At 44.1% G+C, this 60,948-nt stretch overlaps 4 protein-coding genes across 6 annotated transcripts in view; 3 read left to right on the plus strand and 1 right to left on the minus strand.

The window, feature by feature from the left end:
* The window catches only part of PGF (placental growth factor), a 17,375-nt gene extending 4,371 nt beyond the window's left edge, over nucleotides 1-13,004 (plus strand). Inside the window, exons 3-7 of the mRNA XM_081174587.1 lie at nucleotides 1,619-1,815; nucleotides 2,862-2,938; nucleotides 5,267-5,296; nucleotides 5,459-5,527; nucleotides 10,862-13,004. Coding sequence (XP_081030713.1) covers nucleotides 1,619-1,815; nucleotides 2,862-2,938; nucleotides 5,267-5,296; nucleotides 5,459-5,519 — 365 coding nt within the window. The 3' untranslated portion in view covers nucleotides 5,520-5,527; nucleotides 10,862-13,004. The remainder of the gene's footprint in view (nucleotides 1-1,618; nucleotides 1,816-2,861; nucleotides 2,939-5,266; nucleotides 5,297-5,458; nucleotides 5,528-10,861) is intronic.
* A 3,832-nt stretch (nucleotides 13,005-16,836) lies between these two features.
* RPS6KL1 (ribosomal protein S6 kinase like 1) lies at nucleotides 16,837-28,247 on the plus strand. Of its 2 annotated transcripts, none has more exons than XM_081208702.1 (11): nucleotides 16,837-17,016; nucleotides 18,689-19,005; nucleotides 19,771-19,895; nucleotides 20,044-20,136; nucleotides 20,755-20,802; nucleotides 22,493-22,625; nucleotides 24,121-25,059; nucleotides 25,777-25,866; nucleotides 26,220-26,302; nucleotides 26,617-26,712; nucleotides 26,806-28,247. In XM_081208702.1, exons 2-11 carry the CDS (start codon nucleotides 18,771-18,773, stop codon nucleotides 26,914-26,916), a joined length of 1,953 nt encoding a protein of 650 aa, XP_081064828.1. In that variant the 5' UTR covers nucleotides 16,837-17,016; nucleotides 18,689-18,770; the 3' UTR covers nucleotides 26,917-28,247. The 2 variants fall into 2 exon arrangements, with proteins under 2 accessions (XP_081064828.1, XP_081064829.1); XM_081208703.1 differs by having other exon boundaries at nucleotides 18,697-19,005.
* A 2,514-nt stretch (nucleotides 28,248-30,761) lies between these two features.
* DLST (dihydrolipoamide S-succinyltransferase) lies at nucleotides 30,762-49,986 on the minus strand. 2 transcript variants are annotated; one of them, XM_081209400.1, is made up of 15 exons: nucleotides 49,838-49,986; nucleotides 44,091-44,127; nucleotides 42,697-42,745; nucleotides 42,169-42,224; nucleotides 41,132-41,206; nucleotides 40,770-40,825; nucleotides 40,009-40,120; nucleotides 39,068-39,223; nucleotides 38,716-38,792; nucleotides 37,803-37,900; nucleotides 35,686-35,816; nucleotides 35,111-35,184; nucleotides 34,544-34,627; nucleotides 33,437-33,604; nucleotides 30,762-32,038 (listed from the first exon to the last, which is right to left on the minus strand). In XM_081209400.1, the coding sequence occupies exons 1-15, from the start codon at nucleotides 49,910-49,912 to the stop codon at nucleotides 31,904-31,906; spliced, it is 1,383 nt and encodes a 460-aa protein (XP_081065526.1). In that variant the 5' UTR covers nucleotides 49,913-49,986; the 3' UTR covers nucleotides 30,762-31,903. The 2 variants fall into 2 exon arrangements, with proteins under 2 accessions (XP_081065526.1, XP_081065527.1); XM_081209401.1 differs by having other exon boundaries at nucleotides 44,091-44,124; nucleotides 49,838-49,966.
* A 2,188-nt stretch (nucleotides 49,987-52,174) lies between these two features.
* Nucleotides 52,175-60,622, plus strand: PROX2 (prospero homeobox 2). The gene is made up of 5 exons (XM_081189626.1): nucleotides 52,175-52,411; nucleotides 53,531-55,118; nucleotides 56,805-56,912; nucleotides 58,591-58,785; nucleotides 59,275-60,622. The coding sequence occupies exons 2-5, from the start codon at nucleotides 53,679-53,681 to the stop codon at nucleotides 59,458-59,460; spliced, it is 1,929 nt and encodes a 642-aa protein (XP_081045752.1). The 5' UTR covers nucleotides 52,175-52,411; nucleotides 53,531-53,678; the 3' UTR covers nucleotides 59,461-60,622.
* Nucleotides 60,623-60,948: the final 326 nt, after the last annotated feature.

The raw sequence follows: 60,948 nt of genomic DNA on the forward strand, positions 1-60,948 counted from the left end.
TCCCTGATTCTCCCTGTCTTCTCTTCCTCTATCTTGTGTCAAATTTTAGATTGTGAGCCCCTTGGGGCAGGGACCTTGACCTTTTGTGCTCCTCGTGCATACCGATGAGGCTATATAAGTAAATACAGTAGTATTAGTAGCATCAGCAGCGGTGGTGGTGGTGGTGGTAATCTAACACTCTCCCCACCTCTCTGAGCACAGAGAAATTCCAGAGGTGCAGTGCTTGCCTAGGTTTGGTTTTCATTGGAAGGTAGTCACTGGAGGCTTATGGTGCTTTGCAACATAGGAGTTTATTTTCAGATATACAGTTTGAGCCTAGGTGGAGGCACACAGCACAAAAACATCCACTCTTACTGCTCCGTCCCCAGTTAGATCTGCACAGCTTGTAGAGCCGAGATTTCAGCTGTCACCCTCTTTTTCTGTGTCTCACTCAAATATTGCAGTCAGACAGAGGCAACTAGCTCCCCCTGCCCTTTGTCTGGACAGGGATGGTGGCGGCGGCAAGTATTATTCAACCACCTCCTAGCCTTCCTGAGCCATTTACTTACAGTTTTCCTAACAGAAGATGTGCCTTGCAACTTTGCCACACACCGTTAAAGAACACGTGGAGACTTTTTGGATTGCATTTACCCTCTCCCAATCTTACAACAGTTTCACACAGTTTTCAACATCTGTGATACATTGTGAAGGAGCTGGGTAAGATTGCGGTTCTGGATTTATGTCCTTTCCCCATGTGATCATATTATAGTTGAAATTAAAGGCCTGTGATGTTCTGACTTCCTTCTGATCTAAAGCCAAGCATTTCCAGTCTCGCTTATTGAAAGAAAGGATGGGAGGCTGGAAGCTTCCGCCAAGCGCATGAAATGGTGTTATAATCAGCACTTACTTAAGTCGGAGACTCTGCTGGATAAATCAGACTTCCCTGTGACTTCCAGACACACCATTTTCCTGGCAAGGAGATGTCAAAGTTCTGGCTGAGAAACTGAGATGTTTTCTGCAAAACCGCTGAATCGAGAAGTTTCTGCCAGTGGGATTAATAACACTCTTAGGAAAGATGCTTTTCGAAAGGCTTGCACCGGCCTTTAAGTTACAGATGGTTTGGTCAACATGGGATGTCATTGCCCTGCAGTCTGCCTTACTCTGGAAATGGTGGTAAAGGAGCAGTTAGGAGTTGTTAGGAGACCCCGTTCCCCTCACACAGCTACAGTTCCCGGAGTAGCTTAACCGGCAAACCCTCTTCCCAGGGGACTCTGGGAATTGTCGGCCTTTGAGGGGAATGGGGCTCTCCTCCTAACAACCTTCTTAACAAGCCACAGTTCCCAGGATTCTTTGGGGGAAGCTGTAGCTATTTAAAGCAGCACAACACTGTTTTTAATGGTTAGTGCAGATGTTGTGGACTATGTTGCCTATCAGCCCCAGATAGCACAGCCAATGGCAACTGGGGTTGATGGGAGTTGTAGTCCAAAACAACTGGGGAGAACCAGGTTGGCAAAGGCAGATGAATCTGATACAAGGCACCTTCCTACATCCTTGCTGCCCATCAGTTACCTGAAGCAGCCGTGTCTCCTGTTGTCCATGCTCTGAACCTGTTGCCCCAAATCTTTTGTATCTTCTTCAGTTGTCTCCTTTCATGACGTTTGGAACCGCAGCTCCTGCCAGCCCTTGGAGAAGCTCGTTGATGTGGTATCCGAGTACCCCAGTGAAGTAGAGCATGTGTTCAGCCCTTCCTGCGTCTTCTTGCAGCGCTGCAGCGGGTGCTGCGGAGACGAGAGGCTCCAGTGCGTCCCGACGGAGGTAGCCAACGTCACCATGCAGGTGAAGAGGTTGGGCTTTGGGGTGCTTGGTTCCCAGCTGTCTCTCCATGCAATTGTTAGGAATATAGAAAGCGGCCTTATACCAAGTCAGGCCATTGGCCCATCTACCTCATTATTGTCTACACCAGGGGTTGTCAGCCTGGTCCCTACCGCCCACTAGTGGAGGTTTCAGGATTCTGAGTGGGCGGTAGGGGGTTCTATGGCACAAGCTGAATCCTCCTTCCATCGAGCACTGGTGGGCGGTAATGCAAGAAAGATGCGTTAGTGGGTGGTAGGTATAAAAAGGTTGACTACCCTGGTCTATACCAATGTTTCCCAAACTTGGGTCTCCACCTGTTTTTGGACTGTAACTCCCATCATCCCTAGCTAGCAGGACCAGTGGTCAACGATGGTAGGAATTGTAGCCCCAAAACAGCTAGATACCCAAGTTTGAGAAACACTGGTCTACTTTGACCGGCAGCATCTCCCCAGGATTTCAGACAGGGCGCTGTCCCATTTCTACCTGGACATGCTGGGGATTGAACCTGGGACCTTCTGCATTAAAAGCTGGTGCTTTTACCCCTGAGCTACAGCCCTTCCCCATAGTGGTCAGCACTTCTTTGCTTCACATCTTCTGTGAACAGCTGGGAAACTGAAGCTCAATGGATTCCTGTGATTCCTAGCAACTGGTATTCGGAGACACGATGCCTCTGACAGTGAAGGTAGAACATAGCCATCATAGTTGGTAGTCATCAGTAGCCCTCTCCTCCATGGATTTGTCCAATCCTCTTTTAAAACCATCCAAGATGGCGGCCCATCACTGCTTCCTGTGGCAGCGAGTTCCGTAGTTTAACTATATGCTGTGTGAAGAAGTACTTTCTTTGGTCTGCCCTGAATCTTCCAACATTTCTCTTTGTTGGGTGTCCACATCTTCCAGTGGACATCCTTTCTCTATGCACTTTCTCCATGCTAGGCATAATTATATAAATTTCTGTCATGCCGCCTCTTACTTGCCCATTCTCTTAAGTCCCAAATGCTCTGAGAGTTACATAGATTTCACCCTTACAGCTCCTGAAGGTGAATTCAGAAGAACAAGCGCCCTATGTGGAGCTGTCCTTTGTGGAGCATAGGAAATGTGTATGCAGGTATGTGTCTTCATGATGGCATTTTTCTGTTTTAAAAAATTACATTTATATACCACCTTTTCTTTTAAGGAGCTCAAAGTGGTGTACGTTGTTCTCCTCCTCCCCATTTCACCTTCACAACAGCCCTGTGAGGTAGGTTAGGCTAAGAGATGGTGACTGGCCCAAGGTCACCCCATGAGCTTCTTGGCTGAGCGGGGATTTGAACCCTGATCTCCCAGGTCCTGGTCCAATACTCTAACCTTTACGCCACACTGGCTGTCCTGGGTATCCAGTACCTCACAGGGGTCAAGTAATCCCTGGAAGGAGAGGGAACGATGTGGGGTAGAGAGACCCCTTACTGAAATCCACAAGCCCCTCTATTTGACTCCCTCTAATTTTAGCCTTCAAAAAACAGCAGCCAAGGGAGCCAGCAGAAATATTTTTTAAAAGGTGAGGGGGCTTGGACTGGTGGTGCCTCAGGCAGCCTGTTAATGTAACCTGAGCCTAACTGGGGCAGGTGTTCTCAGTTCTTGTCATGGTGAGCCACAATGGGATGTATTTGGGGCTGTGGGGGGAGTGCAAGGGAACTGTATTATTTGCAGTTAAGTCCACTACACCTCCTCCCAGCCTCAAAATGAAGAAGCAGGACAGTCGCTTTCAGCATGTTCCTTGACACCTCAGGCTTGGAACGTTCCTTCTGCACATTTAGATCAAATTCCAGCTTTCCCCCGGGGGGTTAGATTGTTGACACCCAGCCCTCCTCAGCAGGAAGCAGTTGTTCTTCCACCATTTGCTCTGCTCCAGGAACTCCACGCACAATTCTCACTCTGATTGACTAGAATTTTTTTGGATTTGTTGGCTACATAAAGGCAAGGCTGCTGGAGTAACTGAATCTCCTCAAGTCTGCCGTGCCTTAAACTGACCAGACTAAAAGCATGGCTGTCCTAGCCAGCACACAATTGGGGTGGGGGGTGGGGATCCTGACAACCCATAGGTTGTCTGTGTTAAAAAGCATAGTAGTGAAATGTTGTTCCCAACAATTCAGTTTGTGTCAGAAAAAGCTGGATCCTGTGGTCAATGCCATTGTGTATCATTGCTCATACTTTTTTTCACAAATGTTTGCATTTTGCACAATTTAAATTATGGTTTTCCTTGTCACTGGGAGGAGCAGGAACAGTCGAGGTCACCCCCAATCATGAAGATTTCAGCATACATTGGTCACATTCTTTCAACCGTATCTTCACAGTCATAAGGACTAGAAACTTTAAAAAAAATACAGAAAGGAAGCTAAAATTCTTATGAAGCCAAGTTCAACATTCAGTGTCATATTCTACATGCTTTCTAGACACCAGTGGAATTGCAGCAGATACACAGCCCTGGGGGTGCCCTACACGTCTGATACTTAATGAGCCAGCAACCCAACCAAGTGACAAAATGGGACAGAAGTAGCAGCTGTTCCAACTCAGCTGTCCATTCGTGGCCTTTGGGGCCTGTATAGGAACCTCATTTTACCAAAAGGAAGAAAGAAACAGCCGCTGCTGCTTGCAGCACAAACACACACAGCATCATACAACCCTTCACTTCCAGCTAGCGTCCTTGCTCTCACAAGCAGAGACAAAACAAAAACTACCTTTCCAAGATAATTATTCCTTAGCTTAATCAGTGCATTGCCTCTGAATACACTGGCCTCTGAAATGCCCAAAATAGGTGGTCTCAGACTGGCAATGTGGGGGGGGGGGCTGATGTGCAGTGATGCTGAGAGCATTCCTAACTCCTCTTAGCCTCAGCTAATCCTGTTGGTGAACAACATGTGCTGTAAGGGAGGGTGCATTTTTGCCTGCAGTGCCTGCTTCCTGAAGGGCTCTCTGTAGAGAGACTCAAAGCCACTTGATTCTCTCCTTTATTTCTACCTACCATTCTTCCCCTCAACATCCAATAACATATTTGAAATTCTGTCCCAACAGACCTTTTCAGTGGGTGCAATTGAATAATGTTGCTTATGAGACTGTTAACGGGATCTCACCTGCGTTTGGTGGTCTAAGAAGGGAGACTGGGCCTTGTGTGAGCAAAAGCATGGGGCCTGGTTCAGTGATAGACAGTGGGGTGTGTGGGTGTGTGATGGGGTGGGGTTGGGATCCTTGGCCACCATGAACCATGCCAGGTAGCAGAACATGAGTCTAGAAGCTCTGAATGACTCTGTTCCTTATAAAGAGGAAATCATCACATTTAGGGGGCAAGCCCATCTGTGGTTGTTTTTTTTTGCTATTCCCATCACATTGGATCTCTTAATATCCATGAACGTTGCAGCCCCATACTCTGAACGTGACAGTCTAACTCTCTTCTCCCTAGGCCTCGGCGAGATGCTGTGAAGTCAGGGAGGTAAGTAGAATTAGCAAGGTTTCTGGACATTGGTGCCTCTCCATAGTAGAGAGGGGTTGGGACGACCCAGTCAGATGGGCAGGGTATAAATAAAAAAGTTATTATTATTGGTGTCTCATTTCCCACTTTCTCTTCTGTTTCCTTCCTTCTTCCCTTTTGAAGGAGGAGGAGACCCAAGGGACGCAGCAAGAGGAAGAGGGCAAAGCAGAGACCCAAAGATTGATCCTCTAGGTGAGTGTCAATACCAGGGAATGGGGGGAAGAATAATTCTTCAAGTTATGGTTTAGCTATAGATGTTTTCTCCCAGAAGTGCCTGCTTTTGGCTCCAGTTTACTGGCATGGATAATGCAAAGTTAGATTATTAGTAAACACAATTAAAACATTAAAATAATAAATAGACACCATCAATAAACTAAAAACATACCAGTATTCTAAATATCTGTACAGATGTATAGAGAGAGAGAGAGAGAGAGAGAAAGAGAAAGAGAAAGAGAAAGAGAGAGAGAGAGAGAGAGAGAGAGAGAGAGAGAGAGAGTTTTCACTGCATGTTTGCCAGTGTAATAATCTTTTCCCTGGCTGTGGGTTGTTTTTGGTGATGGCACTCTCAGGTTCTAGGGCCACAGAATCATGACCTCCATTGTTCCTACTATCATAAATGTTTCTGAGGTGCGTTTGTTTCATTTTATATACCACCTTTTCCTTCAAAGAGCTGCACATGGTTCTCCAGCTCCCCATTTCATCTTCACAACAACCCTGTGAGGCAGGTTAGGCTGAGAGACAGTGACTGGCCCAAGGTCCCCCAGTGAGCTTCAGTGCTTAGTGGGAATTCGGTCTTCCAGGTCATAGTCCCAACATTCTCAACCCTTAACACTACACTGGCTCTCTTTTTCTTTATGGGCAAACTGATTGATGGAGCTGTTTTACTCATTGTTGGAAGCAGACTTTGGATGTGTGAGCATACTGTTGGAACTAAACAGTAATCTGGGTGATTTCATATGACAAGTTATTAGAACTTGAAGCTGCACATGCACACAGGTTTTGCACAGTGTCCACACAATGTTGTCCTCTTCAAAATGTTGTCCCGTATTATTTTCCCATTTCATATGGATTTACAGTTTCTGCAGAAAATCTGATAAATTAAAAAAAAAAATCTTGCAGAATGCATAAATCCAGATTAAAAGGGGGGAATGGGACAGCATTTTTAAGGGTGGACACTGCAAAAAATTTATGTGCATGAGCAGAACTGAGTCTGTGGTAAACCGCCATCTTGAAGCACCCCATAACCCAAAAGGAAAAGTCCCTGATCTACCTAAAGATAAATTTCCCTTAAATCCCATTGAAATCAACGAAGTTGAATTTGCCCCCTTGATTTCAATAGGACTTGAGTAGCCTCCAACCTACCACCTTCACCCAAATTTGCAGCAATGAGGGGGGTTGAGGATGCAATTCTATGGGCTCTGCAGCGATAGGCCCCTCAAGATTCCCTTGACCCAAATATTTTCCTCCTTGCCAACCTCACCAATTGGTCAGGCCAGAAGAAAATTTTTAATTCGCAACTAAAACTTTCACTGACAGATTACATTCAATCATCCATCAAAGGTTGCACCCCTAATTAAAATGCATTTAGCTTGCTGAGTTTCTTTTTAAAGCTCACCATAAAAACCTTCCCATTTAAGGACTTGAGATCAAAAATAGCAAATACCGAGGCCTTGAATAGCTGGTTTGCCTTTTGTTATCCAGAAAGTAAACTTTAACCTTTCAGGAGGAAAAAGTGAAACTATTGTTTATTTGAGCAGATTGGAGCCCTTATCTCCAGGGAAAGGGAGGATTTGAGGAGATAAGTGGGGCAAGTTTTCCATTGTGCCTTGTAGATGAGAGCACATACAGTGTTTCTGTGGATTGTAGCTGAGGGTGCAACTTTGCCTTTTCCAGCTAAGAAACTCCTATTTCTAAAAATCTGTATCCTTTTAGACTCCTCCCATCTTTCTTGCTTAAAAAGATAAAGAAATGCTTTACAGAAAACTAATGCCTAATAAAAGCAGCACTTAACAGTTAAATGCCTTAGGGTTCCTCAAACTAAGCCATTCTCAAGAGTCCAGCCATTGAAATCAGTGGACTAAAACTAGTCACATCCATTGGTTTCAGTAGGTTTACTCTTAATTTGACTTAGCTGGATACAACCCTTAGTCTGGATGGAGAAACTAAGGTATATTTGGTGGCAATATTTTTGTTTGCTTAAGTGCAGGTTTAAGGCATAAGGGCCAGGAACCAAAGATCAACTTTAGATGTGCTCTGGACAGTGGGGTGGGGAAGTGGGAGAACTGAAACCAGACAGAGAAATAAATAACCCTGTGCTGTGGAAAGGGAAGTGAGATAATTCATTATATTACTGGGGAAGGATTTGCAGTGATAATATTTATGCATATTTACTCATAAGTAAGGATCACTGAATTCAGACGTAAGCCCTGGTGACTAGTACAATGCCTAAGTATTTTCTACTCAGAAGTAAGAATCACTGAGGCCAAGGGTAAGCCATAGTGAGTTCAAGTGAAGCCTCTGGAAGCTCCCCCTGCTATAACAGGCATGTCAAAGAACCCCCCAGGAGCTGAATACGAAAGAGGGGTGTGCATGTGTATGCAAACGGACCTGGGGGGGTGGTGCCGAACCAAGTCTCTGGGGTGAAAGAAAGCCTAGTTTCTCCCCTGGCTCTAGCACTTGAGCAAGTACAATGAGATTTTTTTAATTTAAAAAATAGCAGATGTCTATGCCTTCACAACTGGACTGTGGTAAGAATTCACTTTTGCACCGCCTTATTTGTTACCCAGGTGAAGGTCACATCTACACTATGCCTTTAAAGCACATATAAAGGACATGGCTCCGCCCTCTCTCTCTCTCTCTCTCTCTCTCTCTCTCTCTCTCTCTACTGTAGTTTTTAAGGGTTCTAGGAATTGTAGCTCTGTGGGGATTTGGGTTGGGGGAACAGCCAAGACTGTTAAAGCAGTATAAGTGTGGCTTTAACTGTTTAGTGTGGATGCAACCTGGGCTTCTGCCATGTGAGTTTACTTAGCTTTGTTTTTTATCTGCTGCTATTTTCTGTGTTGTCCTAAACTGTTTTTATTGCAATTTGTACATCGCCTTGAGGCGTGTGAGGAAGGAGATTAATTCATTAATAATTGCTATTAATTAAAATTCCGTTTTATCTGCATCGTTCTAAACTGTTTTTAAAATAAAGCATGGGAGTCTGTGTTAGAAGTTTAAAAATCTCATTGCACGTGACCCTTATGCCTTAATCCTGCACATTTTTCTCAAAAATAAAATGCCTTTTCTCTGACATGTATGCTCTCACACAGAGAGATTTCCCAAAGATCTCCATTTCCAGAGAAGGTTGTCTTGTGAGGCTGTTACTCAAGAAACACAAGCTGAAAACGCCCGAGCAGCCAAGACCAGGACAACTAAAACAGTTGGCATTCTCTTTGTGGCATCTAGTCAGATTTTTAAGAGGTTCCTCAGGAGACATGCTTAATCCCACGTAATGTGTGGCCTGTTCTGGGAACTTGGAAGCTGGATTCTAGTGAGAAATGTGATTATTACATGAAAGAACTTGGGTGTGGGCTTAGCCACCCGGGAGGCTGTTGGTGTTGCCAAGCCCAATGTGATCATCGTCTTCAGTGGGGATATTATAACCATCAAAACAGAGAGCGGTTTAAAGAACACACAGTTTTCCTTCTAAGAGTTTGATAAGACCACAGCAGATGGCAGAGTGTATTGTGACATTAGACAATGACTCATATAGGCCCCATCAAAGTGGCTTTCAACCTATGTGCAGATCCCTTTGGGAAGCAGACATCACAGGCCAGAATGCACCCTCAGGCCATACCTGTACATTTAAAGCACTTTAAACAGCCCTGGTTTTCCCCAAAGAATCATGGGAGTTGTAGTTAAGGGTGCTAAGAGCTGTTAGGAGGCCCCTTTTCCCCTCACAGACCTACAATTTCAGAGTTGCCTGGGAAGAGAGATTGATTGTTAATCCTTGAACTCCTGGAAGGAAAAGCAAGATATAGATATACAACAAGGAACAAATATGTCAGAGTCACAAGTCTCAGCAAAACACATTTTGCTAACCTGGATAAAATATTATTATGTCAAAGTACAGTAAATAGGAATATTATCTTGCAGCACTTACAAGGTGTTTGATTATTTCATGGTTGTATTTGCAGATTCATTTTTCATTTCTTAATTTTGTTTTATAGTTGCTGTTTATTACTAAATAACAGCCCAGTGATGACAACAGGGGCTGCATGGGGGACATGGCAATTCAGAGGAGTTACTTGCAAGCCAAACACACCAAGCCCAGTCAGTTGTGTTTCACTTTGTAAAGGCAGCACACTTGGGGAGTGAATGAAATAATGTGACTGCAAGGAAGGTACTTAAGCAAACATATCCCAGTGTTCTGCACCATTCATGAGCTCTTGTGCTCATGTTATCCCTGGTTTCCCACAGGCATCTGCTTGCCCGCTGTGAGAACAATATGCTGGTCTAGTTGGGTCATTGGCCTAATCCAGCAGGTCATTCTTACGTATTCAGCTTCTCCTGCTTTATCTGCTGCTCTAGGAGGGGTCCCTTCTGAGTCCCAGATGGGAGTGGTCAACAGTTCTTCCTCTGATTGCTTAGCAATAGTGATAAATTGATCAAGCACCTTTAGCAACGGTAGCACCTGCCAAGGGCCAAAGCATTAGAGCTGCCTCCAAGTTTTGTGCTCTAACTTTCTTCAGAAATGTCTGATTGACTTATTTTTTAGAAGCTAAGAGTCTGGGAGCACTGCTTGCATGGGACCTGATACATCTGTGGCCCCCTTATTGGCAGCCCTGTACAGTGCAGTTAATATGACCCTGAAGCAGAGGATGAAGCAGCGGATTGGAGCCCCACAAAGTGATTGCTTTTCTCAAAACACTGAGCTGTTGACAAACTAACTCCAAAGCAGCCTTACAGCCAATCTGAAGTCTTGTGGTTATTCAGCAGAGTGGTCACCTTGAGAGAGAAGCTGTTTAAAACAAAACAACTCAAAACTGAGCAGTTCCTCTATTTGGTGGTCCGTGGTTAGCCTTAAGCCTTTTTCACAGCACTGTAAACTAAGCAGCTATTGTTAGACATGATAAGTTTTACTATGCAATGCTTTTTAGGTGTGGCAGCAGTAGTGGATTTGTAATGTTTCTGAATTGTCAGAGAGACAGTTGAACTAAGGCCACAGTTTGATGCATACTTACTTGAATAACATGCTTCTTTCTTCTGAATAAACATAGATGGGCTGGGCTGCAATGCATTCAGTGAAAAGTGTGCCACATCCTAGAAAAAAACCCAAGCTGAGTATCCAAAAGTCCTTTGTCATACAAGAATAAATGTTCTTTTTATGGGATATGTGGATTTTAAGGTTGTTAAATACATTTGACAGCATGGCCTTGTTAGATTCCTAATTTGCTGAAAATTACTGTATCCACTTTCCATGCCTGTTAATACAAGACCCAGCCACCTTCTTGGTGTTCATCCTGTCCCTTACTCTCTTTCCAGGTGGGACTTCTGATGAAGGTGGCTGCTTTGTTAGCAGATGGCAGCGCCACAGTGCCTGTATTTATTACTCTGTCCTCTTCAACACTCCCCTACACACAAGCCCATCACATTTTTGACTGATGAATTCTGGAGGGGCCTGCAGCAGTTTCAAACCATCCTAAGCAAACCAGGAAGAACCAAGGAAACATCACAGCGGGAGCAGATCAAGCCAACGTGAACAGGAGATGCTAACTGCATACAAGGAAGTTGACTGGGGGCCAGGTGAAGAGAAGAAGCCACACCTTTGTCTAGGTTCTTTCCCTGCCTTTGTATATAGCTAATATTTCACACTGACATCCAAAGAATTGGAATCAGAATGGAAGCACAAGAAAAGAGCAGTTGGCCTAACTGGCAGGTACAGTATTATGCAGCATGAACTTAGAACAAACTGGCCACAAACAGAAGCAGGTGCTTCCTGCTGAATTGTCTGGATGCTACAGTCTGGCTGGGCAGTGAGGTGGCAAAATGAAACAAGTGGTTTGAGCAGTGTCATCCATCAGCCCTTGGCTAAGTCTTTTTGCTTTCCACCAATTCCGTTGCATTGAAAACGCTCTCTTTATCTTGCCAAGGACTCGTGTATCAGAAGAAACTATGCTTTGTCAGCCCGATACATCTAAAATACCTTCTTCCTTGATGAGCTAAAGCTGGAAGAGTACTTTGTCAGGTAGCATCTTTGAAGCTGTGGACAGAGCAATTGTGTTCAGAGGCACAGATCCTATTCTGAAGAAACCTCCAGCACGTTACTCAAAAAGGCAAGGAGCCAAGGGAATCATGAGATTGGAGAGACAGCCTATGCAGAGCTCAAGTTGCTGTGGGTTTAGTGCGCAAATATCATATTTTACTGCATAAGTAATTGGTTTATTGAAAAACTAGTGCTGGAAAATGCACAATAGAGAGAGTATCCCCCAGATCTAAAGGTTCATGTATCTGTAAAGCGCACATAGTCACTTTTCCCAACAAAATTGTGGCAGAATCCTGTGCTTGGCAAATCTGTCTTGTGCTGCTGTGTATCATTTGCATCCATATTGTAACATAATTAACTACGCAGCATTTTGTTGATATAGCTGGTTTTGTGGTGGTTGGAAAAGACAGCCACAAGGTATGGGAGTGGATGGTGCCACTCCATCTCTATCCTGCTACCCACCCTCTCTCCGCTAAATTGTGTCGCATCTAACAGCTGGCTATGTCATCTCAATGCCAATGGCACCTTTGGGAATGGGGGCTATTGCCGGTTTATTAGCACTATTGTATCTCATTGCACAAAGTCAGTTTGCAGTCAGTCCTATTGGAAAGGGTTGCAAAATGTAAGTAACTGTAGCTTGGCTGCATAACAATAGCCAAACTCTGAATGAAAAATTGTGAAGCAATAGGCATTCTAAATTAGCTCTCACTGAAGAAATATCGGTGTCGTCGTGTCGTTTTAGGGTGCATAACGTTGCCCATCTATAAATCAGTTACATGCTACAGTGCAGCTGAGTATGTTACAGATCAGTATTAGATTGTAAAAGTGATGGCTAAGCAACGAGGTGGTGCATGACAAATTAGTTTGAAGAACCACATAAGAGAGTGCCTTATTTATCCTTTTGCAGAAGTAGTAGAATATGAACTGACCACTTGCAGTTTCAAATATGGATAACGATGCATTTTGACATGCAGCACATCTGTTCTCCAGAATGCCATGGAACGTGACATATAGATGTTCAAAGTGATCTAGACAAAACTGTGTGAAATACCAGTAGCTGTTAATCAGGACAGGACATGCACCCTCATGCAGTGGTTGTGCAAGAAGCTACAATTGCTAGAGGTTCATAGGGAAAACAAGAAATGAAATATTCCCCAACGTTCTCAGCATTTGGAAAATCTCACAATATCCAATACTGGCTTCTGCTGGATACAGGACTAGAAGGACCATTTATATGACACAATGGATTTGCTGTTTCTTGTATATGACAACCTGATTGCAATATGGTCTTGATCTTTATCCTGTGGTAGAGTCTATTTTTTATGGGGTGTGGTGGGACTTAAGATTCCTGCTTTCTGTTCAGTGCAATGAAGCAACATTCCAAATGAATTCTAAATATAATACTGTTATGGTTAAAACACAGCTCCAGATTCTGAAAATATTTTTGTCAGCTCATTCCATTATCTCTTCTGGGGGGGGGGAACACTCTCCCAAGAAACACTGCCTGCCTTCTGAGGATGTGTGAGGCATTAACTTCCATTGTGATTCATCATTATTGCTGAATCCCTTACTATTGGGTGGGAGAGCGTGAGCCAACATGCTGGGCTGTCAAATGAGAGTTTGGAAGAATGAAGTGCTTTGCTCTGTCACATTTATTTTGGGGCAAGTAATTGTTTCTCATCTGCAAAATGGATATAATTGACTACTAGGCTTTCTATACAACAGAAAAGACGTGAAAATTACAACAGAACTGTTGGAATGTTGGCCTATTGTGGCAAGAGGAACCAGATAATTATATTGATGTGGTAGCTGAAAGACTGTTTAAACACAGTTCTTGTCTGCTTTCCTTTAGTATCTTTTTCTTCCAAGACTGCAGACTGGTTATCACAAGAAGTATTTAACTGGAATGCAGTACACCCAAACATATTTTTGCAAGTCCTCAGTAGATGGCTCCAAGCTTGAAAGCAGCCCCTTCGTCTATGCTGGGCTTTATAGAGGATATAATGATTAGGATTATGGCAACCAAGGATCTATGACAATGTCCTCTTTTTTTAGCCAGTTGGCATCTTTTCCCCATCTGGATGAGTGTTGTTCTTGTTTTAAACCATTTACTCAGAGATACTGAAGTTTCCTCTGCTTAACAATTGCAGCTCTGGATAATATTTCAGTGTCCCACATTAGTGCAGCCATATAATATCAGCAAGGTCACTTCCATGAGCTTGTCTAAACCCCTTTGAAAGCCATCCAGCTTGGTGGTTATCACTACGTCTAGCAGTGAATTCCACATTTTAACCATGTGTTGTATGATGTACTTTTATCTGCCCCAAATCTTACATTTTTCAGCTTTCTTGGGCTCTAGTACTTTGAAAGCAGGAGAAACACACCTGTCTGTCCACTTTCTCCACATCACACACATACCCCACCCCAAAAATCCTAATAAAAACGTGGGGAGAGGCTCCTGCGCTGGTGGGTTTCCTACACACATCTGACTGGCCATTATGAGAACAGGTTGCTAGAATTTATTGACCAGGGGTAGGCAACCTAAGGCCGGATCTGGCCCAACAGCCCCCTCAATCCGACCCACAGAAGGACAGGGAATCTGCGTGTTTTTACATGAGTAGAATGTGTCCTTTTATTTAAAATGCATCTCTGGTTTATTTATAGGGCATAGGAATTCATTCCTTTTTTCTTTTCTTTTTTCAAAATATACCGTAGTCAGTCCACCACATGGTCTGAGGGATGTTGAACTGGCCCACGGCTGAAAAAGGTTGCTGACCCCTGGTATTGCCCATTGCCCAGGACCGAGCAGGCACCTTCTTGTGCTCTTCAAGGCACAGACAAAAACATGGGTCATGTGGTTTTCAGATAAAACCTCAGCGGACCTTGCCACCAAACTCTGCCAATTTGTCCTTACCCACAACAACTTCAAATTCGGTGATGACCTGTTCCTTCAGATCAGCGGCACAGCAATGGGCACCCGCATGGCCCCACAGTATGCCAACATCTTCATGGCAGATTTAGAACAACGTTTCCTAAACTCCTACCCACTCAAACCTCTCTTGTACCTGCGATACATTGACAATATTTTTATCATCTGGACACATGGTCAACAGACCCTGGACACCTTTCACCGGAAATTTAATGATTTTCACTCCACAATCAACCTTACAATGAATCAATCTATGCAAGAAATACATTTTTTGGACACTACTATAAAAATACAGGATGGGCGCATAGACACCACCTTATACCGTAAACCAACTGACCGACAAACATATCTACATGCCTCTAGCTACCATCCCAAACATACCAAACAGTCCATTGTATATAGCCAGGCACTACATTACAGCCGCATCTGTTCCAATTCTACAGACAGAGACTCTCACCTAAGAGATCTACAGCAAACCTTTTCAGAACTAAAATACCCAGCAGATGAAGTTAGACAACAGATCAACAGAGCCAGACTGATACCCAGAGAGAACTTGCTGCAAGACAGACCCAAAAAAGAAAATAACAGAACACCTCTAGTCATCACATACAGCTCCCAAGTTAAAACAGTACAACGCATCATCAGAGATCTACAACCTCTCCTGGACAATGACAGTTCTCTTTCTCAAGCTCTGGGAGGAAGACCTTTCATTGCCTACAGACAGCCACCCAATCTTAAACTACTCCTAACACACAATAATACTACAACCAGACTTAACACGGACACTGGCACCAGAGCCTGCAATAAACCCAGATGCCAACTTTGCTGCCACATACACCCGGACAACACCATTACTGGCCCCAACAACATCACACATACCATCTCGGGACTATTTAATTGCTCATCGTCTAACATTGTGTATGCCATCAAATGCCAACAGTGTCCTTCAGCTCTCTATATTGGACAAACAGGCCAAACCTTACGCCAAAGAATAAACGGACATAAATCTGACATCAATAATCACAAAACAGAGAAACCAGTAGGAGAACACTTCAATCTCCCAGGACATTCTATACAAGATCTCAAAGTAGCTGTTTTACTACAAAGGAATTTCAGAAATAGACTAGAAAGAGAAGCTGCTGAATTGCAACTCATTACCAAACTTAAAACCATGGAGAGACCTGGTCTCAACAGAGACATTGGATTCTTATCTCATTATACATGACTAAGCCATTTCTCACCTTCTCACCCCTTGCCTTTTCCTGCAAGACCTATTACAGTCGTTAAGAGTCGTCAACAGGCTCATCTCAGCTATCTGCCAATCTCCCATTCCCACCACCCTTCTGAGTAATACCCCTCCCCACCTTCTCACTATATATAGAAGGATCTGGCAACTTCTGTTTCAGTGTATCTGAAGAAGTGTGCATGCACACGAAAGCTCATACCAAGAACTAACTTAGTTGGTCTTTAAGGTGCTACTGGAAGGAATTTTTTTATAATGGGTCATGTGAAATAATGATAAAAGAATAAACGCTTTTGAATAGGTCCATTGCCTTTCCAGCAGCTCAGGTCCACACGGAGAGGTTTAGCAGAAACATGGCTTCGACCACCACCCCACAAATACACTAGTCCTTTCCCAGCAGTCATTTGGATAGCATGGCAGGCTTACGAGAACCGAGGTAGTTACCACGGAGTAAAACCATAACACCGACTCTGAAAACAGGATGGAATTTATTGACATAGTCCTTCGACCCTATCGAAAACCAGGGAGGACAAAGTGAAATGAGATCGAAAGTGAATACAGTGGTACCTCAGGTTAAGTACTTAATTCGTTCCGGAGGTCTGTTCTTAACCTGAAACTGTTCTTAACCTGAAGCACCACTTTAGCTAATGGGGCCTCCTGCTGCTGCCGCGCCACCGGAGCACGATTTCTGTTCACATCCTGAAGCAAAGTTCTTAACCCGAGGTACTATTTCTGGGTTAGCGGAGTCTGTAACCTGAAGCGTATGTAACCTGAAGCGTATGTAACCCGAGGTACCACTGTACATGTCACGTACGTATTTAGGGGAAATGGCAGCCCAAGGAACATTTCTAATTTCATTTCCAACAGTTTTAATTTCGTTTCCCCCATGCCCCTCTTTTAAAGGGGCCCCCACCCCCGGAGACAGACTCTTCCCACGCCCCTTGCTTTGGGCTCTGCAGCCTGGCTCTGCAGACCTCGACGCGGGCTCTTTAAGAGGCAGCTCTCGAGCCAGCTGCCCGGGGATTGGTGCTTTATTCTAAAGGCCGGCTAGTGAGATCATCCGCAGCCAATGGCTGCAGCCGCGGACCACCCACACAGCCCCCGCAAGTTGCATCCTCCGACACCTGGCTCTTCCACCGGCGAGCCGGATCCCCGAGCCGAGATGGAAGGAGGAGGAGGAGGCGCCGCCGCCGCCGCCGCCGCCGCCGGGGATTCCGTGCCTCGCCCTCCGAAGAGCATCTCAGGCACCACGACTGCTTTAGGTACGGGATGCCCCTTCCCCGCAGGCACCTGTGCCCTGCCCACGTCACACACACCCCGGGGAAAGAGGCGAGCAGGTTGTTGCAGCGCGTTCTTAGCCGAGAAAGGGGGGGGGGCCCGAGGGGGGGGTTAGGCCAGGTTCGCCCCCCCACTACAGCTTATCTTTTGCACCACCTGCTTCCTTAAGCGTCACGGGGGGGGCAGCTGCACCCCCCTCCAGATCGAGTAAAACAATAGAAATACTTAACTGTCCAATCACGTCGGTTCTGCCCCCCTCTAACAAAAGTCCTGCCCCCCCCAATAAAAATCCTGGCTATAACCATGGCGCGCGGGGAGGGGGGGTTGCAAGTGCGGCCATCTCCCTAGCGAGGCCTTCCCCGCCTTCTAAGGCCGGCAGCGGATGCCCGCACACAATGGCCCTCTCTTAGCAACACAGCACCTTGCTTCAAGGCTTCTGGGATTCCTGCACCGACCCTCTCCAAGTTAAGGCTGTGCCAGCACTGGTAGTTTTATTAGCGCCGGAGGGAGAATGGGGAGCGTCCATTCGTCCGAGTCTGTGCAGCTCCTCCGGGGCCTGTGGCTCCACCTGGCCTTAGCGTCCAAAGGCCTCGAGGCTAACCGTGCAGCCCGTGGCATACCGTTAGCACCCGCCGTTATGTTTCCGGCCGGCTTGCCTCCGAGAGGAACAAGAGCTTAGAAACAAACAGCCTCTTGGGTTTGGCTTGCAGAAGAACGGTGGAGGCAGAAACCTATTGTGAACCTTAATCGCACCTATCTATTGCTTCCTAAGGCCTGGCCTGGGCAAAAGCAGGGCTGCAGTCTTGGGTTGGTTGATGTGGTCTGAATAATCGATTTAAACTCTTAGATTCTTTTTTATTATTGTTGTTTTTAGTGCTACCTACTTATGGAAACAACAGGTGGTTGGCACAATTTCAAAAGAGGCTTCCTCCTGTTAGAGGAGGAGGGGAAAGCCTCTTCTAAGAGGGCGCTTACTGCGACATGAGCATTCAATACCATGGTTGTATTTGCAATTATTATTTACTGAATTTATATACCGCCCTATACCTGGAGGTCTCAGGGTGGTTCACAAAAAAGATCACAATATATAAAATAAAAATAAAAACAATACAGTGGTACCTCAGGATCCTGAAGCGAACGCAACCCGTGACTGCGCGTGTGGGGGTCGCGTTTCACAGTTCCGCGCATGCGTGTGATGTCATTTTGACTGTCTGCGCACGCACACGTGGCGAAATTAGGAAGTAACACGCTCCGTTACATCTGGGTCACCGCGGAGCGCAACCCGAAAATACTTAACTTGAAGCACATTTATCCCGAGGTATGACTGTAACCCAGTAATACCCCCCCCCCAAAAAAAGAGCCACATTTTAAAAGGGTATAGAATGTTGATCAGGTCAACCAAAGGCCTGTTTAAAAAGGATTAAGCAAGTGTTTAATCCTTGACAAAATACTCAAAACTCTCATACGTGGGCAACTCTCATTATGTGACAGCCCTCCTGCAGGGACTGTATCGCTTGCAAACTCTTTCCACTCTTTTGAGTGCTGGCACTTTCTAGCTCTGATTTGTAGCCCTTTGCACCCAACCCCCAATCTTCTCCCTAACCTGCTAATTCACCCTTCCTTTTTCTCTCCCTCTAATTCTGCCTTTGTCTCAAGTACTACAGGAAGTAGGCTGGTGAGGATTCATTGAGAATGGCCAGTTTCTAAGCAGAGTGACCCCCTGAGCAACGGTTTGGGCATGGATTCCGAATCCTGCACTCGAGCCTTCTCCCAGGCCCGAGTGTATTTGGAGCAAATCCGAAGCCGGGTTGCGCCAGGGGGCGTTGACGTGCACGGAACTGGGAAGCGTGACTACCTGGTGGATGCGGCTAAGCAGATCCGCCTGGCTTTGGAGCGGGATGTGAGCGAGGACTACGAAGAAGCTTTCAACCATTACAAGAATGGCGTGGATGTGCTCCTCCACGGGGTTCAGGGTACGGTGGGGAAGTGGAGTGGGTGGGTTGTGAAAGATGTAGGGATCCTGGCAGAAGCGGATTTAGGGGAGTGCAACCAGTTCATTTGTACTGGGCGTGGAGCCTCAAGGATGCTGTATGGGGCACCGCAAGTATGATGTAGAATGGAAGGCCAGAGGTGCTGGTTGTGGGGCAAAATTAGACACCACACAGGGTGCTGCTGGAATTTGAGACTGTAAGGTCCACCACTGGACCCTGGGGCAGGGGGAACATCGAAGCATGAAAGGTGCATGGCTAACTTACAAATGCTCTTCGTAGGCTCTTGCCCACCCAGCTGACTGGATGAGGAAAAAAATACTGCAAAAAAGATGTAAAATCATACAAATTATGTGAATATATATATAGAGAGAGCAATTTAAAATGTACAGATGAATGTCATCTTTTCTTTACATAAACGTACATAGTCTATTTATTTTTCTATACATGTTCATATCTTCTACATAATTGACTTCCCTCTACCTTTTAACAGTTTCATCATCTCTCTTTATTTCATTTTATTTCATTTCATTTCTTATTGCGAATTTATAAATGTCACAGAATTCATTTTTTGTGGCACAGAATTTAGATTGCTTGTGGGTGCAGAATTCTAGCTTTTTAAAAGTGTGGGGAACACACAGCCTTGGCTATTGGGCCAGGCACGTTGTGATGTGAGGAACAGCTGAGGATCTAAAAAGAACTACATAAAATGAGAGCTAAGAATGAGTAATGCCCATGACTCTCATGCAGTGGATCCTAATAAGGAGCGCCGGGAAGCTGTGAAGAGGAAGATCACCCAGTACTTGAAACGCGCTGAAGAGATCTTCAACTGCCATCTGCAACGAACTCTGGGAAATGGAAGCTCCACTGAAACGGTGAGAATTTTTTTTTGGGGGGGGACGTGCAGCTGGATTCCCAGCAGTTTAAAAAACAAAAACCACCGAGTACTGTTACTGTCTCCTTTGTTCTACTCCACCTGGTTTCTCAAACTAAGACGTTTCTCAATTTTTCATTGATTGACAGGGTTACAGCAGCCTTCGCTTTCGGCCAATTAGGACACTCAGCGCACCAGTGGAGAACCTGAGGCACTGTAAGGTTGTAGGAATAATTGACAAGGTAACTAGTTGCACCTGAGATGGTGTTCTGGAAGAGTAACCATGTCAGGCAATTGTAGCAAAAGCCCGAAGAAGCCCTGGCACCTTAAAGATTAACCTCCCCGCGCCCCCCGCTGCCCCTGATGTTTCTGCAGTGCATGACCATTGGGCATGTTGGTTGGGGCTGAGGGCAGCTGTGGTCCAACAGCATCTGGCGGGCCTAAAGTTCCTTATCCTTGTCTTAGAGCACCCTCGTGACTTCATGCAGCAAACTGAGTTGGCTCCAGCCTTTGAAATCCAGTCTTTAGCGGCTTCAGGATTCTGCTGGTTTGTCAATCATATTTTTACAGCGCCTCATCAGACAAGTTTTCATCATGTAAAACAACAAGAAGCAAAATGAAAAGGAGCAGTACTGTGAAACAACAGCAACACGCCACACACACACACACACACACACACACACACACACACACACACAACTGAAGCTCTAAAAAGCTGCAGGAAATTAAAAACAACACTGATTTAAAATGCCTGAGAGAATAGAGAGAGATTCTCCCCAACCCTAAAACCTTGAGGTTCATATGGGTACCAGGCAGACCATTGCACTGTTGTGGTTAACTTGTGCTTTTGTTGCTTGTAGGTACAAATAGTGCAGGACCCCGCTACTGGGGGAACCTTTATACTGAAGGTATGTGCAACCGCCTTCCTCTGACTCCTTTCCTTCCCTTTGGCAATCCTAGACATGGTGTTACTGGAGAACAAGCCTAGCCTTGAAAAAGCCCTCCTGGGCTCCACCTTGTTCTCTTCAGTATCTGTGAGGTTATAGCTAGCCCAGATCTCTCTATACTGTCCAATTTGTGAAGCTTTGCTCATGTCCTTTTCTATTGAGGAATTCCTTTTACAAATCCATCGCTAGCCCTCTTCTCCTTTTAGAAGAACAAATTTTATTCTTCTCTCACATGTTCAAATACAAGTTATTTTAAAGTGCTGCTTTAAATTATATTAATATCTAAATGAAAGAACTGGCAGCCTATTTATGAATCAAAGAATCGTGCGTAAAATCACAAACGGCTGAGAATCTTTGGGTTTAGTGTTAACGCACTTCAGACTCCAGCAGCCAAGTTTTATTAGGAATAAAAATGAAGACAGGAGGACAAAGCAGACTTGGGAAATAATAGGAACCCTTTAGCTCAAATCAATCTATGCTGACCTAGTTACTTAGAAGCAGGTTTCTGGACTCCTCACAAGTAACAAAGCATAGGTGCTCAGTTACAGGGTTATCCAAATGGACGATGAAATCTGAGGAGGTGAGGGAACTCATGATGGAATGTGAGGGACAAAGGGACTATTTTACTAGTCCCTTTTATAAGGGCTTCCACCCTTAAGGGCTTCCACCCTGAGTGACATCTGGCACTCTTTCAGCCAATCAAGTAACTAGTGTAACCCCTTTGTGGGAGCTGAGGAGATGTAAGCACCTGATGTGAGCAGGTGAAGATGGTTATCACTGGTGGAAATTGCTGGGATTTCTCCTCCTACCTGCCAGGCCAAACCTATTTTGAACTTGTGGACTCAGCTCAGCTGGAATACGTGCTTGCCTCACTCAGACTAAACAGAGGGCAAGATAGCAGAGCCTTTTCTCCACAGACTCTATGCATCTGCTACCCTCTTCTGTTTACTGTTGAGAAGTTGCTTGGCCAATGCCTCTTTATAGCATCAGGCCTCTACTAGTCCCTTTGCTCTTCCTGAGCTGCAGAAGCACTTGCACCAAAGAAATGCTAAGAAAGAAGCTGCAGTAAAAGGGTGTCTCATGCTGAACTTTGGTGCTTGATAATGACTTTCCTATTTCAGCAGGCAGTTTTTCTATTTCCAGGATCAGTTTTAATTCCTATTATTCTTGTATATGTGTTGTTGTTCTAAACCCACTTAGGAATTTTGAAGATTAAGTAATTTATTAATACCTGAAATAAACAAGCACTTTTAATGTATTTAAAGCATGCCCTGCCTTTTCAATTCAAAGTTTTCCAGTATGGAATCACTTGCAAATAAAACCAGAGGTATTTTGGGGCAACAATGAAATTCTTCAGCAATAATGAACTGCCTAACTTGGGTACAGGGCCAATGCTGGAAAGGCACAGAGTCTAGAGAAAAATATTTCTCAGCTGATCATTTGCTGCTCCAGAGTACTTAAATGGAAAACATGCAGGGCTCCTGTACATTCTACACGCTTTGGACTTTTACAGATTAGTTTCCAACTGTGTTCTATAATACAGTGGGTGGTAAGAGGGCCTTTCCCACACTGGAAGAGGCTGCTGGGCTCTTCTGGCCAAACGGCATTCAGACAGACAGCCCACATCTCTTGGTTCTGTGTTCCCTTCCAGAGCCTCCCCAAATCGCACGTGGAGACCCGTGAAAGGCAGACAATCATCCCACATGGAATCCCCTTTATGGTTGAATTGCTGTGCTACTCTGTAAGTGAAGACTCTGTCTTCCTCCACCTGGAGCACGTGAAAGGTGAGTGTTAAAGGATTTGCCATTTCCCCACTCCTATTTCCCAGCCTCACCTGGGGTAAATCTTTTGCGTGCTTGAGTTTTGTGTTTGTTGCTAAATTTACTTGGTCCTAATGAAAATCTTGCCCAACTGTGAGTTTTGGGTTGTTTTTCTTATCATGGGCTAACATGGCTTCATTTGCTTTTTAATACAAAATGAGACCTTCGGGCAAACTGGAGATCATGCAAAGTACTAAGACTAAGTCAGACTAAGATTTATCAGTGTGCAGGCAAGGGGAAAGAGTGGAATTATTTCTGTCCATGAACCAAATAACTCTCTGAGATACCTTGAGTGTAGCATCCAGTACAGGAAGATGAAAAATTCATTGTAGAGGATAACTCAACTGTAAACTAATTTCTCCTTCAGGGAACTGGGAATTGTGTGCACTTGCACGTAGAGCAGATTGGTTTTATGATAGCAGGAAATTGGAGTACCAGCCATCCTGTACAAAATACCGTATTTTCTCATGTATAAGACTCCCCCATGTATAAGACGCCCTCTATTTTTTTATCCCAAAATTAAGAAAATGCACTGTGCACTATCCGTGTATAAGAAAACCCCTTATTTTAAACTTCAAAAATTTAGGAAAAAATATAGTCTTATACATGGGAAAATACAGTATTTCACTTCCTGCAGATCAGGTCAGATGTTATGTTGTTGTAGTCCAAACTTATTGTTGCTAGAAGAGATCTGGATGAAAAGTGACCCATTATGCAAGTCTTTTAACAGATCAATGCTAGATCAGGCACTAGTCTGAGGAACAGGATTTTTAGGTTCGCCCCGCAGCATTTCTGCAAGTTACAGAAATGTAACATTGGAACCATCCAGTTTGCGTTTTTTGTGTGATTTCTTTTCTGCCATTCTCCATTAAATCCCAGCTGGCTTTGTGGTTTGTAGTCACCCTATAGCAGCTTGTGACACATGTTTATGGTTGCAGGTCATCCACTCTATCCTTCTTAACCTGAGGTGGGTGGGAAACTTTTGGGCATGTGGCGTCTGAGAAATTATCTTGCCAGAAACTTTTGGTTGCTTCTTCCTCTGAGAGTTGTTTGAAGAATAGTTATCCTGTGCATTCCGAATTTAGCTAATACCTCTGCCGGCCTGACTGCAGAGATATAGTAGGTTAGCAGCCTATTGAATTGCACATAATTTTTCTTCAGGCAGGAATAAAATTGGGAACACTTAAGCTTTTGTTAATCCTGCCGGGTGGGGAGGGAAAGCTTCTCTGTGCAGTTTGAAAGCTTGCTGCCTGATCCTCCTAATAGAGCTGGTTCAGTAAGAGATCAACTGAACCATTTTGCCTTCTCTCTGTCCTCTCAACCCTCTTATTCTCTGCGGCCTGGTATCAGGCTAGCAGGCAACTGTAGAAGGGATAATGGAAGAGGAGGCACAGCTGTTGAGGAACTGGAGTTGGCATGTTTCTGAGAAGCCGTTCTTCCTTCTTCCTTTTTCCCACAGGGGGGACCCTCTGGTCCCATCTTCGCTCCCAGAATTGTTTCCACCATAAATCCTCCAGCACCTCCAAGACAGTGAATGCAAAGCTCAGCTTGGTCTTGAATCACACCAGTGAAGAAGGGGTCACAGGAAACCCTCAAGAAGCCGATTCTGTTTCCCAGCAGAGCTGCAATTTCTACCCTGAAAACAGTGCTAGCCAGATCCCTGCTGCTGTAAATCTGTTCAGAAGTGGTGACCACTCGTTGCCTCGGAAGAAGTCCCTTGACCATATGCATGTGAGAACATCAACGAATGAGAAGTGGCATGTTGGACCTGCAGTTGGACCATGGGGCATTATTGGAGGGAAGCATTTAAGTGCAACACACACTTTGTCTACACAATCTAATTTGAAACCAGCGCACTGGGGGCATCACTGCTTGGTCAACCAGAGGACTTTCAGGTCGTGTGACTCACTTATCAGAACTGATAGCATCAGCAGCATATCTGAGAGAGCTACCACACAGCAGGAGCCAAAACCACATGCAGGCGAGAGATCTAGCCAACATGTCTCAGAGACAGGAAGAGGATGCGTGTCAAAAACAGAAGCTCCATGTCACCGAATAGCACAGCCTGCGCATTCTCCAGCTGGCCAAAGACAGGTGCATCCTGGCATTCTTCAGCAGAACTCGTGTGGTCAGGAGAACCAACGGAATGTGACACAAATGAAAGAAGGGAGCCTTTTGCAGGAAGAGTTCACTACTGAGCATAAACAGCTGGCACCAAGGCCATATGGGTCTGCAGCGAACCAGGCTGCGCACAGGGACAGCCTTGGGGCCTGGGATGTAAGTGATGACCAGATCCAACTTTGGGCAGCTGAACTGGTTTTGGCTTTGGAGGGTCTCCACCAGCAGGGGATCCTATGCCAGGACCTCAACCCACGAAACCTACTGCTGGATGATACTGGTACGTTTTCTCCCAAGAAGGGGCTGAATGAAAACTCTAGTCTGTCGTATTTGGTAGCTGGAGCATTTGGTTTCATCGGGAAAACATTCCAGCTCCCTCTCCCTTATGTTTTGTGAGATTACAGAAAAACAAACTATTGTGAGGGGCAGGGAGAGCACACTCCCAGGGCCAAATTCCTTCAGAGAAAAGTGGTTGAGACCAAAACACTCTCACATACACCTGTGGGGGAAGAGATGATGAACTTTGAATCCGAGTTAGAAGGAACCACAAGGATCATCTAGTCATCTAGTCTCCCTGCAATGCAGGAAACTTTGTCCAATGGGCTCAGACCCATGACCTGAGATGAAGTCTTGTGCTTTACCAACTTAGCATGTCATTTTTCTGTACTGCAAGAAAAGCTTCCCTGTCCTCAGGTCTATATCTCAGTTCAGTCCCGTCCCATAATCAGCATTTTGGTTCTGCTAAATAACATCACTTGAACTATGTTTGTTTAGATTTCCTGTTTATTTCCTTCGGCTTACAGGGGAGCTGTGAATAGACAGCACATATTGTCATTTAATAAAACAGGTGCCCAAGACTTAAACCCGAGGGCAGTTTCTGAGATTCGCAACTCAAATAGGGATTTGACAGTGTTCAGAAAGGTGACTAGCAGCTTCTGATGCCTCCTGTTTTTCTTGGCTTTGCATAACTGCTCTTGCCATTTCTGTGGGTTCATAGGTCACATCCATCTCACATACTTTGGCCAGTGGACCGAGGTGGAACCACAGTGTTGCAGTGAGGCAATGGAAGACTTATACTGTGCTCCAGGTAATGAAGACATTTGCTCTTCCCTTGACAGATGGGGGCAAGAGGAAAGAAATATCACCCCCCATTTATTTCTTTTATATGCTTTTAAGACATTTTATGCTGATTTATTGGTTTTGGTTTGTATTTTTGTTTTCATAATACTGCTTTTATATTATACCCCACTTGGAAATGTTTAGATATTAAGTGGTTTATAAATGCTCTTAAATGCAATAAAACAGGCAAGCTGGCCTGACCCGAGACGCCTCTCTTTGTGACTACAGTCCTTTTAAAGCCTCTTGCTCAGATGGTTACAGGAGATAAGGGCTTCTGGCATGATCTTTCTGTTGCTGTAATTCACCCTTTTTTCTCTGCAGAGGTGGGTGGAATTTCTAAGCTGACCGAAGCTTGCGACTGGTGGAGCTTTGGGGCGCTGCTGTACGAGTTACTGAGTGGAACTGTGAGTAACTAAAACTGTCATATCTAGATTGGCAAGCCAGTATTAGGAAAACAGAAAGCGTTCTAATGGCGATAGTGGTGCTACACAAAGTGATGTTGACTAGGAGCATGACAAACTACATTTGAACCTCGTTCTCTCTCCCTTCTTTGCTGCAAAGTGTAAATTTTGTTGACGTGGACCGACTGCACCATGGAGCCTACTGCTTACTTAGTTGGCATGGGCAAACTGGGTTATTTTCAGAACAGTTATCCTTAGCATTAGCAGCCTTTGCTGCAGGGTAACCTGGTTTTAATAGCTCTGTTGATCTCTTACAGTCTTTAGCCCAGAATCACCCCTCAGGGATTCATCCTCACACCAAGGTTCAACTTCCAGAAAAGCTCAGCCAGTCTGCTTCATCCCTAGTCTCTGAGGTGAGAATGCTGGCCAGTTAGCATTAGAATTGGAGAATGGCTGTGATAATGTGCATTTGGAGTCTGAACTACCATCTCTCATTCTCTTCCCAGCTTCTGCAATATGATCCCAAGCACCGTTTAGGCTCTGGCGAAGAGGGAGTGAACAGGATCAAGGCACACCCTTTCTTCAGCACCATCCAATGGAACAAGTTAGTTGCATAATAAGAACCAAAGAGATTTGGGGGATGGTGTGGAGCTGTGCTTCCAGAGTGCAGCACCTGGCTGTTTTACCTGCTGGGTTGTGTCCCTGCCAGATGGAAAACCCAAATCCTCCTAGAAGCACTTGCCTCCTGAATGAATGAATGAATAAATAAATAAATACATAGCCCGGGTCTTGTGGACCTGGGTGATGCCAATAGCGCTGTTGCTCAGGGGGAAATCCACAGAGCTTGGCTGTAGATTTTTCAGCTTTGAGTTGCTCCTGTTCTGCTTCCTAGCTATAAGCCAATAGCAGCTAAAGGGATCAAATTCGGCTTTGGAAGATTTAGCCTACTGGAGTTAACCTTCAGAGCATGAACAAAGATTATGAGCATCTTGTAAGGCTGACGTAGCCAACATCCTCCCTTCCACATGTTGCTGGACTCCAGCTCCCACCATCCTCAGTCAGCATGACCAGAAGTCAGGGATGGTGCCAGATGGCAATTCTGAGCAGTTGGAAGGCATCATGTTGGCTACCCCTGCAATAGATTCACAGAATTGTAGAGGTGGAAGGGACAAGGGTTCCAACCCCTGCAAAGCAGGAAACTTTTGCCCAACATGGGGCTGGAACCCATAACCCTAAGATTAAGAGCCTCATGCTCTACCAACAGAACTGTCTAGGTATGGTTTGTTTGCAGAACCAAAACATCAAGCCCTTTATTGACGCTCTCAACATAGCTTACTCTACATCAGGCACGTCCAACTGGTCAATCGTGATCTACTGGTCGATCTCTGGGCGTCCCTGGTCGATTGGTGAAGGCTCCCCCCAAAAGCTCAACAACTTTGGTCAATCCAATGGGTAGATCACTGCAGTTTTTTATAGTGGGAGTAGATCACAGTCTCTCGGAAGCTGGACATGCCTGCTCTACATGATCAGTTTCCCCAAATCAGACATGGCCAAAGGTAGCTTCCCCCATACGTTCTACTTGCTTGTTCCCCAACCGTCAATTCAGTTGAGCTTTCCAGCGATGTTCCTCGTGCCACAGCAGTATCTACTCTATCACGTATCAGCTGTGTCTCCTCCCTAATTCAACCTCGAAGCATCTTCTTCCTATACCTGCTTGACCCCGTCCCCAGCTTACCAGTGCTTTTCTGCTTAAGTACCCCAGGCGGAAGTCTTGGATTACAATCTGTATAGTTCACAGCTTGCATGTTGCACTTGGCTTCTTCTGCAGAATGGAGACAAGCTCTTATGCAGAGGGGAAGTGAGCAAAAGGCTCTTCTTGTGATTGCTCTCTGTGGATCTTCCATGTTCTTGCCAATGAACGTTTTAAAATAAAAGACTCTCAGCACAACCAAGCACTTGCGTGCGATCTTTAGCAACACTGCTAGCTGGTTCTATTGTAATGCCCATGCAAAGGTGTAGCTTGGCTTCCACCAGCTGAGGCAGCTCACCACTACAGGTAGATGAGGTACCTTCCTATGCAAGGTATGCTGGAAAAACATGTAAGCCAAGGTGTGTAAAATATGACTGGTTTCTGGCACAAAATATGCACACAACACTGTCTTCAGAACTGGTTCAAAGGTGATGGGTGCGCTGTGTGTGGTTGTAAGGATGGGAAATACTGTTGTTGTAGGCTGTATATGTCAACTAAAAAAATGTGGACTTGTCTACCCTTTTTTAAGAGGTACCAGGAGTCTTTCACACATCATGAGAATTGCTTTGGAACAGTGGAGGTAACACCCTTCAGCCTTATTCTAAAATACTTGATGGCAATAATATGTAGCCCATTTTTCTTTCAGGAACAGCTAAGCCTTCCTGGAAGCAGCCACTGTACTTCCTATGTGAGTCATACACACTCAGCTGTTTAGGTCCTAGTCTACGTATTCTAGGTTCCAATGGCTAAACATTGCAACATACCGTAGTTCAATACCATTTTTCTTTGTATGGTATGTATAAATAGATTTCTGGGCAGCTGCAGTAGCTGTTCTCAACAGTAGCCCAACTCCTCCAACACACATTTGTAAACTTAAATTGAGAAACTGTTTGCATCTTTAGCCCAAGTAGATATTGCAAATCGATCCCCAATGAGCATATACAGTAGTACCTCGGGTTAAGAACTTAATTCATTCTGGAGGTCCATTCTTAACCTGAAGCACCACTTTAGCTAATGGGGTGTCCCGCTGCCATCACAATTGCTGTTCTCATCCTGAAGCAAAGTTCTTAACCTGAGGTACTATTTCTGGGTTAGCGGAGTCTGTAACCTGAAGCGTACCCGAGGTACCACTGTATAGGATGAACATCGGACAAATTCAGCAGCTGACTTTTCATCTGAAAACATTTCAGGCCTCTTACATCATAGCTGTACAGTGAGAAAGTGTATAGCTCACATAGAACAAACAGACCAGAACCAATGATCTTAATAATAATAAATAGGTGTTTCAATCCTGATGCTTTATAGCAGTACTTGACATTGTATATACTTCTCGCAAGACAACTGCTTGAGATTAGTATGTCTGCTATGGATGGTGATTAGTTTTGGTAAAGAAAGTAGGCCTGATTCACAGTCCTTCGTACAGAGAAGCTGATTGTAAAACTACTTCCCCTGTTGCTACCAGTGCTATTCACCTGTTGAAGGCTAGAAAGGGTACCCAAATTGATAGGACATACATGAGAACCTAGATTATTTAATTTCCTTGGGATTCTCCGGACCTCCAGGTAGCTCTACAAACTACAGAGTTTGCTCTTTTCCTCCTATGAGATGCTTTTGACTAATAAAGTCTTTTCTAGTTCTGTCCCATTAAAACTTGAGAGTGGGTGCAGAGGCACGGCAGAAAGTACACCAAACATCAGCCAACACAATACGAGTCACAGAGCTAACTATTGCTTTGGTTTAAATCAAGCTTTTTAGGTACCTATACACCACTGCAGCTGTGCTTCAATCCAATGTTTCAAGAGTAGAAAAATCTGCATTAGCAACCCGTGACCATATTGCCAACTGCAGCATCTCAAGCCAATCTGAAGAGCACTTAAACTGTGGGGGGGAGGAGCTGAGAAGGACGCACCTACACTGCTTTTTGTTTAGGAACATGACACTTGTGGGTACCATAGCACCCTCAGACATCTTCCTTTGTCTCTCCCATTTTTTAAAAAAAATAAAGAACTGTTTTTGGTTTGGGGGAATTGACTAAAAAATAATACTGTGTGTTTTGAGTTGTATGAAGCCATTTTGCCTTGAAGGGCTGGGGAACAAGTAGTTTCCCTGCTACATAAAATATAACTATGGCAGACTATTGTGACGGCTGCCTTCAAAGATCCCAATCTCTTTCCTGTTTTTGGCTACCAAAATCCTTTAAGGGGACAGCATAACATTTAAAACATCTAATGTAGGCACACTCCAAAATCTTCCCAACAGATGCAGAGCTTGAAGTCATAATTTACTGTCACGTCTAAACCAGGCAAACTGGTTTGCTTGCAAACCAAGATGACAAATCAGTCTGAACTAGGATTGTGGGCAAACTATAGTTTTCTTGCCTTGGCTATAATGTCAAGCTATGGCTTTTTATTTAACAGTGAATGGACTGGGGTGGGGTGGGGTCATGTAAGACAGAGTTTGTTCACATAGCCCCTGTGATTTGGCATTACATCTGAACTGATCTAGAATGAGGCAGATCACATACACTGACAGTTCTGTTACCCAGAAGTGAGTTATCTAATTTATGCCATCTGTACTAAACTCAGAAAAACTTGGGCAAACTCAGCTCAGGTTCTGTTCCTTTGAAGGTGTTCCTCAATTGCTTATAAACATGTCTTACCCTAAGTATCATCCCACTGTATTGCATTTCTCCCATTCATACACACACAAACATAATTTCCTTGTTTTATTTTGTTTAAAATCTGTCATGTTAAATACTTTAATTACAAGTTCTGTGCGGCGAACAAGAGTAATAAACCCTGCAGGCACTAGCAACCCTCTCACTCAACAATATATGTGCACGCTATTGTACTAAGGATATGTCCCCATGAACCAGCAAGCCTTAGGCTAGGATACATGCCACACAAGACAACCTAGTCCCAACCTACATTACCATACCATTGCAGTCACGAAGTTGATAAAACCATTCAGTGAGGATTAGATGGAACGTAGGACAGCCACTGAAGGTTGCCATCTCCCCCTAATCCCCAGCAGCCAGTCAACTTGAACTGGACCTGACAGCGAGATGGGACACCCATTCTGCCCTACCAGAGGCTTAGAACGAAAGAAACAACTTCCAAGTGGGAGAGGGAGAGAGCTGCTACTGCCACTTCCTTGCTTGGGAAGGGATGAGGCAGAGGACGGTCCCTGAAAACAATCCTTAGAACTGCCCCTCACTACTAGGAGAGGATCTAGATAATGGCTAGGGAGGCAGTAACCCCTGGGAGTGCCTCATCCCGTTAAGGTCAAAAAACCCGCAAGGTGGCTGGAGTGCAGATTTACTCTCTGTTACTGGAGGCATGTAAGATCAGGCACAGCAACTGAATCGCCCTAGAGAGCCTCAGGCTAGCTTCGCTGTTCCAAAGATCTAGAGCCTTCAAGTGGAGCAGAGACCAGCCTTTCCCCTCCAACAGCTGCCGCAATGATACTGAATTAAAGCTGAGTTTCTGTGCAAGAGCTGCTCAGGAGGGAAGCTCTAGCTAAACAGCAGGCAGCTTCTGTTCCCATAAGATCGAGAGGGAGAGAGAGAGATGAGGCTATGTCTGTTTGGAGCAAGAAGAGGGGAAATGGTAGGTTACATCTGAACAGGTAATGACACCTGCTTGTCTGCCCTGGGAAGAAAATGAACCATCCTTGGAAGAGGCAGGAAAGGTGGGTGGCACACTACCCTCGGGGGTTCCTTTCAAAGCACCTCCTGCCACTAGGGGGAGGAGATGACTGGAATGAAGCCCTGCTGATTCCTGAATGTCCTCTGTTCCATCTGCTGCTGCTGCGTCCTTGCTCTACTGGATGGGGCAGGTGGGAGCTGCTGTTCTTTACAGGTCAAGCAGCAGCACACGAGGATCTTCCACCACAGCCTTGATCTTGCGCAGGAAAGTCACCGCCTCTCTGCCATCAATCAACCGGTGGTCGTATGTCAGGGCCACATACATCATTGGGCGCACCTCAACCTAAGGAAGAAAAAAGAGACTGTTAAGCTGAACATTTTCTTTTGTAATCAACTTGGCGCTGTACCTCAAAGCCTAAGCAAGTTACATTTTAAGTTACATGCGCCCTGCATAACTAAGAAAGTGAAACCTGTTTGGGATACCCCCAAGCTGGAGTTTTCTTATGTCTTAACAATTTGACACAAACTCTTCAAACCTTTCCCCCACACATTCACCCTCTAATTCGAACCCAGAATACTCCCCTATCTTCTCAGAATAATTTTACAGCGGTCAAAACTTCCAGTTGGTCCTTTTCTGCTGCACTTGTCAGGGCTCCATCATATTTTTTTTTAAGATATTTATTAGAATTTTACAAACAATAAAAAGTTACAGAATTAAGGATAAAAAATAGAACAGAATAACAATAATAAAAGAAAAAGAGATACAAAAATACAAAAATACATAAAAAGTAAAAAGAAAGTTAGAAAAAAAGAACATTTTCATGTCTTATATTTCAATTACTTGTTTCCTGACCTCCTCACACCCCCTTTTTTGTCTTCCAGTTCAAATATTTAATTCAGCAAATCCTTACCCTCTATCATTTATCTTTACTTAATATCTTAACCTATTTATAACTATATATTTCCAACCATTGTCAATCCGTATTTACATATTCTTATTAATCTTTTTACCAATACCGCTTATTTTTACCTTCTCCATCATCAGACTGGACAGTTGATTAGTGTGTGGTGTTGATAATGCCAAGGCTGCAGGTTTAATCCCTGTATGGGGCAGCAGCATATTCCTGCAATGCAGGGAGGTGGACTAGATGACCCCCAGGGTCACTTCCAACTCCACAATTTTATGGTTCTATTTTACTAGACTGAAGGTCCCGTTTAAACATTACTCTAGCCATCTGGAAGATGCTGCCTGAAGCAGCATCTCCACCCCATCATTCAGCCTAGACAATGAGGTCCTGCTCTGAGGGTCTTCTGGCATTTCAATCATTGTGTAACATTTAAGTTACACAGAAGCTAGCAGAGGGCCTTCTCAGTAGTGGCGCCCGCCCTGTGGAACACCCAGCCATCAATGTCAAGGGACAGAAGCAACTCTATGACACTGAAGGCAGGCCTGTATAGGCAAGTTTTTAATATCTGATGTTTTATTGGGTTTTGATATTTTTCTGGAAGCCCCCAGAATGGCTGAGGCAACCCAGTCAGGTGGGCGGCATAATATAACAACAACAACAACAACAACAACAACAACAACAATAATAATAATATATTGACTTATCTACCTAGCCTGGTCATTTACATGTCATCTCACCTGTGCAGGAGCCAGTTACAGAAAAGTGGCTTGCCAGCGGCTAAGGTAACGTTTAAAAGCCCCATTAAGCCCCTTAACCTTCCATACAGTACATACCTTGCCTCCAACAGCAACAGGCCTTTCAAAGATGCCATGCATGCCCAAGATAGCAGACTGAGGGGGGTTGATGATGGGCGTCCCAAACAGGGATCCAAATACACCGCCGTTACTGATGGTGAATGTACCGCCATCCATATCCTCAATGGCAAGCTCATTCTTGCGGGCCTGAAACGGGGGGGGGGGGGGAGAGAGAAATACTCAGTATCACTAGCATGTGAACACCTCAGAAAGCTCCCCACACTAAGCAAAGGCAAGAAGTTATCTGAGAATCCCCAATGACCAGTGAAAATATTGAGGTTACAGGGGGAGTCCTTTGAAGTTCATATAAATATCTTCAAGGTTGAGGGTGCTATCAAATTCAGATTGATCAAAGCACAAGACAGAGAGCAATAGCTAGATTTTTGCTGGGGTAGCTTAAGACTAACAGAATGTACCTTTTTCAACACATGGCAATTCTAAGAAGGATAAAAATAAATTGAGTTGTTCCTATTTTGCCACAGCAATGTCCAAAATATTATTTATGGGTGTAAAAAAAAAAAGGAATACAGGTACACTTGGTTCCAATACAATGGAAGGGACTATCATCACTGTGCCACCATATAAAGTGCTATGTCTTTAAGGCACAGCAGAATGAGTTTCCGTCTCCCCCCACAATATACTTCCTTGAGAACACCCTCCCCATTACTGTTGACAAACTTGATTCCACTCTGTTTCATGTTATTTGCAAATTTACCATAAACAATATGTTTTTTCTTGAACTGCAACCAGATATGGAGATGGCTACTAGTTTAGATCACTTTTTTAAAAGTTAGATTTGTCTTCCAGAAAACTTGTCGATCAACATCTATTAGTCAGAACGGCCAAGTGTTTTCAGGTGATGTATCACAGAGCACTGAATGCTAGATATATATCTGGACCTGGAATTTTAAGGCTTCTTGAAGTGGAGACTCTGCAGTTGGCTTTAGCTTTTTGTCAAATTACTGAACCAGAGCCTTCATCCTGCCACTGTCTTAGTCACACTCCCCTTTCCCCCTTCTGATTCTCCTTAAGAAAGATGCGTGTGTGGTTTTCACCCTTGAGAACCCTTTACACTCGAAATATTACCTTTTCCCCCAGCTCATTGATTGCTCGCTCAATGTCAGCAAAGTTCATTGTTTCTACGTTTCTGATTACAGGGACCACAAGACCCTGAAAGAAACAAAGATCTCTGAGTCAAACACAACATACATAACATGACAACAAGAGCCAAATATAGAGCAAGCCATCACTGGACAGAGGGGTGTATCCAGAGGTACCATCTTCTCTAACTGATTGAGGCAGCCCAACATCTTGAGGAGCCAGGGGACGGAGCTGAACACGCTCTGAACATTGAGGGGGTGGAACTCCCTTGGCCCTTAGGAGCTGGCGCCAATGGGTGTATCTAAAACAGGATTGGGGGACTTACTTCCTCTACCCCCTCCCCAGTCAAATTTGATGACCTCTGTATCTCACTAGGCCTATGACTGATCCCCCATGCCACCCTGGAGGTTTGGACAAGAACAAGCACCCTCCCCTGCTGTAGGATTAGACAAAGCCAAGAAGCTTGTCTCTGAATTTTCATTTCTTACAGCTGAACAGCAAACCAAATGATGTCCCATGCATCAGCCAGATACATGTTCCCACAATACATACCCTAGGAGTCGCCACTGCAACACTGATATCCACATATTCCCTGTACACAATCTCTTTGGTAGTATCGTCTATCACTAGATGGAGAAAGAAAAGTAGGCTATTACATACAGCAGCATCACGAGTCAAGGCTCTAATCAGGAGCAAAAATCAAGCTTTATTGATTTAGTCCATCTCTTCCTTCCATTCACTAAAAATTAGTAATGGAGGGAAGCTGATATGCCAAGTGTAAAGGAAACACGAGGCTTCCGCCAGTCACCACCTTGCAAGGAGCAAGTGCCTTGACCTTTTCTTTTTCCTTCAAGTCCTGTGTGTTTGGAGGAATAGGCAGTCTTGTCTCATTTACACAGACGCATGGAAAAGGTAAAAAACAGCAGGAGTTGGGCATGCAATTTCTTTCCATAGACCAACTTCTGCCCAAGTGAATATCCTTTCACTATGAAAGGGTTTGTCACAACACAGTTGCTTTTCTTTGCACAAGTGCAGAGACTTCATCATGAGGTCTGATAGTACTACCTTCCACAGAGGCTTGCTCATGACACTCAGGCATCTCAGAAACACTGCCCCATTGTTCTCACCTCCATTTACAACAGGCTGCTCTTGCAAGGCAAAGGCTGCAGCTTTCACGAAGGCAGACATAAAGCCAAGTTTCATATTGTGCTTCTTCAGGAAGTTGTCCCTGTGCCGGGCTCTCATTTCCTGGATGTTACTGAAAAAGCCACCAGAAGAACATTTACTACTAGGAAAAGGAAAGTTCTTGCTTCCTGTATCTACTTAAGCACCAGATCTGCAGCACATTCCTGACTAGAGTTACTTTGTGGCTCAACCCTTATTTCAAAAGTGGCTTGCAGTTTATTAATATTTTTTTTAAAAAGAAATGTTATCAGAGTTTCAACAAAGAGTTTCACTGCAGTATAGACTGGCTGATCTCTGAGAAGTATATCAGGAGTATTTTCTCCCTCCACAAAGTTTACAACAGCCATTACTTTACAACCATTACTAATGTTACCCTCAGGGTGTCACCAAAGCAAGCTACTGCATACTATGCTGAAATGCATATGGCTGTTCAAAGTATCCCCATGAGCTTTCAGGCACTTTAAAATTCCTATAGATATTTAAATTATGGGGACAACCACCACACATCTGGTCAAAGGAGGAATAAAATGTTAGATTTGCCTGCTGGTTATAGGTTCTTCACTGCTGTTGGGAGATTTAGAAGAAGGAACTTCTTCACAGTGCACGTAGCAAAACTATGGACTTCACACTCACGAGATGTCAGTGAGGACCACTAACCCTGATGGCTTTAAAAGAGGATGAGATAAAGCTAACCATGACAGCTATCTACTGCTTCCAGTAACAGAAAGCAGTATGCCTCTTAATACCAGTTCCTAGTGATCATAAAGGGGCAGAATGCTCATATCTTGTCTGAAGGCTTCCAATAGGCACATGTTTGGCCAATGAGAGTACAGAATACATCTTCCCAACACCTTGGAGAGCTCCACAAAGCCTGAGTAGACAGGTTAGTGGTCTCTTGGGTTCAGTATTGACACAGTGAAAGCAAACTTCAAAATAAGCATAATGGGAAATGAGTGGGGACCTTGTGCCTCCAGCAGGCTCCATCCATCCTGACAGAATTTGACCCTCGTTTTGTTTATGACTATCTAAAAAGTAAACCTTGTCTCCTGTTCGTTTGGCCACACTTAACAAGCACATGAGTTTGGGACTATGTACGTTGGAGGACTTCTGATGCAATGACTCTAAAATGCCCTCAATCAGAGTACAGAAAGTAGCAGTTACCATCATTCACTTACTGGAACAGAGGCCAGCTACCCAAATTGAACAGAACAGCTTTGTCTTGACAATTCTAGGCAGGCATTGAAGTAATAGCCTTCATCTTCCCCCTCCCAGACAATATGGCTTTAGAGAGGCAGTTTTTAGCAAGTACAAGTGCCCCTTTGGGTTTAGATTGTTTGTTTTCCTTTGCCTAATCTTGTTTAGAGCTAGGATTACCGTCCAAAGACATTACCGCCTCCCAAGATACAAGGGTCTGAGGGGAGGAAGCCATCATGAGAAGCCTTTACAGCAGACACTGACACCCAGTGGGGAGGCATAAGGCCTTGGCCTAAGCCCTTGCAAGTCGGGGGACAATCAATCCAAAGCAGATTACTGACTGCAACAAGAGCCCAAGGCCAGAGTAAAGCGACACCTCCATTAGCCTCTAAAATGAGGTAAGTTGCAGCATTTCCTCTCCAATCATGATTATTTTGCCAACCTTATTATTCCAAGCACCAAATATTTACGTGTTTTGTCTTAAGAAGCAGGATAGGATTTCATAGAGCAATTTGATTTGGGCACCATTTTCCTTAATGTGCTGAAACATAAGCTTCCCCCTCCCCAAATCCATTAGTGCTCAGCCCACAAACGCACTTCATGGAACACAGTTGGTTCTCCAACTGCCAAGGAGAGATGCTAAGGCTGGGCGAGAGCTCCAGGACCTGCCTTTCGGCCGGTTGCACAGCTGAGTCCTTGCTTAGAAACAGCCTCAACCCTATACAACCAAGGAGCTGGCTAAAACCACTTCATCCCAGGACAAAACACACAAGATCAATGCACACCAATGAGCCAAAGTTCCTGTTCTTAGTGCAACATGGAAAGATCTTGGCTTACCTGCACATACTGAAGATATGGTCCTTACCTCATATCAATTTCATTGAAGGTAGTCAGCATGGCACATGTATTTTGAGCCTCTTTCAGGCGCTGAGCAATGCGTTGACGCATCCTGTTCATTTTCACCTGAAGTGGAACAAAAAGAGATATAGTCAAACCTCAGATCCCGAACACCTCCGTTTTGAAACATTTCAGCTCCCAAACGCCAAAAACCCTGAAGTAAATGCTCCGATTTCCAAACGTTTTTCGGAACCCAAATGTCCGACACGGCTTCCGCTTCAGTGCAGGAAGCTCCTGCAACCAATAAGAAGCCACGCCTCAGTTGTCAAACATTTCGGAAGCCGAACGGGTTTCTGGAACGGATTACGTTCAACAACCGAGGTTTGACTGTAATGGGGGAAAGGTAGTTTTGCAAACTGACGTTGACAAGGATTCACATTGTTGACTATCACTACCAGGAATAACACAAGTAGGAAAGGCAGTTCTCATGAGCTAAAAACTTTGCTGTATTCAGCCACTGCTCACAGAATAGTACAGTGGTACCTCGGGTTAAGAACTTAATTTGTTCTGGGGGTCTGTTCTTAACCTGAAACTGTTCTTAACCTGAAGCACAACTTTAGCTAATGGGGCCTCCCGCTGCCGCCGCGCCGCCAGAGCACAATTTCTCATCCTGAAGCAAAGTTCTTAACCCGAGGTAGTATTTATGGATTAGTGGAGATCAACTAAAGGCCAGCAAGAAGATCAACTAAAGGCCAGCAAGAAGTAACCTGAAGCGTATGCAACCTGAAGCGTATGTAACCCGAGGTACCACTGTACAACACAACTTGACCACTGCATCTCATGAGGCTTAGACTGGAGGTTTTTCAGGCAAAAGAATGGTCCCCACTCGGCCTCAATCACCCTCATCCACTGCCCCATAGGCACAAGAAGTTTCCAATTACCCTTTGCTCCACTCTGGCTCCTTTGCTGACCCCGGGTTCCGCCGCAGGAGCAGCTGCAGCTGGCTTTACTGCAGAAACTGAAAGAAAATGGGGGGTGGGGAGAGAAATGTGTCAAGGGACTGAGAGAAGAAGGTTTATGTCCTGGCAAGCAATGGATGAACACGAAGGCTATCTGAAGTAGAGATGAAATACGCATTTGGGAGATGATACCTAATGCATGCTAGGTAGCAAGGCGGACGTTCTTTAACACTCTCCTGTGGGCAGTTCTGCAGTCTCCAGTTCGGAATAACTCCCTGCTTATGCAGGTGGAAGGAGGTTGGTTAAGGGGGATTAGAGATGGTCTTGGTCTCACCTGGTTTAGAATCCACAGGGAGTGATGACACAGGGGGCACTGGAGGCATCGTAGTGGGAATCTGTGCTGCAGGGGCAGGTGCTGCTGCAGGAGGAGGAGGAGGCGCTGGCGGTTCTGGTGCAGGGGCTGCTGCTGGTTTGGCCTTGGCAGGTGCAGCTAAACAGAAGAATTGAGAAAGGCAGTTGCACAGGCAGACAGAATCCAAGAGGTGCATTTTTTCCACAGACCATCCAAGCAGGCTCTTTCAGTATCTTTGAGAAAAGTACCCTTTTGAGTCAGGAGCCCATATTAATATAATAAGACGAAGCTCACTTGTCTCATTGGCTGCTAGCACCCAGAAAATAAACTTGTGAAATGGTATAGCTATGCACAGAGGCAGCGGGATCAGGAGGCAGCAAGTTCCATAGATTAGGTTCTTTTAAAAGCTGAGTTTGGAAACTAACCGAAAGTGCTGGTGGCGACCTTTAAAGCCTTAAAATGGTTTGCTACCAGGTTGCATCTGGCATTGTGTATACCCACACTAATTTGCTCGAGGCTTTGAGATTAGCAACTGAGGCCCTGTTCCCAGGTCTAACATCTACTAAGGGCTGACTGACAAGAGTCTAGAGCAGGGTTCCTCAGTGTGGTGCTTCCATGGGAACAAATGTAGTAACTGAATGAGTCACCTGTTCCCACATTCCACCCCTCCTCAAAGAACCTGCCTCTTTCTATTTATCTATCTTTCAATAAATCACAAACCCTTATATTTTTACACATTGCCCATAAAATTTTGCAGGGAATTACTGTGATTTTTTCCCTGCCAAATTATGCAAGTCAAGTTGAATTTGGACAATTCAGTCTAGTTACAGCATTCAGATACGGATTCTTTATTTTTGCAGCAAAGCCCATCATTGTCGCAGCTGTGACAGTGTAAGAAACAGACATGGCTGGTCCCAACTTACCTCCGGTTTTCCTGAGTTTAAACAAAGGTGTACCTCCTTCCACTTTCCCCCCATCAGGAACTAGAAGTGCTTCAATTACGCCAGCTGCCGGAGCTGGAACCTGCACAGATGTCTGCAGATAAAACACAAATGAGCTCTCCTCTAATCATCAAAAGAAAATATGTTAAGTAAATGGGACTATCCCTTGAAGAGGAATGAATGATACATGAATGGGATTGGCCTTTCTGCAGAAATCATGCAAAGAAACAGCATCATGGAGATATTACATCTTGGGGGTATACATATTTCACTGGAAATCAACTCTGCATTTCATCACAAGAAGGAACAGTACAGTTATTTATTTGTATCAACTGTACTGCTTGTTCAGAGCCCCCAGAGGAAGCCAGTGGTATGGCATTTACTAATAAGCCTCTCCCTCTCCAGTATAAAAACTGATTCACTCTCAATTTGAGAATGGTGGAGGACATGCAAGCTCCCAGCAGGCATAGTTGAAAACAAGCAAGTTTTTCGAGTCAAAATCTAGAAGAGTGCCCCTTGCCCAGGTTTTGTGATCTTCTGTTGTCTTTAGCTTACCCACCTCCACTCTGGAGAGCATCAAGAAACTACCCCATAAGAGCAACATTGCTGAATCAGACCAAAAGGCCTATCTAGTCGGGCATCCTGTTTCCTACAACTGGCATTTTCTCTATTTTCTGCACACCACGCATAACTGAATACATCATCTGGCGTTTCTAATTATACAAGAAAAATAGGACGTTTACCTTGTCTGTTTCAATCTCACATACCACTTCATCTTCTCCTACTGTGTCACCCACAGCTAAAAATGAAAAGAACCACCCTAAGTAAGGGAACTCTTAAAGCTCATTTTCTTAAAGCTCACATCAATGCCTCGCAGAGAGTCTCAATTCTTACATATATGCCGGAGGACTTGCAAGATCATAATAAGGGTCTGGACATTACATACCTCATAGAGGACTTACATTGACCTTTCAATCTTTAATTAGTTTGGTCAATTTTCACCTATCGAATAAGTGTGTCCAGAGCTCCTTTCACCAATTACGACTTTAGTGTATTCCCACAACAGACCAAGAAAACCATAGAAGACAAAAAAGCTGCCTCTTACCTTTCTCCCACCTGACATCTCCCTCTGTGACTGATTCTGCAAATGCTGGTGTGTTCACTGTAACAACTTCTTCCCCTGTAGAAGAAATGTATATCTGCATGTAGTAAAAGCCTTCATATTCAGTCATTTTAGATTCTGGAATGTCTATGGACAAACAGAATTATTAGAAACCTCTTATATCTAGAAACACCTCCGAGAGCATCTACACTGACCTATTCACACACAAGCCATGGTTTGTCGTCCCACAGATGATAAAACAAACCGTGGTTTTCTTCTCTGAAGTTTGATTTGTTTCCCAGCTGCTCTTGCCTTGTGTCTTTGATGAGCATTTGGGGTGAGGTGGTCAAGGAAGGGAGCTGGGTTCACACAGCACACTAAACTTAACTGAAAGAAACCAAGGTCTGTAAGCCAATGACAAACAATGGCTTGAGACTGTTGTTTGTTGGCAGTAAACCACAGAAGCTGCTGGGCTGGACTCACACCTAAGGCTAAGTTATAGTTTAATAAGTCGTGGTTTAGCATTATGTGGAAACCAGAACAGTGTCATCTCTCCTTTCTCCTTAATATCTGCCTCCTCAGGTAGAATGTTCTCCCTCTTCCATAAAAGTAGAACATTGGGGTCATTTTGCAGTAGATTCAGGACATATTTATATACTTACTCTTGCCTCTCCATTATTTCCCAAACTGTTGAAACAAATCATAAGCTTCTCAGGACAAGGAACAGGCTTTTTTTTAGTTTATATTATTTTCCAGAGCATCTTTTACACAGGTGACATGCTAATAATCATGCTTCAACTGAGACACTTGAGGGGGGGGGGAGCGACCAGTAAGGGACATAATATACCAGAGTCCAACCTACACTATATCAAAACCACCTGTAGTATGACAAAGAAAAAACACAATTCCAGTCTATTACTTTGTATTCCTGCATTTTGTACTCCTTAGTTTAGACTAAGAATCAGTTGAGGAACAAGGTTGGAAGGGAATGTGCAGGCAGAGAAGGCCTCCCCCCAGTTGCAGTCATCTCAGGTACTTACTGCACACTGTGGTGGTTCTGAAATAACGGACAGTGAACACACGGGAGCCATTTACCCTGGAGAGCAAGAAACAAGAGATCAACTAAAGGCCAGCAAGAAGCAGTACAGATTTTGCATCTGTTGGCCTGACTTGACTGGGTTGTCAGTCAGCAGCCCTGACAATTAACATGCTCATCGGGGCAGATGACATTCTGCACAGCACCTAAGGGAGTCTATTTCGAGGCATTCAACAATCAAGGAAGATCATATTTCTGGGATTCTACCTAGCTTGTTCCCCCCTCCAGAACAAATTATGCAAAATATGCAAATATATAAATTGATTCAAATCAGGTAATTTATACAGTTCAAGAATTCTTCTACTCTTGGTGCAGAATGTGGATTACTCTGGTCTGGGATAATTTGGACACAGAGAATGCAGCTACCCCTCTCTGACAATACTGTAACTAGGAACTGGGGTTGTAGCAGCTACTCTCAATCCATGCAAATAGTCACAACATATTGACTATTTACATACAGTTGAATACTTACAAATGCTTCCTGCTGTTGGCATAAGCTAACCCCTGGCATCGAGAGACACCTGTAAAGCAGAAAGCACTTCAATCAGAAATCTGTTTACATTATATCACTTATTACTGTAATGTGTACTAAGACAAATTTGTTTAATAAATGTTATAAAGGTAAAAATAGCAGCTGTCAATTATCATTGGCATGCAAAAGTCTCCACACCATTATCCTAGTCCTCAACAACTTAGTCCTTTATCTGTTTTTTTATAAAGGATTAATAGCAGCCCCAGTATCCGAAAGCTAAGTGTTGGCCAGTGAGGTGGGCAAGATTAATATCTATCAAGAAATGGAAAAGACACTAACACAAGATCTCTGCATTCATTTAATTTACTTTGTAGCATTTCCTCTACCACCACAACATCCAGAATCATTCAATTCATCTGCATCTGGGGAGAAATGTTTAGAAAAATTTGCATACCCTGTGCTCCTTCCCTTTTTTTTGATAAAGAACAAATATGTTTACAACATATGATTTCTAAAAGGAGCCATTTTTTGGGAAGTGCTCAATAAATTCCAATTAATTGCACAGCGTTCCTAAAATAATTTATACAGTGTCAAATTATGCCAGAATGGGCGATCCCAAGAGTCTTTTTTCCAGAACAATCATCATGAACAAGACTCCAAATACTTATTGGATCCATCTTAGAAATTCTCCCTGTAATGTCATGTGGGCTAACTTATTCTGATGTGAGTTTCAACATGTTTGGGCGCTTGGGATCATCTTATTATCTGAGCCAAAAAGTTACATCAAAATGACCTCTAAGATCTCTTGCAAGGCAACCTACAGTTCTCTAAATTATGTATTTCGAACATAATTCATACAGAACTCCTTTTGCATAAACCTCCTTAAGTGAATGGGAAATGCATCAGAGCACCTCTACTTTTTCAAACTTATCAAATTAGTGTAGGTTAAAAATACTGTGCTCATCCACCTACATATCCTGAGTATCTGGGCAGGAAACAGGAATCATTTATCTATCCTTTAATGTGGGAGCTGCCAAGGAAGGTTAAAAATGGAGTTCATTGGTGGTTATGCTGACTCTGTATTATGGTCATTTTCAAATAATCTAATTTGTACACAAATCTGTTGGTTGAGCGAGCTGGTCATTTATGCTACATAGCTTGTTTTAACATATCATAGGTAAACTTGGAATTCATCTCTCAGTTTCTTTAATCTTTAACTACTTTTAAAACCACTTGTGGCTTTAAAGAAAAAAGTATGAATGTACTATAGTTTTTAACCAGGTTTTCATTAGATTTCCCTTGTCACGGTGATTATGAAACAGACAAGACACCTAATAATAATAAAAGACACCTAATAATAATAATAAAAAACAAAAAAAACCACAAAGACTCACCAGAGAGCGAATGTTTCCCCTGTGGACAGTTCCCCTGCTGAAGAGAAATATTATACAATCACCAATACAAAAAAATAAGTCATGAGTAGCTCAAGGCAGTCACCTTTCCACACTATTCTACATTCCAAAGTAGAGAATAAATACACTGTTTTCAGATTCAGTAGGCTATAATGACACCTCTTCTCATCAGCAAGGTGTGACTACCATAGTTTGTCAGAGAAAGTAGCCCCAAGTTAATATCAGAACTGTGGAGCCGAAAGTGACCATGGGGTTCATCTCGTCCAACCCCCGCAATGCAGGAATCTCAATCAAGTACAGTGGTGCCTCGCAAGATGAAAAGAATCCATTCTGTGATTCTCTTCGTCTAGCGGTTTTTTTGTCTTGCGAAGCAAGCCCATTGACGGATTAGAGGATTAGCGCTATTAGCGGCTTATCAGCTTATCAGATCAGCTGATAAGCGGCTTAGCGGCTTAGAAAAAGGGGGGGAGGGGGAAAACCAGCAGGAACTCGCAAGACATTGTCGTCTTGCGAAGCAAGCCCATAGGAGATTCGTTTTGCGAAGCACCTCCAAAACGGAAAACTCTTTCGTCTAGGGAGTTTTCCGTCTTGCGAGGCATTCGTCTTGCGGGGCACCACTGTATTTTTCATCCACAGGAAAAGGGCATCCATAAAGTTTAATACAGGAGATCATTATTTTTTTTTTGCTTGTTTGCAGTTCCCCTTTATGTTCACAAAATGCACAGCCTTCAATGCAATCCTACACACCTACTTAGAATATGCCCCACCAACTTCAATGGGACTTATTCCCATGTAAATGTGGACAGGGTTGCAACTTCAATGAGCAAGAGGGAAAGGTTCTCGAAACCTTGTATGTCTCTCTCTTATATAATATGATGGTTAAATGTTGAGGTATGACAGCTACATATTGCAAAATGGGGTAACAGGATCAAACTCGCGATTACAGGCAATTAATATGCATAGTCTTCCCATTTGAATTACTATGAAGCCTAATGGTTTAATTAAGGTGAGCACTGCCTCTGGCTTTTGATTTCATCTTTTGATTTCATCAGGTAAGCCTGTACAAACAATGGGATATAATGAAAAAAATGGATGATAGCCAATGCTAGTCATACAAGTAGATCCACTGAAATCTTGTCAATTGGTTTAAATGGGTCTACTCTGTGCATGACATCGCTGGATATCACCCAGTGAGTGTGATGAAGTGGAAAGCATGAGTTCAAATGCTTGTTTATCCACGAACAGCATCAATCCCATGTCAGTAAAATGGAAATCATCATAGCTTACTTCAAAAGATTGCTGAGAGGACATATACTGACTTGATAAAGCTCCCTGAGCACAGTAGCATGATTAACTGTAATGAGGCAGAAATCCCTATTCTGATGAGCTACATAATTTATAAACTCATTTTCAGCTAATGATTAGAGGAGTGACTAGTGGGGTGCCACAGGGTTCTGTCTTGGGCCCGGTCTTATTCAACACCTTTATCAACAACTTGGATGATGGACTCAAGGGCATCCTGATCAAATTTGCAGATGACACCAAACTGGGAGAGGTGGCTAACACCTCAGAGGACAGGATCACGCTTCAAAACGACCTTGACAGATTAGAGATCTGGGCCAAAACAAACAAGATGAATTTTAACAGGGAGAAATGTAAAGTATTGCACTTGGGCAAAAAAAATGAGAGGCACAAATACAAGATGGGTGACACCTGGCTTGACAGCAGTACATGTGAAAAGGATCTAGGAGTCTTGGTTGACCACAAACTTGACATGAGCCAACAGTGTGACGCGGCAGCTAAAAAAGCCAATGCAATTCTGGGCTGCATCAATAGGAGTATAGCATCTAGATCAAGGGAAGTAATAGTGCCACTGTATTCTGCTCTGGTCAGACCTCACCTGGAGTACTGTGTCCAGTTCTGGGCACCACAGTACAAGAAGGACACTGACAAACTGGAACGTGTCCAGAGGAGGGCAACCAAAATGGTCAAAGGCCTGGAAACGATGCCTTATGAGGAACGGCTAAGGGAGCTGGGCATGTTTAGCCTGGAGAAGAGGAGGTTAAGGGGTGATATGATAGCCATGTTCAAATATATAAAAGGATGTCACATAGAGGAGGGAGAAAGGTTGTTTTCTGCTGCTCCAGAGAAGCGGACACGGAGCAATGGATCCAAACTACAAGAAAGAAGATTCCACCTAAACATTAGGAAGAACTTCCTGACAGTAAGAGCTGTTTGACAGTGGAATTTGCTGCCAAGGAGTGTGGTGGAGTCTCCTACTTTGGAGGTCTTTAAGCAGAGGCTTGACAACCATATGTCAGGAGTGCTCTGATGGTGTTTCCTGCTTGGCAGGGGGTTGGACTCGATGGCCCTTGTGGTCTCTTCCAACTCTATGATTCTATGATTTTAGCTTCTGGCTATTACACTGAGTTCATTTTCCCCCCCAGTATTATCCTGATTGCACAGCACAGATTCCTAGGTTCAGAAGAGTCACAGCCCAGATATATTTTACAACATGAAATATGGAACAAGCAGTGCATAGCACAAGGAGACTGAATAGTAGCAGCTACTACTCTATCCTTCTCAGTATACCCACCAGAACTCCTTGATGGGACTGGAGCTTCATGTTATATGGCTTACCAGTCTCGATATAAATTTATAAAATGTAACAAAATGAGATTGGAAGAAACCAGCCCTGCATTCATGTCACACTTGGCTGTGACAAAAACTTGTGATATATATTATATTCTACCAAATAACTTTACTCACACCAGGAGTAACAAACAGATAATTTAATATCACATCATATCATCCCAACAAATCATAGAAGAAACAAAATGAACATGACTACATTGCTATTCACACATTAAAACACTTCTTAAATGTTTGTTTGAGGGGGCGGATATGGTGACGCAAATCTAAATGGCAAGGTTCTGATCAATCTTAGATCCTGTTGTTATCCATGTAATCTTTATGCCAAACACCAAACTTCCAAGATTACATGGCATTCTGAATCAAAGGCTATGTTTACTCTATGCAACATGACAGACACAACCACCCACCCTTAGAATACACGAATTCCATAGCAATGCTTGTGTGTACATATGTCAGTTCTTTTTATTTCTCACTTGAAATATCATCGTTTTAAGAGAAAAAAGTTTTCTGGCCCTAGATGAAGCAAAGTCTAGAAAGTAGTGGGTAAGATGCATACATGATTCCCAGGAACTAAACTAAATCTTTTGATGAACTCCTGGGTCTCAGGGAATACGTTTGTTCAAGGCCAAAGTAGCTAACGTAGGGAGGGAAGTGATGTTGGTGGGCAAGGCCTTCAAGGGCAGGGTAAGGGTGTTGTATACACAGCTATTCTGCTATCACAGAGTATAGTTCAGAGAATTACTCTGGTAAAGAGAAACACTATTCCTTAAAAGGGACCCGTTCCCAGGGAGGGAGAACATAGATATGGTGGGCACAATGGAAACGTGGTGGGATAGAGAGAACTAATGTGGGACACTTCTCTCTGGATAGTGACAGTGAAAGTGGAGATGCCCTAAAAACCTTAGTAGGAGAAAGCTGAACTCTGCTGAAATAGTTCCATGACATTGGTTGTCAGCATATTTTACAATTCTTTGTGAGTACTGTTGCACTTATGGCTGATTACAGACTTCCCATAGGAATCAGGATGACCAATGTGAAAACAGGATGATGGACTAGATGGGACTCTGTTTTGATCCAGAAGGCTGTTATGTTCTTATGCTATGATAACCTGATTATTGTGAACTAAGACTTTGTGTCTTTTCCTTCTCAGCTACCTCCTCCCCAATTTACTGCACAGCAAGTTCCTCATTTATTCTGCTACCTTGAAAGCTTTATACACTCTCTCTTTCTGAGAATGTTTTGTCCACAAATTTTTAAGACCTTTCATGTTCAGCTACTCCTTTCAGCTGTTCCTTCTAGGTGTAGGCAGCTCGCTGATACATTTTTGCTGCTCCTCTCGCCAAAAGATTCAATAGTGAGGTAGTCACTAATTCAGCACCTTCAGAGCTCTTCTCTGGAATGAAGTACTCATCTTGCAAATACGTTTCCCATACATTTCTTCTCAACTGGACATATACTGAATCCAAACTTCCCATCATTCAAATCAATAACTTTGAATTCATCTTATATTCCTGCCTTTCGTTTTTACAATGCCAAATTTGTCCATTGCTTCAGTTCTTCTTTCCTTTAACCCCAACACTCAAATCTGACCTTTCAAGTTCCTTTGTTCTTCCTTATTTGACATACTGTAACTACAACAGCCTTTCTTGATCCATATCTCCATCTTTTACTCAAGTTCTCCCACTGGCCTTTTAGTTAACTGTGTTTCAAAGCCAAATGCTTTCAGTCAGACTGACTGTGCAATCCTAACTCACAGATATACTGGATAGAGGAGGTTACGATGTGGCATATTTCCCAACACTCCCTCCCTGCTGTCCAAATGAGCTGACATGAAGGACTTACTCTGGCATATCTACTTACATTAGCTGAAATTGTTAGTTAAGTTGGCAGAAGTTACACCACTGTTGAGGCCAAAAATGGGTATGTCAAGGTCAGGAAGAGGGGCAAACATTGCATCCTAATTCCCTTCAATCACTGATCCTGAATAGGGTTCAGTGTACCTACACCACCAAAATTGCAGGTGTGACTAAAATCCACCCCATACGAGTCAATGGAAGAGCAGAAAATGATCCAGCCAAGAGCAATTATGATGCAGCTTAATTTACACTGGAAATATGCCAGTGTGCCTGCCTGGTTAGAATTGCTCCTACTTACCATGCCCCAACAGGTATTTTACTTTTTGTTATTCTTTCTCACAGAAAAAAATTGCTCAAATCTATCCATCCCAAACAGAGTAATAAAGAAGAAAAGGGGAAACTGTGATGGCTGAATGTTAATTACAGTTAATTAGGATGTAACCAGATAATTGCTGCAAAACAGAGATATTTTCCCATGCCAGCTGGTGATAAGACAGTGGCACTTTATCTTGGCGGCCCGTTACCACACAGGTTAAAACTGGGGGGGGGGGCAATTATTTGCAACACCCAAAGCCACGGACGATCATTAACGAGGATCCCGTCATGCATAAACATTCCGACTAGACAAGACAAATGCGCTGTGCGGCACCGAAGCAGGTGACCCCTGGTTCCGGGCAGAGCGGGGAGGGGCATCGTTGCAGTCATCCGCGGTGCGAGGTCAACCGGGGTCACACCTGCTCAACAAACCTTCGCCGTTACCGCCTAGGCTGCTGTAGGGGGACGACACCCGCCGATACAGAGACACAAGAGACCCGCGTTATATGAGGCGTCGCCAAGCTGTCGCGCTGCGCTTCAACCTTCAGAGCCACCTTCACGCCCGGCAGGATCCCCTGCCGGCCTTGGGCTCCGAGGTGCCCGACGGCCGCCGTTCAGTTCCATGCCTGACCTCGCCTCGCCCTGAAAACGGGCAGGGCCCGGAGGCAACGGGAGGCGCTCCCCGCTCGCCTCCAGCAGCCCCTTCGGAGCCTTCCGTTAGCCACGGGCAAGAGGCAGCGGGGCGAGGCGAGGCAGGGCAAGGCAGCCTTCCCCCGGGCACGACTGCGGCCTCCGCCGCCTCGCCGCCCCGCGTCCCCCCGTTGCCCTTGGTGCCCGTCAGCACCTTCGCGGCAGCCCCAGCCCACGACCTGCCCCTCCGTCTTCCCCTGCGGGAGGCGGTACCTGCCGAGCGGCGCAGAACGAGCGCCCGAGCGCCCGGTTGAGGCAGCGAGCCCGGGCCAGAGAAAGAAGCAGCATCGCGGAGGCGGCGGCAGAGGCGGCAGGAAGAGCCCCAGGGCGCACACCGGAAGCAGGCCCGGCAGAGGCCGGATGCAGCCTGGGATCGACCAACCGCGGCTCGAGAAAGGGGCAGGGCGCGACGGGTTGTACCAATCGCGGCTCCCCGAAGCACAAAGGGAGGGCGGGGCGAGGAGAAGTCGGGGAGCGGAACGGCCCTGAGGGCGAGGAGAGCGGCAGCCGGCGTAGACCCTATAAGAGTGAAGAGGAGCACGCGGAGTCCAGCTTCAGAGTCGATTGCAAAGGCCGTTTTTAGCCTCTGCCGGAGCGCAAATGAAGCAAATGGGCAGCAGTAGTGGCTGTGCTTGTGCCAGCGTGCTGTTCCTCCCTCAAGCAAAACACACACTCAAAAAAGATCTTTCTAACTGTAGAATATATGTATATATAGCTCCAGGAGAACCCCTCTCCATTAAACAAGTTGTCACTCTATTTTTTTCTATCTCTGTAGGCTCCAGATCTTGCCCTGCATCTTCCATTCCTGCAGTCGTGTGCGTTTCCCTCAAAAGCATTTGCAGAGGCGAGCCCTCGAACAAGGAGGGCTGTGCTCTGGGAAGTGGGGCTGCAGGGGCAGAACTGGACACGAAACTTTCCTTCTGAGAACTTCCCTTAGTTAATCACACTGGACCAAAGCTGTCAACGTTTTCTTTTTTTTAAGGGAAATTCCCGTATTCCGAATAGGATTCCTCGCAAGAAAAGGGAAAAGTTGACAGCTATGCCCCGCACCCCCATCTGCTTCGCGGTTTGCGTGGGCGGCTGCAGAAAGGAAGGAAAGGGAGGCAAGTTTCCTGCCACGACCTTCCTTATTTTTGGATCTAAGTCACTGCTCTTTCTTTGCAGCATGATTTAATGCACAAGCACACTGTAAACGCAACAGTTACTTTGCTGGATGTAAGATCCAGGATTCATCTAGTCCAGCCTCCTGTTTCCAACGGTGGGCAGCCCAATGCCTACGAGCTCATAAGCGAGACAGGATAGCGCTGTCTTTCCGCCAAGGTTGGCTCAATACGTTTTGCAGCCTGATGTGAAGGACAAATCGATGCCTTGCTTCACACGCAAAGGCTTACTGGAATGGCACTGAGGACAGGACAGAACCTTTCATTTCACCTGAGACAGGAGGCTTGTTCAGGGAACTCAGGACAGGCTTTGTGGCATCCCATTTCTGGAAGCTCAGGCGGAATGGCCGGGTGCTGCCGCCCCACACTTGCCACCTGAAGAGATTGCCCCACCCCTGCCTAGTGGCAGGCCAGCAGTGCCACTCACCTAGCCAAAGTGGCAAAGTTTATGGGCCCCCCTGCAAGGTAGAGCAATACAAACCCCTGTTGGGAAGTGGTGAGGTATGAAGAAGAGCAGTGTAGGTACCGCTGTATCCGCAGCTCACCCATGCTACCTAGGGCAGAAAGTGGGGGGGGGGGAACAAAAAGCTTTCGGGATTTTCCACACCCACCCACACATTTGGTGGGCAGAAAAGGGAACTCCATTGGTAGAGGGCAGCAGAGCTGTTTGAGACTCAGTGAAGTGAATCCCCTGCCTCATCTGGCACCTTACTGTGAATTAAGGATTTTTTAAAATCGTTTTTTGTATCTTTTTATTATATTTCAAGCTAAGAAGGTGGTTTCAGAAATTAATGAGAATCAGCACTGATCAATTGGTCAGTAAAGTCCTCATTTGGCTGACAATACTTGAGAGTAACTTCCATTTTTGGTTTGAAAGAGCAGTTATTGTTCAAACGAATGGACACTCTTTGGGGTGGGATTCATTCGAATATCATCAAATGTAGGTTGTGCTATTGGAACTCTTCCACAACAAACCCATGTCCCCTAAATTTGGCTTTTTTGCAATAGTGTAGGATAACTCTTGCTTGAACTAACCTTCACAAACAAATAAGAAAGAATGCTCAATAAATAGCTGCCATCTAATCTCTTCATGAGAAGAGAAGACTCCCTGCAAAAGACCCTGATGTTGGGAAAGATGGAGGGCACAAGGAGAAGGGGACAACAGAGGACAGAGGATGAGATGGTTGGCTAGTGTTCTCGAAGCTACCAGCATAAGTTTGACCAAACTGCAGGAGGCAGTGGAAGACAGGAGTGCCTGGTGTGCTCTGGTCCATGGGGTCATGAAGAGTCGGACACGACTAAATGACTAAACAACAACACAACAATCTCCCTGCAAACAAATCAGAATGAATGATGAATAAACAGGTTGTCTGGGAGCAACCACAGTGTAAATGTTAAATCCCACATGTGAACTGCACCTGATGGTTGCATTTCTGTTTTACATATTCATAGGCTTCCTCAAGCTGGTTGGCTGCTGTTGGCCTTCCTCACAGCCCTGTGACTGGTGCTGCAGTTAGAGGGATCTTTAATGACAGCACCAGTGATTCAGTGCCCTCTTTCTCAGTAAACGGGTCTGCAGATGCTGTAAAAGTACAGAGTAGCATTCCATATACCTTTGCCAGCTAAGGTAAGTGGTCAATGCTACACAATCTCCGTGTGGAGAGATGTTGTGGGGTTCCCCCCCCCATAAGGTTTAACTTTGCAGATTTTAGATAGAAAGACTGTAGAAGCAACTTGTTTTTAAAATATCTCTGACAATACCTTTTAATCATGCTTTTTCTTTTAGAATCTCCTTTAAAAAGCTTTCCAATTGCAGTTTGAGGGTATGAAAAAGCAACTTTGATGATTTGGGTAGCGTTTGATTGCTGAGAAGGATTTAAGGAGTGTCCATACTCTGAGTATTTGCAGAGATCTTAAGAAAGTTTGATGAAGTACCCAGACATTTGGGTGCGTGTCTCAGAGAAATTTGGGTCTGAATTCAGGACTGAGTCATGATGAATTTGTCAGGATTCCTCTTGAGAAAACTTTTTGAGAAAGGTTGTTTTGGAAAGGGCATCAGATTATTTCAATATCTTGAGATAATGTCTTACTGTTCAATGTCTTCAGTGTGCAGTGAGAGGTTTGGCTGTTTGGTAAAGTACCTGTGGCAGCTGATGGAAATAGTTTCTCACAGTACAGTAGCTGTGTTTGTACATTCTTTAGAGATTTCTGGAGGAGACTATAAGGATGCAGATAGTAACTCTAGATATAACATGGTCACGACTGGTGAGCATGCTTGCATTGGCACAAATGTGGGGGTTCAATCCATAAAGGACCTACCCTGATGAACATCTGACTCCTGAAATTCAGTCAACATTGGCATATTCACTGTAGCCAAAATCGGCGTAGAAGGTGCAAAAGAGTGCCAGAAAGAATGCCGTGATTAGATAGGAGGGTAGATTTCAGTTAAATGTTCAGAAATTCTTACTCATTATAAGAACAGTTTAGCAGTGCCATAGGCTAATGGGAATGTTGTAGAATCTCTTGGGGGATGCTTCTTAGAATATATGATATACTACTTTGGGCTGGGTGTAGAATTTTCCAACTCTTCCAGCTCTATTGTTTGTTTTCTCTAGACAGACTGTAGTATTTGAACAGAGATACAAGATGAATAAAGGAAAGAATCATTTCTATACATATGGAAGGCTTGTGATTTTTATAAAATACTAGATAGTATATATTCTCTTCCTTTCTTTTGCTGCTCCAGATTTCTGGCCTTCAAAAGTGAATTTTAAAAAAGAAAAGTCATCACCTATTATGTTGCATTCATACGTTGTGCCTGTATTACAATCTCCTTACCTAATAATTCCTACTATTTTGTTGGATACTAACCCTGCATCTCAAAGGAGAAAGATATGAATGGGAATCCTATTGCTGATCATTATGATTACAGACCTACTTCTGGACATGCTGGTGGACAGAAAGGAGACACTTGTGTTGAAAGAGACGGTTTCTTTTCTCCTGCTTCTTACTATGCATCCATAATATCACATCTCCTCAGCCAGCCAGAACCTAACGGTGAGCTAGATCCTAGCTTTCTTCTCCCTTCCTCACAGAAAACTGAACTGCTGTTCCAAAGTGCTGGGAATGGCACATGTTCCAGGGAAGCCTCCTCCCCGAGTCCTGACTGTGGCTTGATTAACTCTAGTCAGTTCCATAATGAACACCTGCAAGCTAAGAGGGCCAGGGTGGAAAATATTATCCGGGGAATGAGCCTGACACCAAACCCTATAGTGCCTGGTATCCAAGTGGAAGGAGATCAAAACCATTTAGAGAAAGTAAAGGGGAGCTATAGAGAGAACAAGAGAAAGCAGAGAGTTCCTCAGCAGCAAAGTCTACATGATATTTCTCTGGCAAGAGCTGGCCAAAATGGTATTCAAGTGGAAGAATGCCTCCAGCTGAAAAAACAGCTCCACATTTTGCAACAGCAGCTGAAGCAACTACAAGAGAGGTTTGTTCAGTCTCATGAGCTGAATGATTCCAGTCCAAGCCAAGGAAGCATGGAGAGGACTTTGGGTTTGCTGAAGGAGAAGTTTGGACAAAGCTTGGATAGCGGTAGTCAAGGCGTTTCAAGTGGCCATCGCAGAGATCGTTTTTGTAGAAGCATCCCCAAGATGAGAGGATCTGAATGGTCAGAGAAAGGAATTAGAACAGCAGATTTGCATAGTCTGACTTCAGAAGACAGAGCTCTTTCAGAGATATTGAAACGTGAGTTAATACAGGTGGTGACACAGGCTGTGGACTCTGTTTTGAAGCAAGTATTGCCTGAATCCCTAAACCCTCAGCCCCATCTGCCAAGTACCGGTAGTCCCACAGTAACAGCCTCCTCTACTGGGAGAGAATTTACACGTGCTGCAGCAAGTGCATCTAGCAAATGGCTTCCTAAGATTTCTTCCCATAAAAGCACCATGTCAGTAGCCACAGAAAAACCTCCAGCTTTTCCTTCTTATCCCATCCGCTCAAAAATGGAGAGAAAACCCTGCCAAGTACCACCCGTGAATTATCCCTTGGTCATGACCTCTGAAGTTCAAGGAAACAGTATTTTTAGCCAAATGCTGCTATGTGGTCAGAATAGCCCTTGGGGCAGCCCGTCTCCAAAAATGGTCCCTTCTCCAGAATGCTTAGATAGGCCATGGCGACCAATCAAACTGAAGTCATCTGTCATGAGACACCAACAATGTCCAACACCCTACAAATCTGCTGAAATTGAAAGTTTGGCCTCTCTTCCAGCTTCAAATTCAGAGTTGGCCGAAATGCAGGCTTTGATGGATGGAATGTACTTCCCTTCAACACATATATCCTTCCTATATCATCAGTATCTTGCTTCAGCTGTGAGTGGCTGTTAGTGGTAGGCAAATCTGTTCATTGCAGCTTCTCCCAGTTTCTATTTTTTTCAGTTTCCATTGGGTTGTTTTTTTTTTATCCTCAGGAAAATTCACCAGCCTTCCAATGCATATTACTTCTAACTATAATGCACTTTTTTTTGTTTCCCCCCACTAATACTGGCACCATCCTTACTGAGATTCAGGCATCCAGTCAAAAGTATTTTATTTCAGGAGAGAAAGCAGCATCAGAGGCATTGCAGCAGGGGAAAACGGGTTATGCATTCACCACCCCACTCCAAAATACATCCTCCAAAAGCAGTTTCTAACCAAATGACCCCAATGAGATTTTTGTTTTTCATACACTTGACTGTAGCATTTCACATCACATTGAGCTAGCATATTTGAACAGCAAATAACGTATTTTGACATTCTGTAACCAGAATCTTACAGGTTTCATTACATGAAGAAGCAGGACAACTCCGCTACTTTATGTTCAGGATAAATTTATAGAACTTAATAAGAAGTAAGTAAAAGTTTATCTCATTCATCAAATGGCTCTGCCATTGCAGGAATGGAGCAATAGAAACATGAACACATGAGGGTTTTTGTATGTAACTTTTATAGAGGTGACCAAAATAGATTATTTACTCCCACCCTGCTAAAATACCCAGGAAGGACCTAGTTATTGGCTGACGCGAGCAAAATAATAGCAAAAATACTTGTTAGATTTCTCTTTTCTGCTGCAAAAGCCCATAAAGAGATTTTGTTAATTTAATTGTATCTTGGATTGTTTATGTCCTTCGTTTATATGTAAGTACCATATATTTCAACTTGGTTTTTTAATCTCTTAGCAACAGCAATGTAACAATAGGCAAGGCTAAAAAACAGGCTTTGCAGCTCATCTAGCTCTGCCTAGTCCTCCTTAGTAAAGGCACCTTCTCTCTTAAACATTCGCAGTCAAATTAGCCCATAAAAGCCTGACCTCACTATCTGAACTATTCAAGATTCAACATTGTGTTAAGGGCTCTCATCATGCCCAAACATTTAGAGAGCTATCACACCTTTAAGAGCTGTGCAGAAGGAAAAATTATCTCAGGTGAAGCTTCCCTCACCATTGCAAGTAAAGACACACCTAAACAAATTCTGCCTTCCTTTTAGGATTGGTTCTTTTAGAATCTGGATCTGGGAAGCTTAACTGCACTTCATGTGCCTATGGAACAAGAGAGATTTCCAGAAAAATAAATGCAAGTCAAACAAGTGACTGGTACAATGCAGGATCTCACATTAGGTCAGATACTACTCCTGATGAATAACTCCTGACCTAGGGTGAGATCCTGCATTGTAATAGCTTTGATCACTGAGAAAACTAACAGGGAGGATAGAACCTGCACTCAATAACTTGACTGCTCAGCTTCCTCCCCTTCCTCTTGCTGTGACAAGTTGATTCCTGCACGCTACAATTAATAGACATGGAATCACTGCTATGTAATGACAACAAGAAACAGCATTTGGCAGCAATAGCTCTGCATCAGGAGTTGGCAGCCCTTAAACATTGTTCAGCAATTGTTTAGCAAGGTAGAGTGTTACACAGCCCCAACTAATGTTAGCTAGGGGGACTGGGAACAGCAAGCAACTTTTTCCTTGACTCCGAATTACATCCAGGAAGCTTTAACCCCTGGCCATCTGAAAAAGGCTAAGCTGATGTTCTTCTTCTCTCGCTATCCCACATCTTCTCTGCTGAAAACCTACTTCCTAGACGTCCAGGTAAAAGTATTCAGCTTTTTGTATTCCAAAGTTAATGTATAAATATGTGCAGATGTTAATTTATTACAGACCAGGTTTTGTTCCAAGAAACTGAAAGAGGAAGAAAGGTATTGCAAGAAAGAAGTACTAGCTAGCAAATGTGCATACCAGTGTGTACAAAATAATTGTAACTGAGGGGTGGGTGAGGGGTTGTTTGTTTGTTGTTTTATTATGTATTTGTGTTTTTATATTGTATTTTTATGTTGTGAAGCAGCCCAAGATCTACAAATGAAGGGCTGTATACAAATTTAATAATTACAAAATAAATAATAATTTTAGACTGTACCACTCCTGCGTGTCTGCCTAGTCTCCAGCCTCTCATTTGGATAAAATGTTTCATTCTGGGGTTTGCTTGTTTATTGGTGAGCTATATTAGGTTCAACTTTGATGGAGAAAGGTGGAATGTAAATAATTAAAATAATACATTGGATTGGATCAGTATATCCTCCGTAAGGTTGTGAGTGTCAGGTTGGAATCAGAGCATACCACAAGACAGTTCAGAATTTCCCTGACTTTTCTCATGAGTGAAGCGCAAGGCCTCTTTGGAGATCAGTGGTGGAGCGTTGGTGGTCCCTAGTGACAGTTTACAGAGCAGCAACATTATTATGCTTATTCACAATGGATGGCAGGGGGAGGGGAGGAATGGATGGCCCATTGGTGCTATAGACTGATAGAGGCATGGTTTTCCACAAGAAGTTGAAGGAGGAATTAAAACAGAGGTTTGACCTGGTGTTTGATATAATGCATATATTCCTGGTAAAAAATCTGGCAGTGCTTATCTTTGTGGGCAAGACCTACTAATATGTTTGCTTGAAAGTATGTATTGAAGGGACGCGGGTGGCACTGCGGGTTAAACCACAGAGCCTAGGATTTGCTGATCAGAAGCTCGGCTGTTTGAATCCGCACGATGGGGTGAGCTCCTGTTGCTCGGTCCCTGCTCCTGCCAACCTAGCAATTCGAAACCATATCAAAAGTGCAAGTAGATAAATAGGTACCACTCCCGTGGGAAGGTAAACAGCATTTCTGTGCACTGCTCTGATTTGCCAGAAGCGGCTTAGTCCTGCTGGCCACATAACCCGGAAGCTGTACACCAGCTCCCTTGGCCAATAAAGTGAGATGAGCACAGCAACCCCAGAGTCGGCCACGACTGGACCTAATGGTCAGCGGTCCCTTTACCTTTACCTATGTATTGATTAGCAAAGGACATGTTTTTCCCTGCAATTATTCTTTTAGTTCCGGGGTGGTTAACATGGGCCTCTTCAGGTATTGCTGAACTCCAATCTCAGCCAGCATGTCAGGGATGGTGGGAGATGTAGCGTAGAAAAAATCTAGAGGATCACATCAGCCACACAATCTGTCTGGGAGCTTCTTCCCATTGCCCCTTTCTTTGAAAGTGACTTCTGCTCCAAAATAAAGGGGCAAGGCGGAACCTGCTAATTAAGAAGACAAGCGTCTGCATTAGGGGAGTCATATGCCCATGGCTCACTGTTTCTGCTCATGTGTTCATGCTCCTTCACCCATGGGTGTTTTCAATGTTATGCCTCCAAAATGTGTCTCAATATTTCCCATCCACACAGGTGGGAGGTGCTTGTTAGGATGTACATATCCAAGAATACCATGTTACATACTCTTTCCATAGTTCACCCGCTGCATCACCTCCCAGCTCATCAAGTGGTTTAGCAACTTCCGTGAATTTTATTACATCCAGATGGAAAAGTTTGCCAGGCAAGCCGTCTTGGAGGACGTCACAGATCCCAGTGCCCTCACTGTTACCAGGGACTCTGAGCTCTTCCGGATCCTCAATGTGCACTACAACAAAGGGAATGATTTTGAGGTGAGGTTACACTTGCTACATAGTTTTATTTTGCCTGTTGTGGCATTTTCCTGAGAAAATGCCCTTTTTACCAGAACTAGATAACTCCCTAAAACATAAGGACATAAACAGTGAAACAGAACACTTTAGGCTGTGCAGAAATGTAGTCTTTGAAGCACACTGGAGTTGTTTTTCACAATATGCTTTTGTACATTGCAGGTGGCAATTGTACACGCCTTCGTACAATCATGTCATCTAAAGTGGCAGTGTGTACATCTGTCTGTACACACAGATCAACATGTTTTTTCCAAACTAGTGCACAACAATGTTATTTATTCCCCTCTCTTCAATTAGTGTTTTAATATAATTAAGCAAGCAAGCAAACAAACAAACCTTTTTTTGCAGGACATTCAGGGCATTCACTTTGATGAAGATCAGTCCACCCTAAGCAGATGTCAAATTGACCAGTGGCTGCTTCATAGTCCTAAATTTCTTCTTCTCTGTCTGTAGGTTCCTGATGGTTTCCTGGATGTTGCAAGTCTAACCCTTCAGGAGTTCTTTAGTGCTGTCCGGGCAGGGAAGGACTCGGACCCATCCTGGAAAAAGCCGATTTACAAAATAATTTCCAAACTAGATAGTGGAATACCAGATGCATTTAAATCCTCCACTTGCCCCAAAGAGCTGAACCAAGGTTAATGCGCAGTTATCATGGCAACTGATACATGTGACTATAAAACAAAGCTATTGCTTGAGGAAGAGGCTGGCCAATGTCAACATCAAATCTCCACTACATACCAATGTAATGATTGAGACTGGACTTTGTAAAGAGCACATAGTACCATCAATAGGCTGATTATTTTATGGAGTAAAGTATACGAAAGGCACTATTCTGGGGTGGGGAACCTCCTCCTTTCCATCTGCTGGCATTCCTAAATGGCCACTATGTCCATTGTCAGTTCTACATACTGTGTTACTCTCATTATGTCCGTGTTCGCTGGGGCTGATGGAGGCCATAGTCCAAAACATCTGGACCATGCTAGGCTGATGAAGGGTGACCTACAATTTGATCCAGGGTTCACTAACCTGGAGCCCACCAGGTTTTTATTTATCATATTTATACACGACTGTTCTGCCAAGGGACCCAACTTCCGCTGGCTCCAGCCAGCATGGTCAGTAAGAAGGGATGCTGGGAGCTGTAGCCAAGCAATGTCTGGATGTCACAGGTTAGTTCACCTTGCCAATCCCCCTACACAAAAAGCTAAGCTTTCCACAAGCCCAACTGTATCCTCTTATGTTTGCTATTTGACTAATCTCAATCCCCCATTTTGCAGAAGCTCCAAAGCCAAAACTGTGTGCCTGTAAATAAACTTTCGTAAAAGCTTCTGTAAACCTTCACAAGAACTTCAATTTTGCCTGTGAGCAGCCCACAGCCTTATGCGTGTTTACTCAGAGGTAAGTTCCATTGTATTCAATGGAGCTTTGCTCTTATTAAGTATAGATAGGACTGCAACCCTTAAGTAACTTAGCACTGCTTTTCTTATATTCGAATGTAGCTTGTTATTAGTCCCGTCTGTGTATTTCTAATGTGCCCCTTGGTGTTGACAGGCGGAATAATTTTGAGCACTCTTCCTCAGATTCTCTGGAAGTTGCAGTAAGCATACTTTAAGCCCATTAGAAGTATCCAGTTCGATTCCTTAGGTTTTGCTGACATTATATACTGTAGTTTCAGTTTAGCATTCCTAAATTGTATGGATTTGGTGCCCAGTTTATCATAAAATAAACAGGATGAGCAGGATGTTATTATGAAGAAGCAAGAGGTTGTCTGAGATGTTGTGAAATTAGGGACAAATAAAAAGGAATAAAATGCACAAAATGCACTAACCTTGCACTCAGTTATTAAATCTGATGCTTTAGCATTCCACATTCCAGTGATAGGTCCTTTTATAATTAAAACAGTCGGCAAAGTTTAGCCAGTACGTTGTGGCCTGCTGGAGTTCTTCTTTCTCCCATGTTCTAGCCAGACATGTGTTTATACATTCTTCTGGCTTCCGTCCAGAGAGGCTGAGGCAATCCAGTAAAATGGGTCGCATATAAATAATAAAATTATTAATATAGACACTTTTAGCAATTTGTTTCCCTTAATCCCCAGTTATTTGGATAACCTGGTCAAGTGGAAACAGACTG

Source organism: Podarcis bocagei, assembly GCF_964188305.1.
Source record: "Podarcis bocagei genome assembly, chromosome: 1".
Classification (NCBI taxonomy): Eukaryota; Metazoa; Chordata; class Lepidosauria; order Squamata; family Lacertidae; genus Podarcis; species Podarcis bocagei.

What these genes read in the sequence shown, in the direction of transcription:
- DLST (XM_081209400.1), bottom strand. Translation starts at nt 49,912, where the DNA reads ATGCTGCTTCTTTCTCTGGCCCGGGCTCGCTGCCTCAACCGGGCGCTC. An exon ending in CGTTCTGCGCCGCTCGGCAG is followed by an intron (nt 44,128 to 49,837) that starts GTACCGCCTCCC and finishes ATTTCTCTTCAG; the next exon opens with CAGGGGAACTGTCCACAGGG. An exon ending in CCCTGTGGATTCTAAACCAG is followed by an intron (nt 38,793 to 39,067) that starts GTGAGACCAAGA and finishes ATTTTCTTTCAG; the next exon opens with TTTCTGCAGTAAAGCCAGCT.
- PROX2 (XM_081189626.1), top strand. Translation starts at nt 53,679, where the DNA reads ATGAATGGGAATCCTATTGCTGATCATTATGATTACAGACCTACTTCT. An exon ending in TGTACTTCCCTTCAACACAT is followed by an intron (nt 55,119 to 56,804) that starts ATATCCTTCCTA and finishes ACTCCGAATTAC; the next exon opens with ATCCAGGAAGCTTTAACCCC. An exon ending in ACAAAGGGAATGATTTTGAG is followed by an intron (nt 58,786 to 59,274) that starts GTGAGGTTACAC and finishes CTCTGTCTGTAG; the next exon opens with GTTCCTGATGGTTTCCTGGA.
- RPS6KL1 (XM_081208702.1), top strand. Translation starts at nt 18,771, where the DNA reads ATGGATTCCGAATCCTGCACTCGAGCCTTCTCCCAGGCCCGAGTGTAT. An exon ending in ACGAGTTACTGAGTGGAACT is followed by an intron (nt 26,303 to 26,616) that starts GTGAGTAACTAA and finishes GATCTCTTACAG; the next exon opens with TCTTTAGCCCAGAATCACCC. An exon ending in CTTCATCCCTAGTCTCTGAG is followed by an intron (nt 26,713 to 26,805) that starts GTGAGAATGCTG and finishes TTCTCTTCCCAG; the next exon opens with CTTCTGCAATATGATCCCAA.